The sequence below is a fragment of the Mytilus galloprovincialis genome, chromosome 1 (genome assembly GCF_965363235.1).
Source record: "Mytilus galloprovincialis chromosome 1, xbMytGall1.hap1.1, whole genome shotgun sequence".
NCBI lineage: Eukaryota > Metazoa > Mollusca > Bivalvia > Mytilida > Mytilidae > Mytilus > Mytilus galloprovincialis.
In genome coordinates, this window is record NC_134838.1 from 7,794,013 (window position 1) to 7,866,101 (window position 72,089).

The 72,089-nt window shown below is 32.1% G+C and overlaps 1 protein-coding gene across 1 annotated transcript; it reads right to left on the bottom strand.

Annotated features, from left to right (window-relative positions):
* Window positions 1-5,738: 5,738 nt before the first annotated feature.
* Window positions 5,739-45,343, bottom strand: LOC143064464 (uncharacterized). Its single transcript, XM_076237306.1, has 15 exons — window positions 45,291-45,343; window positions 44,439-44,719; window positions 38,467-38,553; window positions 36,786-37,169; window positions 36,246-36,395; window positions 35,564-35,776; window positions 32,499-32,710; window positions 26,563-26,833; window positions 26,189-26,338; window positions 24,327-24,513; window positions 21,366-21,550; window positions 19,612-19,863; window positions 14,797-14,836; window positions 11,743-11,851; window positions 5,739-9,415 (listed from the first exon to the last, which is right to left on the bottom strand). Exons 1-15 carry the CDS (start codon window positions 45,325-45,327, stop codon window positions 9,184-9,186), a joined length of 2,790 nt encoding a protein of 929 aa, XP_076093421.1. The 5' UTR covers window positions 45,328-45,343; the 3' UTR covers window positions 5,739-9,183.
* Window positions 45,344-72,089: the final 26,746 nt, after the last annotated feature.

Genomic DNA, 72,089 nt, shown 5'->3' on the forward strand with positions numbered 1-72,089 from the left:
CAACATGGCCGCCATGGCTAAAAATAGAACAAAGGGGTAAAATGCAGTTTTTGGCTTATAACTAAAAAACTAAAGCATTTAGAGCAAATCTGACATGGTGTACAACTATTTATTTGCCCTGAAATTTTCAGATGAATCGGACAACCCGTTGTTAGGTTGCTGCCCCTGAATTGGTAATTTTAAGGAAATTTACTGGTTTTGGTTATTATCTTGAATATTATTATAGATAGAGACAAACTGTAAACAGCAATAATGTTCAGCAAAGTAAGATTTACAAATAAGTCAACATGATAAAAATGGTCAGTTGACCCCTTTAGTAGTTATTGCCCTTTATAGTCAATTTTTAACCATTTTTCCTAAATCGTAGTAATCTTTTAGAAAAATCTTCTCCTCTGAAACTACTGGGCCAAATTTAACCAAACTTGGCCACAATCATCATTGCGGTATCTTGTTTAAATAATGTGTCCGGTAACTTGACCAACCAACCAAAAATAGAACAAAGGGGTAAAATGCAGTTGATGGCCACCATGGCTAAACATAGAACATAGGGGTAAAATGCAGTTGTTGGCTTATAACTCAAAAACCAAAGCATTGAGAGCAAATCTGACAGGAAGTGAAATTGTTGATCAGGTGAAGATTTATCTGCTCTGGAATTGTCAGATGAATCAGATAACCGGTTGTTAGGTTGTTGCCCCTGAATTGGTAATTTTAAGGAAATTTTGTTGTTATTATCTTGAATATTATTATAGATAGAGATAAACTGTAAACAGCAATAATGTACAGCAAAGTAAGACCTAAAAATAAGTCAACATGACCAAAATAGTCAATTGACCCCCCAAAGGAGTTATTGCCCTTCATACTCAATTTTTAACAATTTTCATCAAATTTGAATATTTTAGATTACCTTAACTGTATTTGGCAAAACTTTTAGGACATTTGGTCCTTAATGCTCTTCCACTTCGTACTTTATTTTGCCTTTTTAACTTTTTTGGATTCTAGCATCACTGATGAGGCTTTGTAGACGAAACGCGCGTCTGGCGTATATACTAAATTTAGTCCTGGTATCTATCTTGAGTTTATTCACTAACATTTTCCACTGAAACTACTAGGCCAAGTTCATTATAGATAGAGATAGAGGTTTGAAGTGAGTTTTTACTTATGCAGCCCGTTATTGTTTTATTGATCTATATTTTTTGTATAATCTTTCATTTTCGCTTATATGCTTTGTCCTTGTGACTTTTTGTGATTTTTTTAAAACACGTGTTTCTGTTTAGGGTCTTTCCGTATTGAATCTTCCTCGGAGTTCAGTATTTTTGTGATTTTACTTTTTTCTGTACTTAAACATCCCGCCAATGTGTTTTTGTTTTATGATAATTTTTGTAATCTTATCTTTCATATTTGCTAATACTTTGTCTATATGCCCTTTTAGTGTTTCTTTCTCTGTTTATTAGAAGAAATTTACAATTAGCATATAGAAAAGCGGCAAGATTAATAAAGGAAACTTTTAATTTACATTTTGCACAAGAAATGACTAAAAAAGATATAGACTATATTCTTTTCATACTTTTTCAAGGATTTGGTACCAGTACTACACAATTTTCAATCCTTCTTGGGTGGATTTTACATACATTGATATAATAAAAATTAAAAAAGCAAAACAAGTCAGGGTTAACATACATAATTGGTCAAAACAGAACTTTTCAATTTCCATTCTAACGTGTCATCAAATTCTCTATATATTTTTTTTGCTAAATTTTCCGTGCCTTCTTTATAAGTGCATGTTAACCAAATGTCATCATTTTATAATTTGTTTTGTTAATAAAGGCAACAGTAGTATACCCCTGTTCGAAACTGATAAATCGATAGAAAAAAAACCCAAATCCGGGTTGCAAACTAAAACTGAGGGAAACGCATCAAATATAAGAGGGGAGCAACGACACACCATTAAAATGTAACACACACATAAACGAACTATCCATTAGACAAAATCCGATGAGAATAACAAATAGAGTGTTACAATATATGGATATTTGCTACATCTATAATTTTAGTAAAGTTCCTCTGCAGTAATCACTTAAATTCTTTTATTTAGTTTTGTTTTCTGTCTTCAGTAAGAGTTATAATCATATTTTCTAAATCAATAATTTTACCCAAGAAAACAATTTGTTTTGATGGATGAATGATTAATCTCATTTTTACATCAATTCAAATGTGTCATTTATATTGTTATTGCATTCTTCTAATGTCTCTTCTAATAACAGACTTTCGTCTTTGCAACCAATATTTACATGACCTAAAACTCTTAGACAAGATTATATTGGTTTAAAACAATTTAGTTTGAACTTTCTAGGTGCGGAGGAAATCCCATTAGAAAGTAAAAACACGAAAATACTGAACTCCGAGGAAAATTCAAAAAGGAAAGTCCAAAATCAAAAGGCAAAATCAAAAGTACAAACACATCAAACGAATGGATAACAACTGTCATATTCCTGACTTGTACTGATTAAGCTCTAAAAATCTAAAACAATCCAAAAGAAAAAACCAACGGCCTGATTTATGTACAAAACAACAAGCGAACAAACAATTGTCATACAAACAAACGACAACGAATGAATTACAGGCTTCTGCATTTGGACAGGCACATACAAAATGAAGCGGGATAAAACATTTTTTGGGACGCCAAATAGTTATCAAAGGTACCAGGATTATCATTTAGTACGCCAGAGACGCGTTTCGTCTACATAAGACTCATCAGTGACGCACATATCAAAATATTAATAAAGCCAAACAAGTACAAAGTTGAAAAGCATTGAGGATCCAAAATTCCAAAAAGTTTTGCCAAATTGACTTATTACTGTTTTGGAAACAGATTATTTTCATATGATATATGAATATTGCTATTTATAAATCTGAATATACCAGTGACACTCACCGTTTTGTTTGAAACTTTCTTAGCTTTTGTTTTGTCTATTTATTGTTTATTAAGATAACATGCCTACATACTTAGATATACTTTACATTTAGCAATTAACACTGTAAATATAAACATGCTCGTGTGTGCTCATAAGAAGCATGCATTTTCCACTATACCATATTATTTAAAATACAGTTGTTAATATTTGATTTATACCTTGTACATGTAATATTGAGTAATTTTTCAGTAGTCAGACATACAGAAATTACACATAATCAGTCAGTTTCAAATAAATAAAGTGTAAAAAACACATACATAAATTATAATCCTGATAAAAAGAAAATACAAATTAAAAACCATGATTAACAGTATCACTACAATTCAAAGCAGTAAGTAATAATACACAATTATAAAATGCCCTGAAAACAGTATCGTAACTATATCCCTTCCGAATGGGTGTTTACATGTTCGGTAAGCTTTTGTGTTGAATGACGATATTTTGTGCTTTTATAGAATATTCCTATTAAAAATTGGATGTCCGTTAACTTAAATATAACTACTCAACACCGTCTTCATGCGCATATCAGACTGTACCAAACCTTTGCTATGATGCTTTATCATGTAGTAGTGACATTGTATTTCGTATGTCTTTCAAATGTTTCAAGATTGCAAAATTGCAAAATGTCTAGCCAATGTAGAATAACCAAATACCCAGCATTACTCACAGCAAAAAGAAAAAATAGGGCTACTACCATCTAATGACATACAGTTCTCAATTCAACAGGTTGAAAATTATGTATTCGTCATTCGAAAATCAAACAGAATTCCTCCTGCTAGAGGTATAAAACAATAAAGTAACAACAATACTGAACTCCGAGGAATATTCAAAACGGAACGTACATATCAAATGGCAAAATCGATATACCAAAACACAACAATCTAATAGATAACAATTGTATATTATCATACCATCATGAGATATACGAGGCGAACATAGTCCATATCAAGTCAACAACTTGTTTAAGAATGAATGTGCGTTAATATACAAATATGTTTATATCAGGTATATGAACGAAGACAAACTTTTTCCGGAGCCTGTAAATCAGTGGTTGTCGTTTGTTTAAGTGTTACATATTTGTTTTTCGTTCATCTTTTGTACATAAATAAGGCCGTTGGTTTCCTCGTTTGAATGGTTTTACATTGTTATTTCGGGGCCTTTAATAGCTGACTATGCGATATGGGCTTGGCTCATTGTTGAAGGCCATACGGTGAACTATAGTTGTTAATTTATGTGTCATTTTGGTCTCTTGTGGAGAGTTGTCTCATTGGCAATCATACCACATCTTCTTTTTTATATTTTTAAATTTTCATTCTCAATTTTATAAGACATATTAAACAAATGCATCAAATAAAGACCTTTTTAATGTGTAATAGCAATGAATAAAACATCTGTCAGTTACAAAAATACATAAGTTCAGTATTGGCAAATATACAGAAATAACACAAATCAGTCAGTTCAAAATACATCAAGTGTAAAAAGCATATACATGAAATTATAATCATGATAATTAAAAAGAAAATACTAATTAAAAAACATGATTAGCAGTATCAATACAATTCAAAGAAGTAAGTGTGTTTAGTTTGAACAACTGATATTATACAGAAATTCATGGCAATGCATAGCAAACACTCTAATGGAAATTGACATAAAAATTGTTATTATATAAAAAAAATGTTATAAATTAAAAGGAATCTTCAGATCTTTTATACCTTTCTCGAAAAAGATTTTTTTGGAACATATTTCATCAAATAAAAACAAAATAGTACTAAAAAGAAATATGTACGGATAAACACACACACAAAAAAGACAATCAATATAGTTTAACAGTAAACAATGTTGATTATGTTTCAAAATTCACATCAAAACAATGATAAGGACAAATAGCATGGTCAATCAAAATCAGACACTTTAAGTCAAAGCAAATCCTATATTATACACATTTATGAAAAAAAACAACTTTTATTTTGAAATTCAACTCTCATATCTAACAGTGTTACATATCAGTCTTAATCAAGTGTAAAAAATTCTAGTAAAGTATGATATATTTTATTCTTTAACAACAAAATACTTTAAACACTATATCGTAGAACACATTGGCAAATCGTAAATATTTTTTTTCCTTTCCTTTTCCAGTCATGATTCTACTTCGTCAAAATTATCTCCCAATAACGTCAAGTACTTTTTACAATCGTCATTATAAAGGAAGCAGTTATAGGGATGACGCTCTGACAATTTAGCTCTTGAAAACCGATAACTTAATCCACATAGCATCAATCCTTATATGCCAGTTGTATTTCGAAAGACAAATGTTTCTACTAGCATTTGAGCATCATTTAATGTATTTTTCTGCATTTAGTCAACTTTTAATTATTGTCTGATAGGTTGTCAGCTGGAATTTTTGAAAATTCAAACAATTTAAAAAACATTTTATTCACTATTTCGTGGAAGGGTAGACTAAATAAATTCATGGATTGAATACTTATAAACCTAGATAACACACACACACAAAATAAAGTATTTTAAGTTTCTAAATTTTTTTAAAATCCACTTTTAAAGTGTGCAAACATGTACTCTGTTGTTATGACTCTTTAGGTTGCACTTTGTAAATACAGCTGTTTCTGACAACACGCCTCTTTTGGGGAGAAATAGAATATTCATAGAAAATTAATTTTGTTTACATACTGGTTCCCAGTTATGCTCTCTGTGTTCCATATCGCAGAGACAGAACTGGGGAATGTTACCAGTAAATAAACACGTGCATATTGTTAACATTGAAATCTGTGGTAACCTTTCATTCGAGGTAGGGGTAGTTAAGAAAATTAGTGTAAGTTTCAACTCTGAGAAGTTCGGGGCATATAAACGTTGAAAATATGCCGCACAGCCCTATATTTTGACCTTTGAAAAAAATTGTGGTGCAAATGAACTTTCAATTCTAGGATAAGATTTTTTTCAAAACTTCATAGTAAAAGTGGTACAGTTTTAGCCGTAAAAGGAGTTCCTATGGGAAATTGCATTGTCAATATTTACAGAAATGCAACCTATATAGGGTGAAAAAGGGGAACATTCAGAATTTAACCAAATTTGCTTTATTTCACAGATTTTAAAGAAATTAACTCAAATATGAAGTTTTATAAATATTTAATGAAGATTGATAGAATCCTGGGCCTTAGATATGATGACTCAGCATAAATTCACAGTTTACAGTATACATAGTTTACTTAAAGTCCTGGATACAAAATTAATTCATAACATTTGCATATTTGTAAGTAAAATTGTTAAAAAGTGCTTATATTTACTCTTCGCAGTCATTGAAACTCATAGATCCTTCCTGAATATTATTTATGGAGTATTTGTATCCTTTCGATAACCCAAAATTAAGCCGCAACACCTAATTCTTCTTTTTTGTCACCACGGCATAACAAATACAAGCTAGAAAAACAAAAATATCTCAAGAAAACTTACAATAGTGTGTTCTATCCTGAATATGTACTAAATATTTCAAATTGCTAGAAACAGCAGAATGATTTAGGAAATTTGAGGCCCCAGGGGCAAAAAACAGAGAAAATTGCCTACCCCCTGGGTCATAAAACAAATAATTTAACTTGTAAATGCTATGATTTTCTGATTTTAAAGTTCTTGATATAGAAACAATAACTATGTTTGGAAGTTATGCAAAAATCAGATGTTAGCAGTCATCTCTACAACATTTTAAGTGAATTTATATCTCAGACTGGTATCTGCATACATACAACTATTGCAAATATGGCTTTGTTTGAACACTTCTAGTATATATAGTAGCTAAATTGTGTCAGATATATGGTTACAGATGATACTGTTGTGACAAGAATTCTAAATTGACCATTTGAGGCAGAAAATGTGTTCTTTAATTGACAAATAGGCATACAGTAAGATGTGGACTGGAGACAGAGGCTGGTTTGGATACTTTATATAATCTTGAATGTTGTGATGATTGACTGCTAAACATTACATTTATAATATTCTGATATGCTTTCAATATGTTATCAAAACAGTTTTTAACAGGTTCTAGGTATTTTTTATCAGAAAATATGTAAATAGGGTAAGCTGGCAATAATTAAAGTCTTGTTTTCAAATTCTTTAAAAAATTGCAACAGGGGAGGGGGTATAAAATGTATAGTAAAGAAAAACTTAGAGTATACACAGTGATTTCTTTAAGACTATAATTCTGATAAATGAGTCATAATGTGAGAAAAACTGATTTTAGAGAGTTTTCTATTTGAATAAATGTCTGTATAGGTTGCACTTTGTAAATACAGCTGTTTCTGACAACACGCCTCTTTTGGGGAGAAATAGAATATTCATAGAAAATTAATTTTGTTTACATACTGGTTCCCAGTTATGCTCTCTGTGTTCCATATCGCAGAGACAGAACTGGGGAATGTTACCAGTAAATAAACACGTGCATATTGTTTACATTGAAATCTGTGGTAACCTTTCATTCGAGGTAGGGGTAGTTAAGAAAATTAGTGTAAGTTTCAACTCTGAGAAGTTCGGGGCATATAAACGTTGAAAATATGCCGCACAGCCCTATATTTTGACCTTTGAAAAAAATTGTGGTGCAAATGAACTTTCAATTCTAGGATAAGATTTTTTTCAAAACTTCATAGTAAAAGTGGTACAGTTTTAGCCGTAAAAGGAGTTCCTATGGGAAATTGCATTGTCAATATTTACAGAAATGCAACCTTTAGACAGGTATTTCACTTGACAGGCATATTTCATATTTAGTCCTGTAAATTTTCAACTTTTTACTTGTTTGGCTTTATAAATATTTTGATATGAGCGTCACTGATGAGTCTTATGTAGACGAAACGCGCGTCTGGCGTACTAAATTACAATCCTGGTACCTTTGATAACTATTTACACCACTGGGTCGATGCCACTGCTGGTGGACGTTTCGTCCCCGAGGGTATCACCAGCCCAGTAGTCAACACTTCGGTGTTGACATGAATATCAATAATGTGGTCATTTTTATAAATTTCCCGCTTACAAAACTAAAGATTTTCTTATCCCAGGCATAGATTACCTTAGCCGGATTTGGCACAACTTTTTGGAAATTTGGATCCTCAATGCTCTTCAACTTTGTACTTGTTTGGCTTTATAAATATTTTCATATGAGCGTCACTGATGAGTCTTATGTAGACGAAACGCGCGTCTGGCGTACTAAATTATAATCCGGGTACCTTTGATAACTATTTAATGTTTTTATATCAACCTGTAACCTTGATGTATACAATTAATAGAATCTGAAGCGATATGATGTACCAAATAGTTTTGCTTCAAACGTTTTAAAAACAGAATAGGCAATTCAAACACGCCAAGAGGTGCACTTTTCTTTCTATGAAATATATTATTACCCCTTGAATGATTAAAAAACTGTCGCCGGCGGCGGATATGCATACAAACCCTATAAAAGATTATTCTATTATTTTTCTGTCGATTTTCTGTGGAATTGATGTATATGCACAAAAAAAGATCCACTTGTATTTGCACCTACCACAATCGAATGTTTTATTAAAATTATCTATGTTTTAAAAGTTTACAGATGTGTCAAAGCTCCATACTGTATGCACATTTATTAAACTTTTAAAGACCATAGAAACAGATGTAAACAAATTTCAATTCCAATATACCAATTTGACTGTTTTACCATCTTTAACAAATAGTTCCCTTTCTTTTGTTTAATATCAACTGGGCATTCTCCTTTTTAATTAAACTTTAGAAAACTTATGTACATTACGAAATAAAAGCACTTCAAAATGAGAAAAAAGCATCAAAACATCAAAATGCATCCTTTCCCTATGAAAATAAAGTAAATCAAAATCAGAAAATGTTGAGCGAACATTTGTAATATTATCATTATATATAGTATCATCTTATTATCATTATAATTATTTGTAGTAGTAATTGTATTATAATTTTTATTATTATTATTATTATTATTGTTATTATCATTATCATTATCATTATCATTTCATTTGGAGTCAATTGATGATTATCCTTTTTCATCATTCGTATTAGTATACTATTGAAACATACAATAAGGAGAGTAATACTTTATAAATTGAGATATCTTGCTAACTTTTTATACTAAAACCTTGATAAACTGAAATCAGGTGATAAACTCCCCTTCTTCGGCTTTCTTTTTGATATCTTTAATTTGTATCTTAAATCACTGCCATTTAAAATTTTCAGGCATACGTTTGTAATGACTTGGTGGTGGTACAAAATGTAACGGTTTTTCGAACATCTCAAACGGCGAGTCACCTCTATTTTCATCGATTACAAGTTGAAGGTCACTGATAGTTTGATCTCTTGTCATCCAAACCTGGTTTCCGTTGCTCTGATCAAGATACAAATTAGGCCTTTCTTCTAGTTTATCAGCAGTCGCATTAATCTTTGCTCTATAAAAAAACATACTGAAATTAATATGCTGATGACGTATATATGTATGTAAGAATATTTTTTTGTATATATATCTATATGCTAGTCATCGAAAGACAAAATATAAAACAATGCTATGTATTAAACAACTATTTATAATTAAATTGAATATTCTGTATATTTCAAGAAAGAGGAAATGCTACAAAAACAAAAAATCTGTCCTGGCATATAAACACTTACGAAGAAAATCTCTAGACTTTATTGTAAATAAATAAACTTTTGAGTTTTTTAAGTTCGTACCACCTTTGTGTCTATAGTACGCGCTAGACTTAAGAAATATTGTTAGGAGGTACATTTTACCATTGATGTCAATCAGATGTAGATTAAAAAGAATTAAGATCCTCTCCAAAACATTCCTAACACTCTTAAAATTTATAGTTATATTTTAAAATATCTTATTGTCTAATTAAACAGAGATTTATCTATGAAAATTAGAATAGTAGATCCTTATTTCTCATTGTCTTATTCTAAGTGATGTGAATCCTTGATTTGTGCACCGAGTCCAACTCATATGCACAAATTGTACATGTGATATCAAGAAAATCCCGGAATGATTTAAAGATATGGCAAAATCCAACGTACTTTTTTCATATGATTTGCACCACGTGACTTTGGCCCTTTTTTTTTTTTTATTAAATTACTTCGTTTAAAACTTATGTGTTTTTAAATGTCCCTCGGCGGATATTTACAAAAATATTGTGTACTTCTAATGGAAAATGCTAAAGTTTTTACTTTTAACGAAATGGGAAGGTTGAAATAATCATGTTTTTAAAAGAATTTGGCCGAAAATTTAAGATAGTTAAAAGTTTTTAAACATTGGAATTCAACCTACAAGGTGCCTCCTTATATGCGGAAAAATCATGAACAATATCTTCTTGCATCTTTATTTTGTGTTGAATCTTGCATTTTTACAATTTTTCGTTTGATTCGATATAGGTATTGGCATATTGGCATTATCATTTAAGGGGCTCCTATTGTAATGGCTGTCGTCATGACAAGGCAAAATGGCTGCTATGCAAATTAGCAAAGTACCCAAACGTTTGCCATATAATAAGTTTGGTGGATTGATGATTCAATAAACAGTCGCTTTATAATGTTAATAATTATACAGTCCTACTATGAAACTTGTTTTTGTATTCATCTGAATCAAAACTCCTTTTAAACCTAAGGAAAATCATCGTGCAAAACTGTAATTCCGTTTTTTAGATACATGGTCAGCCTGTTTATTCAATAATAAACAAGAATGTGTCCATAGTACACGGATGCCCCACTCGCACTATCATTTTCTGTGTTTAGTGGACCGTGAAATTGGGATTAAAACTCTAATTTGGCATTCAAATTAGAGAAATCATATCACAGGGAACATGTATACTAAGTTTCAAGGTGATTGGACTTCAACTTCATCAAAAACTACCTTGACCAAAACATTTAACCCGAAATTTGCACTATCATTTTCTATGTTCAGTGAACCGTGAAATTGGGGCCAAAACACTTATTTAGCATTGAAACTTAAAAGATCATATCATAGGGCACATGTGTACTGAGTTCAAAGTTGATTGGACTTCAACTTCATCAAAAACTACCTTGACCAAAAACTTTAACCTGAAGCGGGACGAACGGACGGAAGGACAGACAGATGGAAGGACGAACGAACAGACGCACAGACCAGAAAACATAATGTCCCTCTACTATCGTAGGTGGGGCATAAAAATTTAATGATCGCTTACATCCAATTAATCATAGCGAGCTTGAGATTAACTTTATTACCAAAACTTGAAGATATGCGTCAAGATCTTTTCCTCAATATGCATATTGACACAGATGGACGACTTCGAACTAGAATCTATGACATCCGTGATGATTTTTACTTTTCAATTGCCAATTTCAAATTTTTCAGTAGTAACAAAACACAGATCCATCGTAGTGGGTTTAGATTAAACTGACAATTACGCCCGTACTGTTTTTTTTTCCAAATACACTTGAATATGTTTCCTTGTGTACTTAAAACCTTACATTTATATGAACCTTGCATAACATAGCAGGACGCTTTACCTATCGATGTTTTTGTATAATAATCTTTGAAATTGGGTGTCATATTTTGACAACATTCCTGCAAAACAAATTTGACACCATTGTTCAATAAAATGGTATTTCTCACTTTCCGACTTTTTTGTCCCGTGTCACATGCATTTGTTATACTTCATATGTAGAACACCCATTGAAGACCCATTGATGTCTGCTCTATGGTCGGGTTGCTGTCGCTTTTATTTAGTCTATGATAACTAACCTTGTGCTGTTCGATCTGACTTTGTAATATATTAATCCAATAATCACCATTATAACGAGAAGCAATCCGCCGATAGAAGCAGCTATCACCACAATTGATTCATTATTGTCTTAAAAAAAAACGAACATGTTTTTGAAAAATTTGCAATTTTGGATAAAGCAGTCAGGCCCTTTTTATATCTTCAGTGCACATGTTATAAACGCACACATAACATCATGTTCATTTACAATTGAAGAAGTTTTATATGTATTTAAATTTCAATTAAAACCACCTTAATGAATACGTTTACTGAAAGTATCAAGTTCGATATTTCCATCGATCTCTAACGGTCTGCCATATTGATAATTTGCCGTCACATAAACGGTTTTAAGTTTAAAAAAAATAACATATAAGTTACAATGAAAACAGTATCATTTCATTCAAAGACACTTGCCAATAAGCTTCTATTTGCTACGTATCAGGTACACTGTTGATACATTATCCAACCGATAGTGTTGTTTTGGAGATATTATTAAATGCATGAGATTATTTTTTATTATTAAAGAAATTCAAATTCATATAAGCAAAAACTAGCTCAACTTTTTATTTGATTACAATTTCAACGCTTCTAGATGTTTGGTATAGATAAAAAAAAATGTTTTGTTTATTTATAGGAAAACAGAATTTGGAATACTTAAGATAATGTATATGAACTAATTTCTAAAACACGTGTAACTGATATTGGCCTCATTCGTTAACATGTCAAAATTATGTTGCTTTCATATTAGTTCTTGCATAATTTTGAAATTAGTAATCATTATCTAATTAATCTATTTCGATCGATGATGAGAGAGTTGATCTTAGAAATTGAGGGGGAAAAGAGCACTTTTCTAATTTTTTTCACTATGAACTGAAGATTTTTTGTTTTAAAAATGCATTCTCAAAAGAATATTTAAAAATAAATATTTACTTTTATGTTGCCGATAAATAAAAAAAAAAAACACCAACAAATTTAAAAAAACTAGAACAATTCTCATATTGTTACAGTTTATTGTACTGAGGCTTGTTTTCTTTGAATATTTCATTAGAGTATATTTTATTTGACCCTTTCTTTGTTCTCTTAACTTTGGAAAAAAAGTATCATACTTGTGTATTACGATTTTTTTGTAAACATGAAGAAATAAATAATTATCATATATAATTTGAACTACTCAAATAAGTGACAATTTTTAATTCTGTTTAAGAATTGATACTGATATTAATTTTTTTTTGTTAAAAACCAATATGGTATACATGTATTAAGTGTATACGTATGTTTCAAATCTTGCTAAATCGGTTTAATATGTTCATTATTTAAGGTGACTTCCATTTTATTTTTTATTTTCTATCTTTCTTTTATCTATTTTCTTTTTTCTTTTTCACGAAGTTTTTTTTTTGTTGTTGTAGAAAGTATTTATGAGACTAGTTTTGTATTTATGTAGTTCATCTATACATTTTCAATGCGGTCAAGTTTGTATGTTAAAATATTTCTTATTGTATCATGTTTTCTAAAATCCTATTTAAAAATTGCAAACCTATTGATTATATATTGCTACATCATTACCATCGGCGCGGGACGTTTGCGGTTTTTCATTGGACATTTGCCTTTTTTTACATAGGACATTTGCGCTTTTGCAGTATTTGGTTTTTACCATAAAAATTTCTTCAACATGACACAAGCATTCTAAATTGGTTATACATGTAAAATGATTATACCGTTTTCCCTATCGTTCACTTGAAGAAAAATTTTCGGATTTTGGGCTCTGTACGAGATAGCCTTCAGAAAGAGTGAACATATTCTCTTGACTTATACAAATTAGGTTGAAATCTTCTTACTCTATACATAGCCTTTGATACAGACTGTAAATCTTTAGGATGCAAAGATTGCTCACCCACATCTTTCAATCCAGCACGAATGATTGTTATGGTCTTTGTGTGAGGTCGTCATAAGCCTTTCGTTTGGCTTACACTCTTAGCTAATGGCGCTTAATTTTTCTGTCATCACGTTTGTGAGTGCTTATGGTCATTTTTCTGACTCACAATATTAATAGTCACATTATCTGTTTTAATTCTAGCATTACAATTTTCCACGGTACATCTCCATGCAAGGTCTTTACTTTAGAGGGTTTGATCAAAGTGATATAAAAATCCATCATGACATATACATTTTTTCCTTTACTAGTCTCTATAACTAACTTATGACAAACAAAAGGTGAATTTATTTCCGTAATGATTACTTTAATATAAAGCGCAAATGTCCATAATATTTGAAGTTCAAATGTCCTGCCGTTTTATAGGTAAAAAAGCGCAAACTATAATATGCGAAATTCAAATAGAATATGAATGCGCCTTATAACTAGTTTATGTGTTTGCACTTGCAATATAAAGCGAAATAAATCTTTTATTTCAAACCATTCATTCAACGGTTACATGCATCGATTGATTGAAATCATAATAGAATACACAAAATATGAATATGTAAATTATCCACGTGAAATAAATACCAAGCTGTAAATAAAAATCCTTCAAATACTTTTGATAATAATTCATAAAACATACGTTGACATTAATGGTATATATGCATTATTTTCCAAATTCCATAAAAGCTTTCATTTCATTCTTCAGTTGGTACGGTAGGCAATTGGGAAACCTCTAAAAGATTTATTTCCCTTGAAATTGCACAGACAAAAAAAAGCGAACTATAAAGCACATTCATAATTTATCTAATGTTCACCTGTTATATTGATATTACTGTATAGAATTAATCAGTTGGCATTTTCGGGGTATGCTATTAGAGAAGATGATAAAATAAGAGCTATTTTAAGATAAAAAAAAATTACCTCATTTGTTTTTTGTATTAACTTTTTAGCAAAAATCGTCTCACACACGTTTTTAGAAATTTTACCAATATTTTTTCAGTTGACTTCTTCCGAAAGTGCAATCGATGAGTCACATGTAGATGAGATAATTGTCTGGTAAACTAAATAAAAATTAAGTTGTATTCATAAATGTTTTATCTGTAAGCATATGTCTTACCGTTCTTAGCAGAAGGAATAACAGTTGGGCTGCAAAGATCCTGTTAAAAAAAACCAATATATATTTTCTAGAATTCTGTTGATATTACTATATTAATTATGAGTATTCATGTGAAGAGATGTGTTATGAAATCTTGATTGTAAATCACTTAATATAAAACATGTATATTCAACAAATACAATTTTTAAGATCTGGGCGTCACTGGTGAGTCTTGTGTGACGAGGCGCGTTTTTGGCGTATTGAATTTTAAACCTAATGCTTTTTGTTAATTAATCATGTGTTTCTTTGTCTAATACGTTCTCCTATTTATTTGTATTGTAGTCCTGTAATATTATGTTGTCATTTCAATGTTATATTTAACATTGCCATTAAAGTGCGAGGTTTGGCATGCCACAAAACCAGGTTCAACCCACCACTTTTTCCTTTAAAAATGTCCTGTACCATGTCAGGAATATGGCCATTGTTATATTATAGTTTCTGTGTGTGTTACATTTTAACGTTACGTCGATTGTTTTCTCTTATTTTTGAGTGTAAATTCACATTGCGATAAGCCGTGTCACGTTACTTGTCTAACTCAAATTCATGTATTTGGTTTTGATGTTATATTTGTTATTTTCGTGGGATTTTGTCTGATGCTTGGTCCGTTTCTGTGTGTGTTACATTGTAGTGTTGTGTCGTTGTTCTCCTCATATGTTTGGTGCGTTTCCCTCAGTTCTAGTTTGTTACCCCGATTTTGTTTTTTGTCCATGGATTTATGAGTTTGAACAGCGGTATACTACTGTTGCCTTTATTCATGTGGTACATAATATGTCTCTTTAAGACTTCAACAAAACGCATTTGACAATTTTAGGTTCGAACGTTGTTTTCAATTTGGACTTAGGCCGTGTTCACATTGATCTAAACTCGGTGTTGTTTTAGTGTAATTCACACGTACACTTAAGACGATTACGTTCCCATTGGTAACATTCAATGTTTACATGTAGTTTCAATCATGTTTTGTCTACATGCAGTCGATAGTCACTGCAGGGCTTGTGTAGGTTAAGTGTACATATAAATAGGCATTAAGAACTTAAATTTTACCAAGTATATTAAAGGAAGGAACGATTTTTGAATAATTTTGATATTTATAACAATTATTAATAAAGTTCTTTACAGAAATATTATTCTAAACTTGATATATTTATTTGTTATAAAAAACACTTTAGGTAGCTTTACTAACCCCTTATCAAGACTCAAAGCATCATCAATGCCGAACATATAATTCATTTGAAAAGGTATTCCCGAATCGACTGGACATACACGAAAATATTTGCCACTGGTCTTTACTCAAACAACGATTCACTCATAAATGCATTACTAAAAAAAGTGTGAGGTAAATTGTACTGTTGGTCTAGTATCTCATATCCGTTAAAATACACTTAGAAATAAAAAAACAAAACAAAACATAAATATCTCCCTTTGCTAAATACTCCTTGGAGAAGAAATACTATTTGAAAGAAACAGAAAAGATAAAAATGTAGTGATCCTTAACATCTCAATCGCTTTTCTTCGTCTGTAAGGACGCTGCTGCAGCCTACGTTTTTTAATGCGCAATCAAGACATCTTAAGTATCTTTTAAAAACTACTGCAATCGTCAAAATGGCTTTCATAAAGGACCAACCACTTAATTTTCAAAAGAAGGGGGGGGGGGTATATTTTTTTTTCTGGGTCAGATTTTTTTTTCTTCGCACGAACGTTTTTATTCAGTTTTTTTCGATGCCAGCAATTAAATATCTTTTTTCAATATTCTACACTGTAATGTATGGGGAAACTCTGGGTTTAGAATATTTTTTTATCATCTCTATGACCAGAATATTTTTTTTTATCAAATTGGGGATCAGAATATTTTTCAAGAAAAAATCCATTTTCGAAGTCAAATGGTTGTTCCCTAACTACTAGAGAAGTTGTCCGAAAAAATTGCATTCGGTTCTACGTAATGAACATTTAAATGACATAAAGTGTACAAGTTTGAACAAATCTAATGTACAGGTAATTAAACAAGGTTTTTAGATGTGAACAAATTTAATATGAAACCAGTGTACATTACATTAAACTAAATGTAAACATGTTTACTGTACATGGCGTTTGGTGTGAACACGGCTTTATATACACAAGTCCAAATTGAAAACAACGTTCGAACCTATAATTGGGTAGATAAAAAACGTATTTTTTGGTTTCCATTTGTTATTTAATTTAAATTTATAATTAAGATCCATTATCTACATTTAGTGATCCGTTTATTTGGAAATCGACAATAGCACTCAGAAGGGTATAAGAACATTCGTTGTTTGACCTGCTAGTCAAATGCGTTTTGTTGAAAAATACTTTTTCACTTTTTTGGTAATTGGAAAATTGTTGTTTGTGCTGTATTTAGACTCTTCTACCAAGAAATATTTTTGTTCAGCGCAATCATAGGTTTTGAACGTTGTTTTCTATTTAGATTTGTTTATATATCTACTTTAATTATGACAAGAAGAACAAAAAATGATACAATGCTTTGGTAAGAAAAATTTAAGATAGAATAAACTCATCTTCTAACATAACCTGCAAGATATCAAGAATGTTAGTACTATCTAGTTCGAGTTATGATTAAGGAATAAGATACAAGATTCCGATACTCTCCACTCTCAAACAAAGTTGTCTTTTGGACTCTATTGATGGATTTGACTTATCTGGTCTGGTTTGATCAAATAGACCTTCACTTGTTTCGGAATTATACAGCATGGGCTTTTCAAAATTTGGCTTTGAATATTCCCGATGAGGGTTAAAACTGACAAGAGACCTACAAAAGCCTGATATCGCTAGACCTGTAATTTCAGTTTCAGGCATTTGACTTATTTGTAGATCTTGCTTTTTGCTGAACAATTTTGTCATATACACTTTCCGTCTTTCTGTAATAATACTAAAGATAATACGTAACCCAAAACTGTAAATTTCCTAAATATTAATTATTTCTGGACATCAACTTAACAATAAGTTGCCCTATTGGTCTTAAGATTACTTGACAGGTAAATATAAACCGGATTTACACTTTCACCTATATCAGTTTTACTCTAACTGCTATTGCATTTAAGTTGGAAGCCCCTATGTTTATTTTACGAAAATACCGCCATGTGTTTAAATGGAGCAACTCTCCAAATACAATCTATTAACAAGATACCAAAAAGAACATTCATTTAAAGTTTCATAGTATTTGGCTAAATAGTTTAAGCGTAAAAGATTTTTTTTAAAAAGTAATTAGACTTTCACAAAAAATAAAAAAAAGTTTTCAGGGCAATAATTCCTTTTTAAAGGAGTAAATTGACTATTTAGATCATGTTGACTTATTTGTAGATCTTACTTAGCGGAATATTTGTTGCCATTTATACTGTCTCTCCTCCCATTATAATGTCAAAGAAAAAAAACCAAAACAGTAAAATTTAATAAAAACAAACTATTTTCAACTTTAACACAACAATAGGTTGTCGAACTTTACAGTTTCAAAAATTCAAAACAGGTAGATCATGACCCATCTATCTCTTGAAATCCCTTTCACTTTTGCTCTTACTGCTGTAGTTCTTGGGATATAAGCAAAATACTGCTTTTGACCCCTTATGTCAAACCCCTGTGTTCTATTTTAAGCCATTATGGCCATATTTTTTATGGATCAAAACGTCGGATACAATTTATCAACTAAATAACCTAAGGAACATTCATTTAACGCTTGGAGTATTTGATCCAATTGTTTCAGATAAAAATATTTTTTAGAAAGCAATATACTTGCATGAGAAAAAGAAAAAAAATAAACGTTTCAAGGGCGATAACTTCTTAATATGAAATTCAGTCGACTATTTTAATCATTTGCATAATTTGTAGATCCTAATAAGCTGAACATTTTGGCCATCAAATTTTCTATCTATCTGGTATAACATTGAAGATAATAATAAAACAGTAAAATTTCATAAAAAGAATCGGTCTTGAAATTTCATAGCAGATAGATCTCGACTTTTTCATCACTATAACTCTATGTCACTCTTGCTCTAACTGCTTTAGGTTAGAAATAGAAGCCAAAAACTGTATTTGACCCTTATGTTATATTTTTAGCCATGGTAGCCATGTGTGTAAATGGATCAAAACTTCTGATACACTTTAGTTTAAGTTTATAAGTATAAGGCCCAGTTATTTCAGAGTAGATGATTTCTAAATGTTAGCAAACATGATAAACAAATTGTGTAAAGTTGTCTTTAAAGGGCAATAACTCGTTAAGGGATCAATTGACAATATTGGTTATATCACTTTTTTGTGGATCTTACTTTGATGAACATATTTGCTGTTTGCAGTTTTTTTTTTATCTTCAATAATATGAAAAGATAATAACCAAAAACTGAAAACATTTTCTTAAAATTACCAATTTAGTGGCAGCAACCCAACAATGGGTTGTTTGGTCTTACAATTTCAGGACTAAATAATCTTAACCTTTCAAATATGTTTATCCTTGCAAGATGTTTGATGATGAATTTACTAACTAGATACATGTACATTACGATATATTCATTTAAAGTTTGAAGGTATTTTGCTCAGTAGTTTCAGAGGAGAAGATTTTTGAAATAGTTTACGACGACGACGAAGACAGACGACTATGGAGACAGACGACAAAACACGACGGACGACTATGGACGCCTAGTGATGACGTTAGCTCACTTGGGCCCTCTGTGCCCAATGAGCTAAAGAGTACATATAATTTAGAACGTGTTACTTTTATTTCTACGGCAGTCATGAATGCAAATAATAACATACCTGTTCAAAGCATGCAATAGTTGTTGAATGACACGAATAACAATTTTCATCATGTATGATAATGCTGACAGATTCTCCAAAATTTGTGCCATCATATGAAAGACTAATTTCATATCCTTCTGCCACAATTGTTTCTGTTGTTGCTATCTTTCCCTTTGAGGACATTAAATCTACAGATACCATGAACATATTACTGAAATTTGCCTGCAAGACATCGCTTTTCGATATATATTTAATGGAATTCGTTACTTTCTGCAAAAGATAAAAGATCATAATAAGTAGTGTATGAAATAAAAACTACAATATAAGAAGAACGTTCAAAATATTTTTGTCTTCACTTATCTATTAATAATATAAATGAGTTCAATAGTTTGATTTTGGAAGAAAAAAAAATATGACAAAATCTATGTCTATGAGAATAAGCCGATATTTTATTTTCAAGATGCATTTGGCCTGTTCCCCGGCATCTATACATGACATGGTCTAAATTATTTGATAATTTGGTGTTCTATGTCGTATTATTATCCTTCAAATACAGTCTTTTGTGGTCAAATTGGACAAAACAATGAATGAAAACAGTACTTAAAAATCATAAAATCATAAAACAAAATATAGGACTTTTTAGAACATATTGACTTTAAGAAAGCTTAAATTGTCCCTGAATAGGCAAAAACGAGTTTTGATATTTGCATCCATTTACCCGACAGTTTTGTACTTGAAACTGCTTTAATTGTGTATTAAAATGTCTCATGGCAGTTTCCCTTTGATGGCTATTATGAAAACTGCATAGATAAACGAGATCATAACTTGGGAATCGACTAAAACAACACCAACAGAAATAAAGACCCATAAATCAGAAAAATCCAAACCACCAAAATAATTCTTATTCTCTGTGTACAAGTTCTCAGATGATATAAATTCATTAAAGAATCTAGATACTAAAGGATATTGGTTTCATTCATTGTTTAAGGTAGTACGGTTACCTTAAAAAGTTTTAATTTTTCGTTTGGTTAATTGATAGTAGTCGCATTGATATTCTTATAATATTTTATTGTTTTGTATATCAGATTATCAATGTGTACGCCCATATCCGATATGTAACGAAAGTGTAAAAATGGGTACCTATCAAATGACATTATTTAAAATCTGCGAAATATATAAAATAGCATTTTCCGATTTCTGCTAAGCAACAGAGAACATATATCTTAGAAAAGTTGATAGCTTCTTCATCATTTGAAATATATTGACGATATATTTAGATAAAGATCGAAAAACAAAAGGGACATTCTTTACTCATTTGTCGACGAGAATCTTACAACGAAATGACAAAGGTACGAAAAACGACGAAATACAAACAAGTCCGCACAACACTACAGTGAAGACTAAAGGCTTAGCAACTAATAAACTGTGTTCAAAACTATGAAGGCGAAACATATTATTGTGTTGCAGTTTTTCTAATGACTCGCCTTCGACCAAGGGAAAACCAATGTTTCGTATTTGTTTTCCTGGTTCTCGTATAACGTTATCCGGGTCAACATTTTTGAACTTAAAATTGCAACATGCTTTAAGTAATGAGTGATAATGATGATCTTACTACATACGGGGATTGACAGTCTATCGTATTACCTCATTTTAAGTAATGAAAATAACAAATTCATATGTTCTTAATTTAAAATATTCACGAAAGCTCGAAGCTTAGAAAACAGTAATAGGTTGAACAATGATGTCGATTTTTTATAATTCTCATACGTTACCTGAAAATACTTTATGTTGTACCAAATTGTCTTGGTAAGAAAATTTCCGAAGATATTTGGGTTCCTGCAGTCATTTGTTCCAGGTATACAAAGTCCATTCGAAGTAAGGCTGATATTTGATGGCGGGATTGTAATTGATTCAGAGCAGTCGTCCCCAATATATTTACCATTACATTCACAAAGACCTATATAAATAATTTTAGTTGTATACTTCTCTCGCCTTTCAGGGTGTTTGCTACTCTGCATTAAACTAACAAATATTTTCTTGATTGACTGATTGTTTTGTGTCTACGCCACTTTCATCATGATTGTGCTGTTTCGTTGTGGTCACTTTTTATTGTTGGGGGAATCGAAGTGCCCTAAGAGAACCTTTGGTAACAAAAACTTACAATCCTAGTCAATTACGATTGTACCTATCAAGTGAGAATTATCTGACGAAAAATCAATGACAAGAGCAGCGAACATTCGTAAAGCTTGTTATTTTGAAACAAAGTAGCAAACACCCTTTTTGCCATGCCAATTAACCCCTACTTTTCTTTTCAGAACTTGATTATATATATTTTAAAATATCAATTTTGAAAATGGTATAAAATCTTTGTTATTTTATCGTCGCTTTTGAAAAAAAGAGTCAATAATAAACACCTTACAAATATATATTTATTTCGTCTTCAAGCCATTGTTCCACTACTAAATTGTCTATTCTTCTTACCAGTACACTTGGTACAATCAAAAACCTGATAATAAATTGTTCAAATAAGGCCTTCGAAAAAAGTGGAATTAATTACTTTTGGAGTGTCAAGAACTCGTTTGAAGTACTTGATAAATTGCATGCTTATATTAGTGATTTTGAATCTGTTCAAAGTTTTGATTTTTCTACCCTGTATACCACATTGCCTCACATTCTCATTAGGAAAAATTTCACACACCTAATTAAATGGGCATTTTAAAAAAAGTCAGAATGTGAATATATATGTTCAAACTCATTTAAGCCATTTTTTAGTAGCAATACACAAATAAACTATGTCAATTTGACATGCTTTGATGCTATATATGCCCTTGAATTTTTACTAGATAACATTTTTGTTCACTTTGGAGATTCCGTATATCGTCAGGTTATCGGAATTCCAATGGAGACTAACTGTGCACCACTTATTGCGGACCTGTTTTTGTATTGCAATGAGTTACAGTTTATGACAAAAATCCGCAAAGACCCATCGAAACAACATCTGATAAACAACTTTAATAATAATACTTTTAGATATTTGGATGATAATTTGGCTCTCAATAATGACGACTTCAGTATGTATACTAAAGAAGTTTATCCTGTTGAACTTACTTTAAATAAAGCTAATACTAACAATGACCACTGCCCTTTCCTCGATCTTGATATCTATATCACTAACGGAAAGCTTAATACTAAAATTTATGATTTATAAAAGAGATGATTTTTCATTTCCTTTCGTTAATTATCCATTTTTAGATGGTGAAGTTCCCTTGTCACCATCTTACGGTGTTTATATATCTCAACTTGTACGATTCGCTCGTGTATGTAACAATGTTTAAGATTTTAACGAGAGAAATTTATGTATTACTGAAAAATATTACACCAGGGTTTTTGATATCACAAACTAGTCAAAACATTTACTAAATTTTATCATCGGTATAAGGACATCATTCGTAAATATAGCTCAACATGCAGACTTCTTATACGTTTAGGTATTTCACATCCAATTTTTTATGGAAATATTCTTTATAAAGCACAAAAATGTCAGTATTCACCTCAGAAACTAACAAAACCTTTAAATAGACTTATTAAGAAAGGATATAGTTACGATACTGTTGTCATGTCATTAAAGATTGCATATTTTGGCGTTAATATTGATTCACTTATAGGGTCTTTGCATCGGAACTAAACACATTTATTCAAAAACCAGTTGTTGGCATGACACGGGTTATGTTTTTCTCATATATGTTATGATGGTATGATACTAAACCCCTAACGGGAAGGATTGTGTCTGATATTCATATGATGAAATCATAATCTTTCAATCAGTTTAATTGAAGTCTGTGGCTGGTATGTCAGTTAACTGCTAGTAGTCTGTTGTTATTTATGTATTATTGTCATTTTGTTTATTTTCTTTGATTACATCTTCTGACATCAGACTCAGACTTCTCTTGAACTGAATTTTAAATGTGCGTATTGATATGCGTTTACTTTTCTACATTGGCTAGAGGTATAGGGGGAGGGTTAAGATCTCATAAACCTGTTTAACCCCGTCGCATTTTTGCGCCTGTCCCAAGTCAGGAGCCTCTGGCCTTTGTTAGTCTTGTATTATTTTAATTTTAGTTTCTTGCGTACAATTTGGAAATAAGTATGGCGTTCATTATCACTGAACTAGTATATATTTGTTTAGGGGCCAGCTGAAGGACGCCTCCGGGTGCGGGAATTTCTCGCTACATTGAAGACCTGTTGGTGACCTTCTGCTGTTGTTTTTTCTATGGTCGGGTTGTTGTCTCTTTAACACCTTCCCCATTTCCATTCTCAATTTTACTGTACACGGCGTTTTGTGTGAACACGGCCCAAGTTTAATAGACACCTGTTGTGGTAGGATTAATCGGATGAAAATATAACTCACATGGTCTTCATTTGTTGGAATTTTTGGATTGATATTTTTCTTGCTGATGAATTTAACTATACGCCCCTATTATCTACGGTGTGCTTGGTCTGCTTTCGTATATCTAAAACACATTCTCTCTAAACGTAAAGACCAAATGAGAAATTTGTGTTTATTGTCCAAAAAAGCTTGACGTACGTATTTTACTGATCTACGAGCAAATTAAAGATCGTGTATTGGAACACTAAATATTTACACATAATTGTGGGCCTCACTGTGCCTATTCCGTTATCGTCTTGCACACCCATTTTTCATTTGAACAGGTAGAAGAATAACACAATTTTACCCATAGCACAGTTTCCATTTTCACTACAGTTGTTAGGACACAAGAAGCTTGTAACATATTCCACTAAAGTCTGTGATCCTTCTGTTGTATTTAAAAGATACAATGACTCATTTCGCCTTATTTCTGTCATAACGAAAGTCAGCATAGTACCAATAGTATCAGGAAGAAAAGTTGTATCACCGACAAGCTTTTGAAAAATAAAATTTGATGTCAATTTAAACTTAGAAATGAAAAGAAGATGTGGTATAATTGCCAATAAGACAATTCTTTACAAGTGACTTGATGATACAGACATTATATATTTGTTTAGGGGCCAGCTGAAGGATGCCCCCGGGTGCGGGAATTTCTCGCTACGTTGAAGATATGTTGGAGACCTTCTGCTGTTGTTTTTTTTGGTCGGGTTGTTGTCTCTTTGACACATTCCCCATTTCCATTCTCAAAACTATTAACAACTAAAGGTCACCGTTCGGCTTTCCAAAAGCTCATACCGTATAGTCAGTTTAAAAAAAAATCAAGTTGACAGATGTTAAACAATACAAATTAGAAAACTAACGGCCTTATAGATGTTCAAAAAATCAAATAAAAATCAAATATGTAACACAGCAACAACGATAACCACTGAATTACAAGAAATCTGATTTGGACAGGCTCATACATATGTATACAGAATATGGTTGGGTTCACCCTTTAATCGGGATCCAAACCATCAGACTAACCTGGGACAGTAGTGCAAAAGTACAATTTTAGAACAACCTATAGAAATTATTTTAAAAAAGCTTTACTAATCTGATAAATATAAATTGAAATACATCTTACAAAAACACAGAGTGGACGTGGACGGGTACATTTACATCCCAACAAAATAAAGACAGTAAGTACAGATCTGAGAGTTTTCACAGTAACTGACAGCTAGTTCATCAAGGCCAATAACAACTAATAAAACAATCATCGTCTGATATCTGATGATCAATCAGTACACATCCAACATCCAATAGATTTAGTGTGAAGACTTTATAAACAGTCAGAAAAAAACCCATTCATTTGTGCAATGCAAAGATACAGGTATCGACAGATTATAGATCCATGAAGATGGATATGTATATAACAATAATATTTAGTTTCCTTTTAGAATATTAAAACCAATAAGGGCATTATTCGAAGATTTAATTACAGTGTTGAATTGGTAACTTTTTATAATTAGTCTATTTAAAGGACCGATAAGATTACTAGGATCGTTTCTAAATTTATGGGCACAGTAAACAAAATCTCTGTAAAAATGAGAAATCAAGTTAATCATGTAATATGATTTATGAAAAGCATTACATATAAAAAAGAAGATGTGGTATGATTGCCAATGAGACAACTGTCAGCAAGAAACCATAGGTCACGGTACGGTCTTCAACAATGAGCAAATCCCATACCGCATAGTCAGCTATAAAAGGCGCCGAAATGACAATGAAAAACAATTCAAACGAGAAAACTAACGACTTATTTATATAAAAAAAAAAATGAACGAAAACAAATATGTATCACATAAACAAACGACAACTACCGAATTATGTTTTCTAGAGTGAAATTATTTTGTTTAACTAAATACTAGAAAAAAACAGTTAAAATCTTTTTTGTTTGTGTCTGATTCGTCCAGTTAAAATTCATACCTATGTTCTTACAGTATTGCCATTTGAGTTTGATTTAAAATCTTATTCATTTTTTATACAATAAACTTTACACTATACGTCGTTTGTGTAGTGTTTATAGATATCTTGTTCTTGGATGTTTTGATTAATGAAAATTAAAAAGTTTCATTGGTTTTCTGTCTAATATTTATATTTCTAATCTTTTTACATAAATTTTATGATAACCTTAATATCCAATACGCATGATTCAACAAATTTGGCTACAGATACATCTACCAAGTTGGCCACCTCTGGTGGCAGCGCATTCTGTATTTCGTCCATGCAGGTCTGCCATGCAGTGTTTTCCGTCCAGCCATTTCTAAATGTCTCAGGAATCTATAAATTAAATGAAGAAGTAATTGATCAGCACAAATCCTCTTACTGTTTTTATATACTAATCTTGTATTTCTCACTGTTGTAATGAGCATTCAACAAACATATGACTATTTTCAAATAATACTAAATCGAAAATCTATAATAATTGAAAGTTTTTTTCTATTGACAAATTATTTTCCATTTTTTAAGCTATCTGTAGTAAGTCGTCAGGCCTAATAACATACCGTCACTTCAGTACTAAAAACACTCTCGTCGTATGTAAAACACGGAATATCAATTACGTCATCATCACCACTAAAGGTGCGTTGTACAATTTTGTCGACATAGTTAACAGATCGATTTTTTCCTTGAGATGATGAACATGCAGTAGAAAATGAAGCCATCGTCTCCTCTTCTGGCATGAGTGTTTCTGAACAAAATTCTGTAATATCAGTTAAATTACACTGTACATTATCGACGCAAAACAATTGTTCAGCAATCATTGTCGGATTTATCCTGCAAGCAAAAGTGAAAAGAAGTTAGTAAGGAATTGATGCCTTTGAACTCTTGAGGAAAAAAGAATGAACTTTGAATATAAAACCAAAAAGAGTGGTATCATTGCCAATAAGATGACTCCCAACCATAAACTAAATAAGTCAGAAGCAATCAACTATAGGTCATGGCCTTCAACAATGAACGAATCCCTAAAGCAGCATGTGGCTTAGTTAAAATATTTGTTGGCGCCAAATTCTACTCTAATCTTGGGCAGTGGTATAACAGCACAAGATAAGAACAAACTTATCGGTTCAAAAGGGATGAATTCATCAGAACGATAAAAAGCTCAAAACAACTATCAAATACAGATACAAAGTTCGACAAAACAAAACGAAATATCTCTGATGTTTATAGTTCGAACAAGAAACAACCGGGATGGAAATAATCTGAATTACACATTATAAAAATCATTTCATTGAATTACATTCGTCAAGAAACACAATTATCGTTCTAAAGGGAATTTGAAATTCCAATTGGTTTAGTGCCGATATTGACCCAATATCCTTTCATATGGATCTATAATAATTCATATTGTTTTGAACCAATATATATATATGGTTGCTAAAAGCTTGATAACTTATTGTATCAATAAATGTTCATAAATCGAAATTTTTAAATGATCGTGACCGCCCAAATTTAATCTTGTTACAAAATAATAGCTATACTCGCTGTAAACATTTTTTAACGTTATTTTGCATCTATTTGTTACCATTTATGACTTTATTTAGTAAAAGGAATATGAGTAAAAGGTCAAGGCCATCAATAACTTTGAACATTGACCAAACTATACGTCATTGAATGCCGAACACTTTTTGTCTTATTTTCAACTTCAACTGTAACGGTTTGTGAGATATTGTGATATAAGTTCATTAAAAAAGTATACTTTTTAGATTTGGTCACTATAATTCTGATATGTTTCGCAATGGCTATCAACAAACAAGGTTTCAAGACAATTTGAGACTAAACATGCCGTAACTTGGTTCTTTGTTACAAATAGTTGCTATTAGAAATTAAACATTTACTGGGTTTTGTAATAAAACGAAATACATTATAATAATTCAATGTTCAAACAAAATCGGGAGTAAAACATCTGAATGATAGAATAATAAAAAAATACTAGATACGTTGAACAAATCAATAGCTCTGTTCATATATTTAAGTTTTAATCGACACGTGGGAACAGCCAATGGTGACAACAATCTGTAATTATAATATCTACGCATCTTTCGTATAGAGTGGGCTGAAAACGAAATTGTTTAACATTCATTCGACATACACAGGCAAATTATAATAAACTCACGTGAAATCAATTTTTGTGAGTTTCACGTGATTCTCATGTGAAACTCGTGTGAATTTCACATGAAAATCACGTAAAATTTTTTTCATGTGAAATTCACATGAATTTTTAAAATAGAGTAATTCAAATAACATCTAAATTTTCAAATTTAATTAAAATCATGAAAAATATCAATTTTGTTTTGTAAATTTCACATGAAATTCATGTAAAAAATTTCACATCAGATTCATGTGAATCTCAATTCACGTGAAATTCAAAGGAAAATTTTCACGTGAGTTTTATGTATAAGCATGAAGGAGATGAATCTCACGTGAATTTTGTTCATGTGAATTTCACGTGAGATTGATGTGAAATTCATTTGAGCAAATTTTGCCTGTGTATCATGTAATTCAGTAACTGTTATTTGACTAATATGCCTTCTGCAGTCGTTAAATCAAAAATAGTTCGAAAATTTTACGGGAATCGTCAAATTCTTTACGTTTATAGCCTTGCTGTTCATGAATCGATTCCAGTTCTTGTCCATTCGTTTTTTATGTGTTTTGTTATTTGATTTTGCCATATGATTATGGACTTTCCGATTAGATTTTCAGTATTTTTTTGATTTTACTTTTTTCAATGGTTAGAACTTTATAAATTTAATACTGTTATTGTGTTTTGCTAAACGTTGGTAAGCAACATTATACATTAGTTTTAGATACATGACGGGAAAGGACTGGATTATCCGCAAATCTAAAATAAATCATATTTTCAATCTCAAGGCCACACCAATTTAATTTCTTGTTCTACGGATTTTTGGACTCCAAAATTTGGGGCGAGCGAGCGATTTGAAAATTTCAATAAAAAAATGTTTTTGAGGCGAAGCTTGAAAAGTAAAGGCGAGCGATTATATTTTTTTTTTTTGAAAACATACAATAGTAGGTTTTGACAATATCAAAACTCGATTTATCACTTGTACTTTGACATTTCTTTAATTTCTAAAGTATTTTTTCCCCTGTTTACCAAGAAATAATTAAATCTAGTCTATGTATGTGTGACTGACAATGAGACAATTCTCCATCCAAGTCATAATCAGTTTGGGGACAACCCCTTAATGTTATAAATATCCCTTTTACATGTTTTATGAGGAATCAATATAAGTTATACTATATTTGTTTGTACATTTGTACAAAAGGGCTCATATTTTCTCAAAGAACTATATATCTATCTGGTATTAAATGGTCAAAACATGTCCAAGAATTTTGTAATATTCCTGGACTTTAACCATGTTAAATTAACACATTTTATTATTATTCAAAATAAGTGGACCCCTCTTTTAGAAAAATTTGTTTAAAATATGATGTAACTCTCCTCTTTTTGAGTACAAAATTCTAAGTTTTCAAAGGTTTTGTATAGAAGAACTATACAAATCCTTGGTATTTCTATTTTCTTTTCTACATCGGTAAAATGACCCCTTGTCTGAGGGAGGGTTGTTCTCAACCTGATAATAACAAACACAGGTCAAAGTACGGCCTTTTACATAGGGCTTTGATACAGACCAAACAGCAAGCTATAAAGGACCTCAAAATTATTAGCGTACACAATTCGAACAGGAAAACCAACGATCTAATTTATATATCCAAACGGGAAAATACCAATGAACAACATCAACAAACGATAACTGCTGAACGACAGGCCCCTGAATCAATCAGGACAAATGCATAAACATGCAGCGGCTATGGATAGTTTTGCTTCGCCAGCATACAATATAATTGCAGTAGAAGGCAAATCCTTCAGAAGTTCTTTGTACTTTATTCTAACAACGAACATTTTTGATAGGGAATATAATTAAGGGGGAAAGAAACCAATTTTTTGTTCTTAACAGGTATTTCCGCTGTTATACATTTATTTCGGAGCACTCCCACTTTGGATAAATAGGTTTCATGCTGAAACAAATATTCTCACAGATATTTACACAGTGTGTTGGGGTGCTTTTATGTTTAAAATCGTTATAGACCTATACAGTTTAGACTGTGATTTTAAAAACAAATGTTGATATCTTTTTATAATATTAAAAAAAAAACGGTGCGGGAAATGGACATGATTACATTTCCGGATGCGGGAAGCGGGAATATATAAAAAAAAAATCTGTTTTGAAAAAAATAGGTGCGGGCAGGTCCGTCGAACAGGGAATCAAATTGGTGTGGCCTAAGCTAAGGGAAGTTATTTGATCAAAAGGGACAAAGTCACGTGGTGCAAATCATTTGAATATAGTACCTTTGATTTTGCCATATGCTTAAACTTTATGATTGTTTTTTTTTAAATGGTTGTTCTTCATATTGTATTATACCTTAATTTCGTCTGTTTAAGTAACCAGATAAATTTGGCTTTGGGTTTTTATTAAGGTCATAGAAAAGAGATATGGAAAATGCATTAAAGTAATGTTAGAAGAGAATAACAGGTTGGTAATTTTTTTTGGACATTTTTACGGGATTATTCATGCCTATGTTTGCTAAACAGACAAACTAGGGAATAGGACAAAATCGCTTAATGTATTAATCAGACAATATTTATGGTTTAAAAAAAGTTATAAAACTGAACAAACATTTCGCTTGTGAATAATCCAATCGGTAAACCTAAATTTGTACTTGTGACGGTGATCATAAAATGGATGTATTACAGATTTCAATAGACCGTTTCATTCGCCTACTAAAGCAGTTTGTGTCAGAAGCAAACCACTGCTTATAAAGTCCGCATAATGTGAACATGCACATGCGTTAGGTACCAGTTGAGGAATGTTTTTTTCACAATAAGATTTGACATACGGTTTTAATGCAGAGAAAATGGAGGACGACAATGGAAACGCTAAAATCCTCATGATTATCATGGAACCAAGTATGTTTGTTGAAGTCATCTACCTGCAATTGTATATATAAAAGTCGTCGGTAGGACACTTTATGAACCTCATTAGCAGAGGTGTGTGTACTCCTTGCAAAAAAACTGGCATAAAAAAGTATGCGATAAATACCGAACTACATGACAAATTAAAAAAAAACCTAACATATAATGTGTTCATGTCAACACCAAAGTGCTGACTACTTTGCTGGTGATGACCTCGGGGACAAAACATTCACCAGAAGTGGCATCGACTAAGTGGTGTGAATCGTTATGAAAGGTACCAGACTTATAATTTAATACGCCAGACGCGCGTTTTGTCTACACAAGACTCATCAGTGACGCTCAGATCAAAATAGCATGAATCCAAACAAATAAAAAGTTGAAGAGCACTAAAGATTGATTGATTGTTGGGTGCGTAACGTCCAGTGGCAAATATTTAATGCATGTTCAGGACGAGAACAAGTTAACAATAAATACAATGGGTAGGTCTTGTCATAATAGAGGCCATTTGGGATGATAGTCGGGGAACTTTGGATGCCAATGGAAAGTGATGGTATATTGGATAGGGACAGACAATTTGCCTTGCAACAGGTCACCTACGGACCCCTCATGGAGTTGTTGCAAGGGTAATTAACGTGCAAAGATTGTGGCACTCTCTAACCACGAGACATCGGATTTAACGTCCCCATTCTGACCGGACATGGCAGCGAAGAGCATTGAGGACCTAACATTCCAAATAGTTGTACCAAATACGACTAAGGTAATCCATGTCTGTGATAAGAAAATCCTTAGTATTTCAAAAATTTCATTCTTTAGAAACAGCTAATTTATTTATAAAAAAAACAAAACATATATTGATATTTATGTCAACACTGAAGTGCTGAATACTGGGCTGGTGATACCCTCAAGGACGAAACGTCTATCAGCAGTGGTATCGACCCAGTGGTTAAATAGTTTCTTGATAAATATCGATTCTTTGAAAAAACGATTCTTTGATAAATATCTTTAAATGTACTGGTATCCAACAGTTACTGTTTAAGCATAATATATTTATTGTATATATTTGTTATATTGTACAGAACTATATAACAGCTGTCATCTTGAATTTTTATATAATGTACTTTTTCGGAGAGGATTATGTTCAGTTTTTATTTCTTGTATTCAATAGTATTGTTTATTTAGACAATCAAATATATTTAAACTGATCTAAAACATTCAATGATATGATAGCATAACTGAAGATAAATCCTATATTGTAACAAAATTCCCACTAATAAAAAAAAACCCAGGTCATTACTTCATACTTCGCGTAACGAATAAATGAAAAGAGAGAAATATAAGAAAATCATAGGTTCAGTGATCAAATACTCTTAAAATGAACCGAAAACAAATCACAAATGATAAAATGAAGGGGTTTCAATTTTTTTTCTCTGTGCATACACAACAAAATAATACCTCCAGGAATCTGCAAATTCCTGGTCGTTGTTAATCGGTCCATTTTGACGATGAGTAAAATCATCTGACTGGTCTTTTGTTGTACTAGGAACACCACACAAACCTCTTGCTCTATTGATATCACAAATAGATGGCTTTATTGCAATCATTGATATAAACTTTGACCGTCGTGATATCGTAAAATTGATTTCTGTTCCGATAGGCAAAGTTATCTACAAAGTAAAAATAACTTCAAGTATTTATACAAGTCTGTTAGTACATTTCTCTAATTTACCTAATTTATCATTTTCCTGACCTGTTTATTATTTTTATTCAATCAACTTGTGGTTCGTTTGATCTCTTTTCGTCATAGGTCAAAATTCGATTATGACATCAAACTATCTTGCTTTCCGCATGCCAAACCTCCCTCTTTTATAACCATGTGAAATATTACATTAAAATGACAACGCAACACCACAGGACTACAATATAGATAAATTGGAGAACACAATTGACAAAGAAACACACGAACAACAGCCAACAAAAGGCAACAAGTTTAAAATTTTAATACGCCAGAAGTGCATTTTGTCCACACAAGATATATTAGTGACGCCCAGATACAAAAGTTTGAAAGCCGAAACAAGCACAAAGTCGAACAGCATCGAGGACCAAAAGATAAAAAAAAAGTTGTGCCAAAAACGGCCAGGGTTTCTGTTAGTTACTAGAACATCCCTAGTATAAAGAATAATTTATACTTTTGCAAACAGTAAATTTATAAAATTATTATACAAAAGATGTACATAAAGAAGGATTCAAATTGTCTGTATATCGTCTTTAAATCATTATAGAAACAGTTTCCACCACCAAGTTTCGTGCAATACGTTATTTATCCACTCTCGGTAGTTAAATTTTAGATAATTTAAACGCTAGGCGGGCCTCGCGTTTTAAATTTGTAAATTTAACTGATCGAGTGGATGATACATATCGTAGAACACCTGGTACAGTTGTAGAATCTGTAGGTACATGAAATAGAAAAAAACAATAGCAAAAAGTTTAAGAAAATTATTGATGTTTTAATTTTGAAACAATAAATCTTATGAAACAAAGAGCAAAGTCCTGCTTAAACTGGTTTTCTACTCTGGTAACATGCTAACTCATCCGAGGAATTGTGTATCCACTTCCCTTACTATGCACCAACACTGTTTTTATTCTGTCATTTCACATTTACGCTGCAATTTATATTTATTTAAATGGAATTTGTTATGAATGAAATCAAAAGGGGGTAAAAAAGCAGTTGCAATGTTAACTTTGCTTGCAAACAAACTGTTTACCAGGGGAAAAAAGTATAGGTGAAAATGCCAAACCCCAAGGTGAATTTAAAACAGATAAATACAAGCAGATATGTGTACAAACATTATGAAAGTCTTCTATAGATAAATATGCTCTTAAAATGTACAACATTTCTTTGGAAATAATGAATTTTCAAAACAGTTTCGGGTTTAAGAGAAAAAAGCGTCATTTTTGCGTATTTTCATCAAAAGGTCTATGTACTCGTGTTCAGATTATATCAATTTAAATAATTAAAAACAGTCGGGAAATGCATCTTTCCTCGATATGTCACAGTTTAATATCGCGAAATAACATTTTACGCTAGCAACGTCATTACCTCGCCTGTAACTGTATTGCATGTATTCAACGGAACGAGTGAAATACAACCGTCATATTCCTGATTAAGTACAAAAAAATGGGGGGGGGGGGGGTTTAAATCTAGCAATTTTAAATAAAAAATCAAAAACATATTTGTAGTATAGTATATTGACAAAGACGCCAATAAAAAACTACAAGGGCAAAAAACAATGGAAACATCACTGTGAAAAAAACCTTTGGCTACCAAATCGGATCACAGGTTCTATCTGCACCAAAAACGTCCAAAGTCAAATTCCGATAGATTGAGACATTAAACTGAGTCACGTCAAAAGTCATATATACATGCACGTTTAAAATACGGGTATTACATATAATTTTTGCGTGGATCGGTATTTATACACCGCGCCATTTTGTTATAGAGCTATTGTGCTTTGCTTTTTCTTAGTATTTTTTTCTGTCGATTTTGATGATGTGCTTTGTCTATAGATTGTTTAAATGCCATTTTGTTTACCTTGTTGACCTTGTCTATTTTAATAGTGATTAAAATAAAAACATAAAAGTGACTGCTGCATCTCAATTGTTTAGCCTTTTACCTATTATGTCGGTATGTTAAGCTCAAACATAGTTGGCAATATAATGGAATTATTTGCGACTGTCATACAAGTGAGAGAATAAGGTAGCTTAAAAACAGGTTTAATCCAACTTCTTTACATTCGAAAATACCAATACGAAGTCCGAAATATGACAGCTGTATTCATTCCATTTGATGTGTTTGATCTTTTGATTTTACCATTTGATAATGATTTTTTTTATTGGTATAAATATTGATTTTGTTATCAATAGATTAAAAGCAAACTAAATATTACTAGTATGTTATATACATATACCTATTTGTGAACTGCAATCTGTCGATACCTGTATTCTTGGTATTGCACAAGGTCATGTTTTTCTATGGCTGTTTATGACTTCTTTACACTAAATCCATTGGATGTTGGATGTGTACGGATTGATAATTTAGTCTTTAATGAATGATTTTTTTCATTTGTTGTTAGAGGTTTTGAAGAATCTGTCAGTTAACTGAGAGTACTCTCAGATCTGTACCTAGTGCCTTTTTTGTTGATGGAATGTACAAGTCACCGTCCATTGTATTTGTGTCCATTTGATGAGTTAAGCCTTTTTCAACTGATTTTTACAGTTCGTACTTATATTGTACTGTTATACCACGGTCCAAGGTAAGGGAGAGGGTTGGGATGCCGTTAACATGTTTTAACCCACCAAATTGGAGTTCTGTATTTTGTCATAAATTACTTCATTTATTTTGTCTGTGTTTATAATAAAAAGGTCGACAATAGTTTTTTTCTTATATATTTTGACACATTACAATTATAGTACATCCCGACACTTGAATTAATACTTTTACTGTTTATTTTGTAACAAACCTTGTAACTATTTCTATTATGTTCTATCACTAAATCCTTGTCATGACATCTTAGAAGCTTAGTAATAGGTTCTGGAAGTAAATGCTTCTCTGTTCTTGAAATTGTTTGGCACGTCCGTAAGACAAACAAAGAATCGCGACTTCTTACAGCTATACCACAATGACACGATGATCCAGCCCATCCAAAACCACAGTTCGTAAATAAAGCATGCACCTGATGCATAGCAGAAAAAAATAATTGGTTTCAAACGGAAATAAAAAAAATCGTATTGATAGTGTCAGAAAAAGCTTCTAAACATTACATTGTTACTGATATTTTAAAATATTCGAAAGCGCTAACTCTTATCTTATACACATTGACCAATCAAAAAGGTCTTGAGGAATGATCTCCTTTTTATCTATAGTTCGTGTAAAATTTAATGAACTATTTCATTTGTCTACTAATAATGATAATATTGTATATATAATTACATTGTAATATGGATACAACTTCAAGTATTGTTTACTCGTGTCTCATCTTTTTTGCTTACATTCACCCAATACAATATGTTCGAGCTGACAAATGTTAATTTCAGTATACAAATTATTATCTATTATTTTTGCTTGACTGCATCGTAAATAAAATCTGAAATAACTAAATAAAATATAGTTGTGAATTACTCGTTTGTAATATTAGTACATACCGAATAAGGACCTTTGTCATTCTTGTACATTACAAATTCCCCAACGTTCATATAATGATACAATCTCCCGTCAAAAGTAGTTATATGGGGGTCGTTGTAAGACATACATTGTCTGTCAATAAGTACATAATCCTTGTCTATAACTGTGACCTGAAATTATAGACTTTATTTACAAATAATTTAATTTTTGATGATGCTGTTTTGTTTATCAGCTCATAGACATAATTTTGTCATGTGACCGTGACGTCATCAACGTTTTTTATGGTTTAAACCGATTTAAAACGCAATTTGAAATTAAATTATAAGAAATGATTGTAATATTTTTTCTGTCTATTCGAAATAACTACGCAGGTTATTGTGTGCACCACATTTTTTATGTTATTTCTTCATAGACAGAAAAAATATTACAGTCATTCCTTAATTAACACATACTTTTGATTATTATAATTTTGGGAAATAATACGGAAATACTTGCACGTCTGTGCTTATTTATTTGTCAAAAATGGAAAATTATCATTAAAATATTCAACCTATATTAACCATTATATCTGGAACTTGTACATCTCTCCAAATATAATTTGACTCCGATACTGCTAATGTAGATATCTTGAGAATTGTTGATCGATCATGAAAGTTATAAATTGAGTCACTTAATCCGTGCACACGCAGTATTGTCTCATTTTCCCAATTTAGACTTTTTATACTTAAACCACAAAATTGAGCTTCAAAAACTATATCTGCTTTCACAATGTTGCTATTGCGTGATACTGAAGTTTGGTCAGCCATTTGTTGAAAAATGTAAAAATTCTGTTCACAGTTTGTCTTCACGGCGTCATGTGATGGTATACATCCAACGGGCGCTGTTGACGTAAAGGTAATGTCGATTGATTCTCCCTCATTCACAGTATATTCATATTTCGCTGGCTAAATTGGAAACAAATAAAGAAGATGTTGTCGTGAAATAATATGCACAAATGATTATTCTTATTGTTGAACAGCTGAAAAAATAATAAGAATAACTCTCATTGAAAGTAAACTTGAGCTATTAAACTTGATTATGTATACTGCTAGTAGAATTTAATATATTGCACTGTTTATTTCAATAAATATTAATGTATTATTTGGATGGAGAGTTGTCTCATTGGCACTCACCCCACATCTACCTATATCCATTATAAATTGTATATAATATTTGTATTAGGTCGATACAAGGATATACTGACCTGAAAGAAGTATATTGACTGAAGACGAAGTCCGAGGTCGATATACTTTTTTGGGTTGATATATCATGTATTGACCTCATAAATAGGCTATAATTGTTATATTATTAATTTCTAACAATATTTGTGCCAAGATCGTCATATGAGTTTTATGAAAATTTTATAGATATCATATTGTTTCCTTGACAATAACAACATATTAGTTGCTATTTCATTTATCTTTTGTATGTTTTTTTTTTTTACATCTTATGTATTTGAAGTGTTTTTCTTCAAATGATCGATCATAGATATTTTTTTATAAAACTTTTAACAATATCATGAAATTTATTACATGACTTCACAAATTATATCGGTTTTTAGGTTTTTTAAAATAACCGTGCAATATGGGTTTTGCTATGCAATATGCTTTTTCTATCCGCCGTTTTCTATCTACCTTCGAAATTATAGTTTAACATGTGACTATCCCTGAACGAATCAAATTAGTTAAAATATACGAAAAAATGATATTATTCGGTATCAACATACTCTTTTCGATTACAAAGAATGACAATAAATTTTACAAATGAAATTATTTTCTAACATAGGTTATCTAGAAAGATTTAGGGGTATTTGGCACAATTTTTCGGCTTTATTTTTTGAAATTTTCTTTCAACTTTATTTGGTTCGGCCTACCAACTATTTTGAATCGAGTGCATCACATTTGTTTTGAACAGACGAAACGTTCAATCGACTAAATTATCACGATCGTAAGCCTTATATCTTCAATGAGATTTTACAATTGCTTATAATAATTGTCATTGAGACAATATTTAGCAAAAATCGCTGTCCAGCAAAATCATGATACAACAGTTTGTGAATATTTAATTTAGTTGTTCGTTAGTTTCTTTGATGATTTAACTTTGTCAATAACATAAATGCGACAATCCAGAGGTACCGATGTAAGAATCTATGTATAAGTTTTATAAGGTTTAGTTGCAAACGAAAAGTAAAACGTCACTTACAAAGATCCCAGCTTTATATGGTTGACTATAGAGAAGCGATCCAGGTGCTGAATCTATTGAATATCTCATACGAATAGTGCATTTCAACTGTATAAAACAAGAAGTCAGTACTTAGTCATTGTTAAATATCATCTTGGTATTCGACAGTTTGGTCTGATATATTGTATGGACAACTATATGTTGTTGAAGACTGTATGTTGCCCTCAAGATATCCTTAATATGTTTGTGTCGTTGTTTTACTTAAACCTTATTCTCTTTGAATTATTACACATATCATTTGATTACAGATACACATATAACATCATGACATAATAACATGTAGTGCTTTGCATAATTTCAAAATGTTATTAACATACACTATAACAATATATCATTTTACCAGACCACGGTTTGCGGAAGTAGTCAAGAAGACAATATTATGTTTTTCAGGGGTTGACAGGATACACGTGATCGTTGTTAGTTTCAACTTCAATATTATTATGCAAGCAGATGTAATAAACAATGATTTCATACATTATATTTTTTTGTTTACACTCTATATAGGGCTTTATTTATGATCTTATTCCAGAGTACACAATTCTTATTCTACATATTTCACCTTCATCAAAATTAGGAAATCTGTTTGGTCGTCCCATTTTGTTGTAGGGATGTTTAGATTAAGTGTCGAGTTAATATGTATATTATTTTGTGTTGTCTGCGAGAAACAAATCATTTTTCTGATCTAGTAACTAAATTCAAAACCAATTTAGATAATGTTAACATATATATTTTATTGAACTGTGTAAATTAATCGGAATGCGAATGACAACATGCACCTACAATTCTTTTGTGTGTTTCCCGTTTCGGTAACACATGACATTTGCGCGGGAACTTCTTACTTGGATTATTGAAACATGTGATTTTTGGAGGTAATGTGATATTTATTATCAGGTTTGTACACATTAAGTCTCTGGTCAGTGGCGGATCTAGGGGAGGGGGGATTCCGGAGTTTGAACCTCCCTTTTTTGTTGACGATCAATTCATTTGGATAGGGATATCAGTTGGAACTGACCCTTTATCCTGGGTTAGGATCCCCTTTTAAAAATGGCTGGATCTGTCTCAGCTAGTCAAGTCAGAACCGAAACACATTAATGGCAGATCTAGCCATTTTGAAAGGGGGGTCCAACCATGTCCCCTTTCAAATGCATTGATCACCCCACAAAAGGAGCGATTCCAACCGGGAACCCTCCTGCTGGATCCGCCACTGCACACTACTCGGACCTATGTTATTTAGTGAGTGATGCGAAAAAACTCAATTTACATTAGGTCCCCCTTTTTGAAAAATTACTAAATCCGCCTCTGCTTATCCTGGGTGAGGCTCCCCTTTTAAAAAATGGTTGGATCTGTCTCAGTTACTCTAATCTAAACTGAAACACATCAGTGGCGGATCCAGCCATTTTGTGAAAAGGGGGGGTCCAACCATGTGCCCATTCAAATGCATTGATCACCCCAAAAAAGGGGCGGTTCCAACTGAAAACCCTCCCCTGGATCAGCCACTGCATATTACTTGGACCTATGTTAGTTCGTTACATGTAATTACTTAAGTGATGCGAAAACAACTCAATTTACTAATAAACTTCCTTATTAAAGAAACTTATATAAAAGTAAACATGTTCATTATATTTTGCTGTGTGAAATTGCTTATGCGGGAAAGACCCATTACAACCCGACCATAGAGGAGACAACAGCTGAAGGCCACCAATGGGTCTTCAATGCAGCGAGAACCTCCCACACCCAGAGGCGTCACATATAGGTCACGGAAATTCCAAAATATGGCATCAGTAAGGAGAGTTGTACAAATAATGTAAATACACAGAACCCCCATCCAATTCATCTTTAACTAAAAGTATTCATCATTTTCTATTTTATATGTACTAACAATATTCCATTTTTCTATAATTTGGATTGAAATGTGCAAAAATCTGAGTTAGAATAGGTCGAATGCCCGAAATAAACATTCCCTGATTGGTTGAAGCACTGTGGTGCCGATGTAAAGCATAGCAAGCCTCGATATAAAGCACACGCTTCACAGGAATAATTGAGGAGAGTTTTACAAATAATGTGAATACACAGACCCTCAATCCAATTTATGTATTGCTAAAAATAATCAAGTGTTCATCATTTTCTGTTTTAATTCTGCTAACAACATTCTATTTTTTCTATAATTCCATTTGAAATATGTGAAACCCCGCAATGAAAATAGGTCGCCTCAATGATGTAAAAGCAACCCAAAAAATTTCCGTTAATATGTTAACATCTTCAACTTCGACCCTGGGTTCAAAGGGTTAATAAACCGATTCACAAATAGAGATATCCTTTCGCTCAAGTGAAGTACAGCTGTATACAGGCAACTTCGTTAACAAAAATATATACACACTTTATCAGTAATATATTGTCATGCTTCTGCATATCCAGGTTTTTTTGTATGCTGAACTTCAGTCAAATTCAATTCTATACAAACTTTATTACATCAAGCAATAGGAGTAAGAATATTTTTTGCGCCAATTTAACCGTGACCAGCATCATCGTCAGTATCAAAATTGTTTATCGTAATCATTGTGAAATTTCACTGACATAGGGTTTATTAATATAGAGTAATTTTGGTAAGTATGGCTTATTTATGTTAAAGTTCTCCAGATGTGCTTCTCTAGACATCTTTGACAGTCAGTTTAATCCCATTTATCTCAATATTATCCCCGATGACAGAAATGTCAACCCGACCTATTCGTGTCAAAAGTGAAAATCTAATCTTTTTGATGAACTAATTTCTTCTAAAAATAAACATGCATTATTTCTGTATTATTTGATAACCAATCACATTTGCGTTGCATGATAATGGGTACTGTTTGAGCGAACTGTCTAGTGTACTGCAAGATCGATGCAAATTGTGACGTCAGTGAGTGATCACGTGACATTATTATTTGTAAACAAACCAGCTCCTCATGTAACACGTGTCTCAGTCTGAACTATACATTCAAAGTGCAATCAATCTTTCAATCGCTATTTTATGATATTTTTGTGTCTGTTTTTTGGTTTGCATATCAGTAGTCGAAGTAAACTCAAGGTTATATATAAAATTATTTGTCTCTTTTCGTCTGTAGTACATGCGTTTGAGGTCCGGTTTAAATTGTACGCATGAAATCTCTAGTCTAAAATAGCTAGTGATAGAACCTTGACCAGATAAGCAACTGTCTAGGGCCAAGTAAGGAAGGTGAAAAAAAAAACAGTGTTGGTACTATTACGCAGAACCATAAACAGATGCATAGACAGACCCAGGGGGTGGCAGTGGCGGATCCAGAACTTTTCATAAGGTGGGGCCCTCTCCAGTCATGCTTCAGTGATTCCCTATATAATCAACAAAATTTTTCCAACGAAAAGGGGGGGGGGGAGGGGTCTGCCCCCTAGATCCTCCTATTGGTGGGAAAAATTTAGTTGATTATATAGGAAATCATCAAAGCTTGACAGGAGTGGGCAGCCCTTTGGAAAGTCAGAGGCCACCCCTTTATGAAAAGTGCTGAAAAGCCACTGAGATTTGCAGGTTTTCTTTGTAAAGATACCTTTAAATATCAACAACTCTGACTGAGTACACAATTTGATTCATTTTAGCTCATTAGCTAGGCTCACTCGCTAAAAATATTCATTGCGGCTCACTGGCAAATATCTTACGATACTCATGTGTAGAAAAACTGATAATCTATACATGTGTGTGAGGAGTAGTTAGCTTAAATATAGCTAAATTTGGAAAATTTGAAAATGACTTGGGGAATGAAGATGTAGTAAAGACCGAATATCAGTTTTGGTCTTATATATGTAGTACTTTAAAATTTTAGTCTTACATGTATATATGTGTACAAATATATCACTGTTTCAGTGGCAATGGTAAGTAGACACTGAAAAGTCTTGGATAACATTTTATAGTTTTGAATGTTTCTTCATCAGTTGACTTAAATTAGGTGGAGCCAGGAGGTGTGTTCTTATTTCCAACAGAGGAGCGCTCAACCTATATCAATTTGTGCATGAAGCAAATTGATAGTTGCTAGATACTGAATGATTATACCACAAGAAAGTTTTAACCTGTGCATACTTAAAATACGATAAAAAAAAAAACATGTCTTTTTCAGGACTTCTGATCCAACCATGTAGTATGGCATTTTATTGAGATATGGTTTTGGTCAATGGATGTTCATGAAGAACCTGCAGCCAGTACAAAGTATATCACTGGATTTAGCTCTTTGTCTAAGTGTATTATTTAAGTACTTTGCTTTGAGCTCAGTTCATTGTTATGCAATTCATTCTTTGTGAAAAAAAGATTTGACAGACAACTCTCATGTACAAGGATTTGTCAAAGTAGTATCACCTCTTTCTTCAATGTAAGTAATAGGGAGATAAAAAGCATATATCGATTTGAACCAAACCATTATATGTCCTTTGAACAAATTTTATAAAAAGAACAAATTTACCCGACAATGCTACTCCCGCTACTAGCAATATGATGCTAGGTTGTTTTAATACATCTGTACTGCCTACTGATGACTTGGTCCTGAGTGTAAATGGTCATTCGATTATGTTTAAAAAAAATTATAAGGCCTATCTGGCCTAATTGATTTCTAAAACTATGTTTCATTGTACATGTTCAACATTTTTCATTCAATTGTTTATTTCTAATAAATTTGTGTGAATTAACATTGTAACAGTAAATGTTAATTACTACACTTTCATACCACAACAAATACTGTACATGTATTTGTGGTACATGTATCACTTATATTTGTATCTATATAACAAACAAAAATGAAAAGAGAATAATTTTGCAATACCTTTTGAATACTATAACTTTTTAGATATTTAGACATATTAAGACTTATTAAGTAGATGTTGATAATATCCACTTGACATGCTTGAAATTCTATTAGATTACTTTTAAAGCATTTTTGAGTCTTTAAAGCATGCTCAAAAAAGTTCTTTTGGTGAAATCATTTTCATATTTGTCAATTTTTTTTTGCTTCGACCAGCTTTGGAGGAAATATTATCAAAGAATTGATAAAAATCAGCACAGAAGTTTACTTCCTACCTCATCTAGCCCCTAGCATCTTGTCAGGCATTGTCATTACTAAAAACCAATAAATGTATTCTAATCTGAGGAACAATTCGACCTTTTAACAATTTTTTTTACTAATGATACTGACGATCTTCCACAAAGTAATATAAATAGAACCATACAAATAGTAAGCAAATACATATAAAAAAAGATGTGGTATGATTGCCAATGAGATACTTCTCCACAAGAGACCAAAATGACACAGAAATTAACAACTACAGGTCACCGTAAGGCCATCAACAATGAGCAAAGCCAATTCCGCATAATCATCTATAAAAGGCCCTGAAATGACAATGTAAAACAATTTAAACGGGAAGACTAACAGCCTTATTTATGTACAAAAAATAAATGAAAACGAATATGTAACACATAAACAAACGACAACCACTGAATTACAGGCTCCTTATATCATGTTCACAAATCTAGATATCATCTCCCATTTACAAAAAAAAAAACACATGAAAATATGAACCTAGAAAAATGTATTATGTGTTGCTCTCCTAGCTACAAAATGTATCCAAAATCAAAGATGTGGAACATATTCTATCATAATCATTTGGTAACTAATGCAATTAATGTCTCTTCCATGCCCGTCTTGAACATAAATACTAAATAATAAATAAACAACACTCCTAATGCTCAGATTGTTTGTCATCGTGCAACACAACTAATAACACCATATAGGAAAAACATAGAACTCCTTTTGTCATAAGACACTGTCAAACATCCAAACATACTATCCACACTCATATGTGTCCACACTTGTTTTGATATTAAAATACTAAATGCATATTTGAAATTATACACAATACTATTATAGTATTAAGCCAAATACCTCCATATTCATCTTGAATTGGCTGGTCCAGTCTGTATCCCTCAGAACCGTAGAATTTATATTTGAAAACGGTACATTTAGATGATGTTTTACAATATCTCCATTTATGTACCAGTCGACGTCATAAACGTAGTTGCCTTCCGATATATCACCAAATGAACATCGAAATACTGGTAAAAGGCTTGAATATGACTGGTTTCCATATATTGGTATTTGAAAGTTTTGTTCTTCTATCAGCTCAGCCTCAACATGTACTAGTACAATTTCTGTAGGAAAGTTATCTATTAAAGGAGATGGGTTTTGCTTTAAATTAATTTGAAACAAACAACATTGTCTTCATTCGATTACATTAACCAGGGATATGCAAAACGAACGAAACAGATAACAAGGTACTCGATCAGTCCTTTTAAAAATAGTTTATTATATACTGACAATGTAGTAGTATTACAGATAAATTGTATGTGTGATTACTACCAGTCAACGGTAATAATGCTGTTTCATCGAAACACGTGTCTGGCGTATACAATTTTTATAGTAGTATCTATGATGAGTTCAAAATATAATAAGTGTCTTTCGGTAAAGTATTTTTTTTTACCACAAACGTATACAAGCTACACGAGTATTACTGGTGAAATTTCGACAATTTAGGTACAATTGAATACACATGGAAGTGTCTTGATATGTCATAAAATGCAGCTAAAAACTAACACATTGGTAAAAAAAACTTAATTCAGTTGTTTTTCGGTGGAAATTTAATTTAATTTCATAAATGTATCTTTTTGTAACAGCGTTCAAATTAAGTTAAGATTTATGCGCTATGGGAATTAGAAAAAATAAAGTTTAAAAACTTACACTTGCACCCTGGATAATATCCAGTATCAGAGGACATTTCATCAGGACAAACAACTGGGCCATTACCTAGATATGTAGAATTTCATTAACATACAGTTTGCTTTCGCAAGCAGATATTTTCTTATAATACATGTTTGTACATGTGTCATTTTGTAAACATCTTTTAATTAAATACATGTATTATATATTTCTCTCTATGCAAGTGACAATAAAACAATAGATAGTTCTAAAAATCGATACGATAAGTCAGAGTGTTCATTACTAAACAAATACCTAAATCAAGGTGTACTTTTTTCAATCGATAACTTTTGGAACTGAACCAACGGTTTTTAATTGCAATGTTGGATTTTTCTCTTAGCAACTTATTTTTCATGCTTTTGTAAAGTATTTTTAGTATTTTTGTGATTTTACTTTTTCAATAGCAATATACCGTTGTTCAAAAGTAATGAATAAATCTAAGCCACTTGTATAAACGAGAACTGCTTATTTATATAGGTGCACGATAGTTAATCTCTAGTCTAAGATGGGTTTCTGTAACATCATTATTTTCTGTAACATCTATTGTATTTTTCGTTAATTGAGACAGTTTGCTTTGCTTCTTTGTCCTATGCTTTAACTTGGACTTGTCATCTTAATTTGACATAAGAAGATGTGGTATGAGTGCCAATGAGACAACTCTTCATCCAAGTCACAATTTGTAAAAGTAAACCATTATATGCATGTCAAAGTACGGTCTTCAACACGGAGCCTTGGCTCACACTGAATGACTGGTGTAAACCAGTTCAAACGGGAAAACCAACCATATAAAAAACGAGAAACGAGAAATACTTGTGAACCACATCAACAAACGACAACCACTTAACATCAGCTTCCTGACTTAGGACAGGTGCATACAAATGCAGCGTGTTTAAACGTGTTAATAGGTACAAATCTTTACTCTACCTGAAACAATAGTGTAACACCATTAATGTGTACTAAGGACCTGTGTAGTTAGGGAGTTCCTTAAATCATTGAACTTATTGTATATTTTAATATTTCACACTGATTTGCTAGATTTTAATAACAGCTACGTCAATCATTAGCATAAATTTAGAATGTTCCTTTTCACCGTCAAAATTCCCCTTTTCCCCAATGAAGTAATTTGTTTTTTTTTTTCTACATAAAAGAAAACATTCAGTACTAGTACTAATATACTCTCACTATCATCAATGTATCTATAATACTAAAATAACGAGGTCCAATTTGTCAGACGTCTTTAGGTTAAACCGGCAAATTAAAGAATTCAAATTTATATATAATAGCTAATATAGGACATTGGTGTAGATTTAAAATTACACCAATCAGAATCTTAAGTTTTGTTGTCCACATAATTAATATTTCCAATAATTAACAGGTTCCGAGTCGAATCCGATACCGATACCAATAGTATATTCACCTGTTACCTATTACCTTATCTGTATGTTCCGCATCTAACAGGCGCACCACCATACGGTGTATTTAGGATTTTGCTATATACACGGGTCATAACCCCAGGGTTGACACTACTAAATTCAACCATCGTCACATTGTTTCCTATTGTAGTATTTTAATCAGTATAACTTTCTAAGATGACAATACGAATACTAAAAATCTGGACTTAAATTAAGGCGTATAGGTACAGTTTTCAATTTGTTAGCCGGCATGACGTAAAACAGCGAATCAAAGATTCAACTTTATTTATTACTAATATAGGACAATGCTGTTGATTAAAAAATAATCCGTTGACAAGTTCCAGGTCGACGGGTTCAAACAGAAAGCTTTTGAAAGCAGAGAAAACAAACTGTGCATCTTATAATCGGCATGACTTTATCAGATAATACGCATAGTTATATACTTTAATTCAATCACGAACCCGCGATATCACGGGTGTGTTCTAGTATATTTTAAATTTGACATACCAAAACAAAACGACGAGTTTTCTGGTGACGATTGCAGTAAATAAAGATAATATCCACTACAGTTTCTAATCTGAATATAAATCGTTTGTTCGCATGGGTCCTCTTTTGTCTGAAGGCAAGCCTCTCTCGTCACATCTCCATCATCAAAACTTGGCATGTTTCCTAAACCAATTGAATCATGTAAAACTGAATCAGTTGTATAAAACTAACTAGAAATAACAACAAATAGAAGCACACTTATGATTAAGAAGACAACCTTTTTATGTCAAGTTTATTTAAAAAAAAAAATTATTTCTAAAACAAAAACAAAAAACAGAAAAGAAAAACAGATATATACAAAGTGACTTTTCACACCGAAATAAAAAAGTTTCATTACCACAATTTTTCTAAAATTGGCTTTAAGGGAAACTCTTAGAAATATGCGATACATCTTAAGCAATAATGAAGGCGTTCGTTTTCTCTATTTTTATTTTTCTTCTTTTGTTTTATTTTCGTTATTTGAATTTTCTGTATTTCTCCTTTCTTTTTCTGTTATATAGATATATAGAAAGATGTGGTGTGAGTGCCAATGAGACAGCTCTCCATCCAAATAACAATTTAAAAAAAAGTAAACCATTATAGGTCAATTTACGGCCTTCAACACGGAGCCTTGGCTCACACCAAACAACAAGCTATATAGGGCCCCAAAATTACTAGTGTAAAACCATTCAAACGGGAAAACCAACGGTCTAATCTATATAAAATAAAAAAAACGAAAAACGAGAAACACGTATAAATTACATAAACAAACGACAACTACTGTACATCAGATTCCTGATTTAGGACAAGTGCAAACTTTTGCAGCGGGATTAAACGTTTTAATGGATATAGTTACTTATCTATTCTTGTTCCATATCATTGTAACAATGATGCTACACTTATGTAATCGTAAATCGTAATTTCAAGGAAACGGATTAATATAAGCTATGCTTGTTTCCGAATCCTATTATTATTGTGTATTTTGTATAAAGATATATTTGTAATGATGATGAATAAATATGTTTAAACTAAGGCGTTTGTTTTCGTTCTATGTTATTATTCGAGTTTTCTTCGAAGACCAGAATCTCGTCTGGGTATAACATATGATTTAATACACGTTATACTATTTTTCTCGTAATTATTGTAAGGTGACTCCCTTAATTGATTGTTTTAATGTAGAAATATGTTCAACCCGAGTATGATTTTATTCAAGCAGTGATATACAATAGCTTATACTTATGATACTGAAGTTTTCTTACTTTTTGATCGTCTTATAGATGTGTATTTTTGTAATGTGTGCATCATTTCGTTTTGTTGAAAGCAGGACATTTATATTTAGTGGAGGAAGGAACACGCGAATGCAGTTCATGCCGTCCCTAGCATATTACGCTTGTGGCGACGTCAAATTATGATAACGGACCAACTTGCAAGACATTTCCATTAATCCGTATTTTTTATAGATAACCCTGTAATCTTAATGCTATTTGGTTGACCAACCTCAACTTTAAAAGTACTTTTTATTGGTGTAGTTATCAAAGCCGAAAAATAATCTTCACGAAATCAAATCTCTGTTTTTTTGGCCGTAAAAGTTTTCTAAAAGGCATGAAAGTTTAACTCGGACATTTCCGCAAGACATTGCAAATCTATTGTTTTGAATTGAATATGTAGCTCAATTTATTTTTCAATTCGAATTTTGGGAGCTAACACTTAGTACACAACGATCGTGCTTACAATTTAAAGAATTATCTGTCAAAATTTTATTTTTGAACTGAAATGTTTCAAGTTTCCAAATTAAATTTCCGATGGGACATTTCCGTACATCATATTCTTTTGAAAATATGTATGGAAATTTTAAATGGAGACAGCCATGTTAACAAATACTGAAATATATCACGTCATAGAATATTCATGCAAAATTTCGAAGGGTTGCGTGAACATTTCGCGAATTGTTCGAGTTTTATGTTTCGAGTTTGTTACATGGGACAACGCTAAGTAAACGTTTTTCGCATAATCTGTGTCTTCCTAAGCCTATGAATATTATATTTTTATTCTTTTTCTATCATAATGTGAAAAATTGAGAATCAATCTTTATTTTCATGTTTAGTTTGAAATATTTATTTCAGCATATCTATAAAAATTTTCCCGTCAAATATTTACTTAACGCTATTTTTCGTAGTAGTAGCAATATCTAACGTTGCGTCTCGGACGAGGACCATTGATAAAACTCAATGTTTACATGTAGTTTAAATCATGTTTTGTCTACATGCAGTCGGTAGTTGATGTAGGCCTTGTGTAGGTTAAGTGTACACAAAACTAGGCATTCAGAACTTTAATTTTCCCATGTATATTTAAAGAAAAAACGATTTTTAAATAAAATTAATACTAATAACAATTATTAATAAAGTTCTTTACAAAAATATTTGTCTAAACTTGATATATTTATTTGTTATAAAAACACTTTACGTAGCTTTATTAACCCCTTATCAAGACTCGTCCATCATCATTGCCGAACACATAATTCATTTGAAATGGTCTTCTCGAATCGACTGGACGTTCACAGAAATATTCGCCACTGGACTTTACTCAAACAACGATTCACTCACAAATGCATTACTGAAAAAGGGTGATGTATATTGTTTTGTTTGTCTAGTATCTCAGATCCGTTAAAATACAATTAGAAATAAAAAAAAAAAATATTACCCCCTCCATTTGCCAAATACTCCTTGGAGAAAAAAAGCATTTGAAACAAACAGAAAATATAGAAATGTAGTGATCCTTAACATCGCAATCCTTTTTCTTCGTCTGTAAGCACGCAGATGCAGCCTACGTTTTTAATGCGTAATTGAGACTTCTTTTGTATCTTTAAACTACTGCAAATCATCCAAATGACTTTCATAAAGGAGCAACCACTTACTTAAAAAAAAAAAAGGGGATGTGTGTCTGAGTCAGATTTTTTTCTCGGCGAACGTTTTTATTTAGTTTTTTTTCGATGGTACCAATCAAATGATTTTTTTTCAATATAAACACTATAATATACGGAAGCCGATAAGGGCCATTCAAAAAAAATAATTTATGTCGTAATGACGACATAGCATGTCGTAATAACGACATCACTATGTCGTAATTTCGACATAGCACGTCGTTGTTACGACATCGCCATGTTGAAATTTTGACATACCATGTCGTTTATCGCTATTTATATATAAAAGAATATGTATTGTGATTGCCAAGAGACTGAATGACACAGAAATTAACAGCTATAGTTCATCATAATGCTTTCAATAATGAGAAAAGCCCCCGCATAGTCAGCTATAAAAGAAGGACGAAAGATACCAGAGGGAGAGTATGGGGAAGCTTTGGATTCAGAATATTTTTTTTATTTCAATCATTTGTTTGACCCGATTTTTTTTTTATCAAATTGTGGAGCAGAATATTTTTCAAGGAAAAATCCATTCCCCTTTTTTGGAAGCCAAATGGTCTTTCCCTAACTGCTAGAAAAGTTGTCCGAAAATTTGAATTCGGTTCTACGTTGAAATTCAAATATATCTTTGCAGTATAAGTTGTTTCACACACAATTGTACTCAACATATGTTCATTTGCTCTACTGTATGCATATTTGTGTGTTTGATGGATGTGCTTACGTGTTCATGTGTAATGTATCATGATATAAAATATATATATTTACCGTTTAGCCAGATTGGATTAACTGTTCCGCAATGCATGAAGCCTGGTGCAAAGGTCGGCATCATGTCTCCATTGTCACTTATAATTAGATACCAGCTCACTTCTAACTCGTGATCACTTAACACAATATCCTCGGATACATCAAGAATATAATCAGACGACCTTTTACTACTGCTTATCAGACGGTTGTAGAAACTGCATTCATCTTCAAAATTTAAAAATCTAACAACGAACAATTTAAAATCCATTTGTCGGTTATTGAGTCGATATGTATTCCAATTCATTGTCAAATCCATATAACATGTATCATGTATAAAGAAACAATATTTATATAAACCGAAACAAAATGCAAAACTCAAACTAGTGGCTTTTATGAGTATGTATTGATCATATAGGTTTATGTGCATCTTCAAAAATTGACTTTTGATCATGTATTGCTAATCATTTTGTTGTTGTTTAGGGTTTTCTATCTTCTGACGTTTTTGCCCAAATAAAACCGTGCAGTAGTTTTGTGTAAAGATTAATAAAACATATGATAAGATTTTCAATGTTTAGAAGTTAATTCCTTTAAGTGCATACAGCAACAGGATTTAAATGTACGGTGAATGTGATGAGTATTTTCACCTATACTCCTCGACGTAGACGCAGTCATGGTTATCGTCATTATACATCACCAACTCTGCATGGTATCTCTATTAATGACTTGCTTCCATTTATACAAAATCGTGAGATATTCATCACATTCACACGAAACTTTATTCATTATCCCTTTCACAACTGCAGTATCAGTTCAATTTATTTTTGGATACCACTGTTACAAACTCTCTTTCAAACCAATACAAACTTACATGTATCATTTCGGATTTTGGAAGTCACAGACTTTTCAAACTAGTTCGCATTGCCAAATTTCAAAAAGAGAAAAAGATCTTTTCTTAAACTTTCCTTTATCAACAAAGATTTCGATTGCGTTAACTTGGCCAATATCCTTCATCATAAAATAGTTCAATCAAAAACATCCTCTATTTTAGAGATCAGTCTAGATCTGTTTAAATCATTTCCTACTCCTATACCAAACCAATCGCAACTAAGTTGTCAATAACAAACACGTTTTGCAGGATCTCAATATTAACGACTTCATGTCTAAACTTTCTAATTGCATATGTGCTAGTTCCCAATCCACATATGATCCGACTGGCCGCGATATTACTGGTGACTTCAGCATTGTCAATAACACTTCCCTGCGAAATTTGTTATCCAAAGGTCCGAAATATCGTGAGCCTAAATCCATCAATTGTAAACTCAACTTCAAAATACTGATGGATTCAGTCAAGGATTATACCAGGCAATGGGCTAAACGCGTGAAAGAAGACGTAGATACTCTTTCAGAATGGATAAGGGTTATGAAGTCGTTGATACAAATCAGAATTTAGAAACTGAATGGGTCTATTAATACCTATGCTACGTCAATCGTTAAAAACCCGAATGTTACAAAACACTTGTCTTACCCTCATGACAAATATGTTGTTGTCCCCGCAGATACATGTAAGCCCCTAACAACATCGGGTTTGCGTGTAAATCTCATTACATAAACTTCTCGAGAAATGAATTAGATATTGATTGGGTAAACAAAACCTCAGTATATACCCCACGCCACTCACTAAAGAGTTTATCCTGGATAATCATAAGTCTGTTCTATGTTGCTTTGGAATTTCAATCAAAGATAAAGAACTGTATTTGGTAACTAAACTATATAAGTGTCCTTACAAACAAAGGTATATTGCTGGGTTTTTCCAATTACTCCAATAAACCTTTTATAAATTATTAACATTAAAGTTATCAACAATCAAAGCCGGGCTTCAGAGTTATTGTTTAACTGCCTATTCTAGATGTGGCGTGAATCAGATTTGGATACTAAAGAATTCCAAAGATCTTTTTGAGTACATACAATCTTAGACTCGTTTATCATGCAATAGTATTAAAACATATGACTTTTCTACACTATACATAGGTATTCCCCATTCCAAACTAAAAAACAAATTGTAAGAGTTGGTATTTCTTTGTTTCATGAAATAGAATGACCAACGTATTTTTTTTTTATTTGGTCAGAGACCACAATTATTTCGTAGTGCATTTCTTTTGGAAAATAAATGAAAATGAAAAAAATCCAAGCTGTGCTTTTTCAATGAAATGTTTACAGTGTTTTGTTCTACTTTGGGAAAAATTATATCAAAATTATAGAAAACTTCATCGGATCTAACTCAAAATGTGGACAATTCTATGTTTAGGGAGTCTTGAAATCTTTAGACAGCTTCCGACGTGCTAATTTTCAACCTTTTTTCAGCTCGACCAAATCCAAACTTTACTTTAAAATTATGGACCCAAATATTTTGACAGTGTAATTTCACCTCCTTACTTGCAATTTGAGGCAAAAAAATGGAGAAATAAATTTGGAAGGTGTATAAACAAAATTGGTAAGTTACATACTATCAACATTAAGAACTATATTCGTCTAGGGACGACTATTGTGGTTTTGGACCGTCTTAAGGAGGGATAAATTCTACTTTGTAAAGAATCACTCTGATTCAAACAAAAAATTCTCTGAAACTGTGTTTGTTACGTTTGGAGGACGTGTTTTCAACAAACTATGGGCATTCCCATGGGAACCAATTGTGCCCTTCTTCTTGCTGACTTGTTTCTTTATTATTACAAGGCTGATATCATACAGGAATTTCTTAGGAAAGAAAAGAAGTTAGCAATATTCTTTAACTTTACTTTCCGCTATATAGATAAGGTTTTTTCACTAAATAATTCAACAGTTCACTTCCATCTAGAATTAACAATGAGGGTCGGTTGAAGACTTAACTTTATGACAAAGAGATGATTTCAGCTTGCCAATTGTGAACTTTCCATTTCTATGTAGAAACATTCAGCAGCGCCTGCATACGGAGTATATATCTCCCAATTGATACGATATTCCGGGTCTTTTATTTCCTATCATGATTTCCTTGATGAAAGGTTGCTGTTCACAAGGAAACTATTAAACCAAGAGTTCCAAATGATGAAGTTGATATCATCCCTTCGTAAATTTTACGGACGCCATCACGACTTGGTTGACCATTACGTAATATCCGTTTCACAGATGATATCAGATATGTTCCGTTTGTCGTAACTACAGCCATGTTCCCCTTTCACGAATATGACTTAACGAATAAGACGATAAACTGGGTTTATAATAGCATATGCAGCACAACCAGTGACACATGTGGAGCAGGATTTGCATACCCTCCCGGAGCACCTGAGATCACCACTGGTTTTTGGTGGGGTTCTTGTTGCTTAATTTTCAGTTTTTATATATTGTGTCTTGTGTACTATTATTTGTCAATTGTCTTTTTTTCTTTTTTAGCCATGGTGTTGTCAGTTTGTTTTCGATCTATGAGTTTGAATTTCCCTCTGGTATCATTTGCCCCTCTTTTGTAAAGGATATCATTAAAAAAAATGAACACAACACGTTTAATAATTTCATGCGACCGAGGTACTTTTCTCAATTTACCTTCATCAGGAACGCTCAAAGCCAAATATTGAAATCCGAGGGAGGTATAAGTACCGAAACCGTTGAAGTGCTATATTACAAAAATACCTAAAATAAATAGTCAAATTCATCTAAAGTAAACTTTGCCTGAGGGAGTTGAAACCTTAGTTTCTTTATAATTTCAAAATTTATAAACAGACAATATTAGATAATTTTGTTAAATCATGTCAGTACCGAAGTACTGACTACTGAGCTGATGATACCCTCGGGAACTGGATAATCAACCAGTAGAGGTATTGATCCAGTGATGTAAAAAACAAATGAAAACAACACGTTTAATAATTTCATGCGTCCGAAGCGCTTTTCTTGATTTTCAATATTCTTCATATTCCGTTAATAATCAAAGACGAGACCAGCCGCAAACATTTCTTATGACAGGGTGTTTATAATTGAAATCTTATTTATGACAGAAAACATAAATGACATTTTAAAAAGTGTCTGTTAAATGGTGGTCTTGGTGACATTTGACCATAAGTTGAGATTAATATTACTTTTGCAATTAAGGAAATAATTAAACAAGAATGTTTCCCCTGTACACGAATGCCCCACTCGCACTATCATTTTCTATGTTCAGTGGACCGTGAAATTGGGGGTAAACCCTCTAATTTGGCATTGAAATTAAAAAGATCATATCATAGGGAACATGTATACTAAGTTTGAAATTGATTGGACTTCAACTTCATCAAAAACTACCTTGACGAAAAACTTTAACCTGAAGCGGGACAGACGGACGAACGAACGACCGGACGGACGGACGAACGGACGCACAGACCAGAAAACATAATGCCCCTCTACTATCGTAGGTGGGGCATAAAAATAAGACCGGCATAATTGTACCACATCTGAATGCAAATTACTTTGAAATATGTGTTATATACAAATCCAACTAAGTTTTTTATGGATTTTATCATCTGTTTGCATATACAGCTAATGAAGGTGTTGCTCAATGAGCCTTCTAACTGCAACCTTTTTTTGTACAGTCACTATTAAATCTATCAAAATATGAAATTTCAAAAATGTTCTTTGCAAATAGTGTGTATAACGAAACAGTAGTATGACGCTGTTCAAAAGTCATTAATCCATTAAGAAAAGAAAAAACAAGGTTACAAAATAAAACCGGAGATACGTCAACTATAAGAAGAAACCAACGGACCAACAGAAACACTGAACTTCAACAAAATATAAACACCAACGCGCAGAGAAATGCAACAGTAGCAAAACATTGTTCAATAGTCATACAACGATTTAACTGAAACAAATCTGAGTTACATAACAAAACTGAGCAGGGAAACACATCAACTTTGAAAGGAAAAAAAGGAACAACAGTAACACTGCACTGCTACTAAAACAAAAGCCATGCAACAAACATAGAAACGGACTGTATATAACAACTAATATATTCCGTTCTTGGTACAGACCATTTTAAGAAGAAAAGGTTGGTTGAATAAACGACAACACTACGCGACAGGAGTAAATTATCTTACGCACGTGTTTCTATATGCGTTTTGTATAGAGAAGACTTGGGATCCCGCTAACATGCTTAACACCGCCACATTATGTATGTATGTGCCTCTCCCAAGTCAGGAGCCTGTAGTTCAGTTGTTGTCGTTTGTTTATGTGTAACATATTTGTTTTTTGTTCATTTTGTTTTATATAAATGAGGCCGTTAGTTTTCTCGTTTGAATTGTTTTACATTGTCTTTTCGGGGCCTGTATACCTGACTATGCGGTATGAGCTTTACTCATTGTTGACCAATAGTTGCCGTATGATGACCTATAGTTGTTAATATCTGTGTCATTTGGGTCCAATGTGGAGAGTTGTCTCATTGGCAATCATAATACATCTTCTTTTTTATAGTTCGCGCCTGGATTACATTAGGTTTTGACAACCTTTATTTAATTTATGTATACGTTAAATCCTTTTTCAATTCAACGTAAAATGTATAATATCTAGTTTTTTACGTCACATTAAATCATTACAGTCTTGTAGGCAAGTATATTGAATAACAACAATACGTTCTACATACCTTTAAGTTTGAATATTTTGACAGCTGTCAGTTGAATATGTGCATATAACAGAACATAGTAGGTCGAGTCCACCTTTTCAGTTTTACATAAACCTCTATACCAATCTGCGTAATAAATATGAGTACTACTGACATCTATACCATATGCACTACGTATGCTTAAACTAGTACTCTGTACATTTGTTGCATTGAGAAATGACGATGATATGGGTCCAGTATCTTCCCGATAAGTCCAATAAATTCTGCTTTCTTCTAAATCTGAAATATGACATTTCCTATAATATCTCTATTTCAATTGCATATTTGTCCTAACTGTATAATGGAATATGTTTGTGGTAGTAAAATAATGGATTACTATTGGCTCCCGTGTGATGATTACGTCACACTACTATCACATTGTTCCATGTAGCTGATTTGTCATTGGTACGAAAACAAACCGTTTTGAGAATGTTTGGAGAGCGTTTTAAATTGAAAGAATCGGAGTATCATGCATCCTTCTATTATATTTATAATTCTAAATCGTTTTCGATATGTTTAATGCAAATATCAACAATATTCGGCATATATTCAAAAAGGAATGAATTGTTATCAAAGGTATCAGGCTTATAATTTGAAACACCACACGCGCTTTTCATCTACATAAGACTCATCAGTGACGCTCAGATCAAAATATTTAGAAAGCAGAACGTATACAAAAGCAAAAATCCAGTTAAGTTATGAATTTTCTAAATCATACAATGCATTTGAATTGTATTTATCTAGGGCATGCTATGCCTCAAAACTTTTCCAGATGCACAGGTTTGTCTGTACTCAGAGTAAATTTAGAGGTAAAAATGCAGTCATAATAGCCAAAGGGTCAACATGAACTTTAAACTATAAATAATAATGATTGCACGAAGTTTCCCCTTGGTATATGCACAAAATGGTCCATCTTTATTATTCATTGTGTTTGCTGTTTTGATACTATTGCAGTTTGAAAGTTTCGTAATTGGCTGGCCTCAGAAGAGGTCATACACCTTAAAGGGGCATCATTGTTCCAACTCATGCTAATTAACATAACGTACTAGTAATTAAAAACAGATACATCTATTGGGTGTTTGTATAAGTTGTTAAATATGGCTTTATGTTTCAAAATATGGAGGTACAGTTAAATCAGTATTGATAGTATTACATGTCAATTCATATAGCGCTCATTCTAAATATAATGTAGTTTACAAACTTGTATTTGTGCAGTTTGCTTCATAGCTAATATTTACCATTAATTCATTGTTTTATCATTGAAAACAAATCACCAAGTGAACATTGTAGAATTCGTTTTTTTTATGAAACATTCGTCATGAAACCGATGATTATGTTTGACTTAATCAACAATATTCAGAATATTGTAGAAATTTCACGACATGTTCCCTTGTCCACACTCACCAAGTGTTTTCTGTCTGTAGACGTTTAATCAAAAACAGTTAACAAATTTTACGAGTTACTTTACATTATTTAGTGAGTATCCTCGTTGTTTCTAAAAATAGTTTTTTTCAAATTAATTATTCTTTATTATATTATATGTGTTAATTTGAGATTCTAGCTAAACTGTGGATTATAGGCATCAAATTAGTCTGCATCCTCTTCTTGGTTTAAATATAACGTTTTAGAGATCATCATATCGAATTGAATATATCGGAAGTAATATAGCCCAATGCCAAATTGTTGTTCAACTTTTAATAAGGTATAATACAATGCCTCAATAGATATTTTTTCATTCATTTGCATCTTCGTAAAATGCATAATTTTTGGGTAGTCATGGATTACGTTTTTTAAAATATAAATGAGGCATTTTTGAATTTTTCGCACTAAATACAGGAATTATGAACAATAATGATTGACTGGCTAGTGGTCTTAAGAAAATGATGTTATCGGGTAGAAAATAATTGTTGATTAATCGAATTCAGGGGACAAAAAAATGCATCTGTCATGTTTTCTTTTTCGACTTGTTCTTTTTCATATATAGTTTCCTACAATAAAGCCTGTTTGACCATATATTCAAAAACATTGATAAGACAGACCTTATTCGTCTTTAACAAAACATGCAGATATTTTTAGTTTATAAATTGTTTTTCAGAAATAGTTTTGGTTGCCTCACCTGAAATACATCTGTCTTGATTCATCCCCAATCGTTATATACGCAGTTAATAATCTTTTTAGAGACATTTTAATCATAGTATATCCATAGTGTCTATGCGTTTAGTGCATGTATGCCGCTGCCTAGCATTGTACGTACGCGTGAAAAGAGCCGAGTGTGTCCGTCTCTCTTGTCACTACATAGCCTCTACTCTACCAAAACTCCATTAGTACCTCCTTTTGGTAACACACAGATACTCGTCTCACTCGAGGCCAAACTGATGGAGATATAGGAGCAACAAGGGTCCCCTAGATGCAGTGTGTAGGCCCACCGGCGTGTGGATATGCCATAGCACAAGACTACATGTAACTATCTCGTCTCATAAAAAATCCCTCTAGTTACGGAAACCATATATCCATAATAGATGGATTGTTAATAAATTAAAGGCATATAACATCACTACTAAGTCGCAAATTATGAAAAACCAGAGTATTTGTTTTCCTTGTCTTGATATTCTGAAAAGGAGTAATTTTTCCAAATATTTCTGAACAGTGTCTTCGTTCTTTATGATTTTTTTTCTTTTTTCAAAACATTGTGTCTAGACAGTCTGAACACTTTTTAAATATGTAACAACATATTCTAAATAATGTAAGTTAGTGTTCAAATTGTGTTTCCTTTGTTTTTTTTTGTAAATTTATGCTTATTACTATTGTTGTCTTAAGACACTACAAACCAGAAAAAAGGCTGAAATGGCCTTTATCTGTACTCGACTATACTCATTTATTCGACCAATCTAAATTGGTCTGAAATTTACTTGATAATACTCTACTGTAGTTTGAACCATACTGAACATTCTGAACTTTTTATTGACCTTTAATCGACGTAAATAACCATTTTAAACTCGTCTGAATCATGCTCAATGTTAAGGAAATGTTGTTTACCGTGACTGAAATCTACAAACGATACTGGTAAACTTATCGATCCTCTAAATATTCTTATTCTAAAAGGTTACCAATTCATCAAAGTTATGACCATTGAATATTGTTTTTATTTGAATTAATATTTATTTTGTTATCAGTAAATTAAGAGCAAACTAAATATTATTGATATATACATATACACATTCATGGATCTACAATCTCTTGGCATTGCAAAAGGTCATATTTTTCTCTGACTGTTTATGACATATTTACACTTAATCCATTGTATGTTGGATATGTACGGATTCATAATTTAGCCTAAGATGCATGATTTTTTAATTACTTATTGGCTTTGAACTAGCTATCAGTTACTGTGAGTACTTTCAGATCTGTACTTAGTGTCTTTTTGTTGTTGGGATATACAAGTACCCGGCTACGTCTGCTCTGTGTTTTCGTTAGACATTTTACTATTTGAATCAATCTGATGAGTTCAACCTTCTTCAACTGGTGTTTGCAGTTCGTTCTTTTGTTGTACTATTACTCCACTGTCCAATGTTAGAGGGAACGTTATCACAAGTATCTGAAGTAACTCAGACTCAATATGAAAAGGAGAAGTACACAGTTTAAATAGGAATGCCAACAATCTGCTGGAAAAAATCTACCTCCAAATTGTATTTTCACTTGCTGCCACTATACTCTTATTCCAAATTTGAATATCTGCAAAGGCAGCCCCTATATGTATGATGTATATGTAAACAACAAAACTGTGCTTTTTTTTAAATCGATTCATTTAATGCATATATTTTCCCAGTTAAATATGTTAGACTAAGATCGACGTCCGGCCTCTAATCGACATCCGTTCCTCAAATCGACGGCCGTTTCTCAAATCGACGTCCAAATTTGACGTCACATTCTCAAATCGACGTCCAATATTTTAATTCTCTAATCGACGTCCAATACTAAAGAAATTTATCCTGTTGAACTTACTTTAAATAAAGCTAATACTAACAAGGACCACTGCCCTTTCATCGATCTTGATATCTATATAGTTAACGGAAAGCTTGATACTAAAATTTATGATAAAAGAGATGATTTTTTCATTTCCTATCGTTAATTATCTTCTTTAGATGGTGACGTTCCCTTGTCACCATCTTACGGTGTTTATATATCTCAACTTGTACGATTCGCTCGTGTATGTAACAATATTTTAGATTTTAACGAGAGAAATTTATGTATTAGTGAAAAATTATTACACCAGGGTTTTCGATATCACAAACTAGTCAAAACATTTACTAAATTTTGTCATCGGTAAAAGGACATCATTCGTAAATATAGCTCAACATGCAGACTTCTTATACGTTCGGGTATTTCACATCCAATTTTTTATGGAAATATTCTTCATAAAGCACAAAAATGTCAGTATTCACCTCAGAAGCTAACAAAACCTTTAAATAGACTTATTAAGAAGGGATATAGTTACGATACTGTTGTCAAGTCATTAAGGATTGCATATTTTGGCGTTAATATTGATTCACTTATAGGGTCTCTGCATCGGAACTAAACACATTTATTTAAAAACCAGTTGTTGGCATGACACGGGATATGTTCTTCTCATATAAGTTATGATGGTATGATTCTAAACCCCTAATGGGAAGGAGTGTGCCTGATATTAATATGATGAAGACATAATCTTTCAATCAGTTTAACTAAAGCCTGGAGCTGGCATGTCAGTTAACTGCTAGTAATTTGTTGTTATTTATGTATTATTGTCATTTTGTTTATTTCCTTTAGTTACATCTTCTGACATCAGACTCGGACTTCTCTTGAACTGAATTTTAATGTGCGTATTGTTATGCGTTTACTTTTCTACATTGGCTAGAGGTATAGGGGGAGGGTTGAGATCTAATAAACATGTTTAATCCCGCCGCTTTTTTGCGCTTGTCCCAAGTCAGGAGCCTCTGGCCTTTGTTTGTCTTGTATTATTTTTAATTTTAGTTTCTTGTGTACAATTTGAGTTTAGTATGGCGTTCATTTTTACTGAACTAGTATATATATGTGTTTAGGGGCCAGCTGAAGGACGCCTCCGGGTGCGGGAATTTCTCGCTGCATTGAAGACCTGTTGGTGACTTTCTGCTGATGCCTGTTCTATGGTCGGGTTGTTGTCTCTTTGACACATTCCCCATTTCCATTCTCAATTTTATGTAAGTGTATGTCAAGGAGAAAGCAACCTAACGACAAAGAAAACCAAACGACATCTAGAGGAAATTATTCAATCTTCAACAATAGATAAAATAAAGAAGTGCAGCCAATTTTTTTTTTTTAGTATTATAATTCGGGCATATACGCAAGAAATTGGCATTATGTGTTATATTGTGCTGTTACACAACTGTTCTAGGTTAAGTGCTCACATACATGTTTAACCCCGAAATATTCTTAATGTGCCTGTAGTGAAGTTGTTTGTGATGGTATATGTCTGTCATATTTGTTATTCGGATTTTTTTTCATAAATAAGACCGTTAATTTTCTAATTTGAATTGTTTACATTATTCGTATCATACCACATCTCCTTGTTTTTACGTAATATCTAATATAAAAACACGTAATCTCTAAAATAAAAAAAACTAGAAGCTCTAAAGAATCTGTGTCGCTCACCTTCGTCTATGTGCATATTAAACAAAGGACACAGATGGATTCATGACAAAAGTGTGTTTTAGTGATGGTGATGTGTTTGTAGAGCTTACTTTACTGATCATTCTTGCTGCTTGCAATTATCTCTATCTTATAATGAACTTGGACCAGTAGTAAACAGTGGTAATATTTTGTAAAAAATTTACAAAATGTATGAAAATTGTTAAAAGATTACTATAAAGGACAATAACTCATTAAGTGGTCAATTGACTATTTTGGTCATGTTGACTTATTTTTAGGTCTTACTTTGCTGTACATTATTGTTGTCTACAGTTTAATCTCTAATTTTATTAATATTCAAGATAATAACCAAAAGCTGCAAAATTTTCCTAAAATTACCAATTCAGGGACAGCAACCAAACAACGGGTTGTCCGATTCATCTGAAAATTTCTGGGTTTATATACCCGTGGCGGCCATCTTGGTTAGTTGGCCGAGTCACCGGACACATTTTTAAACTAGATACCCAAATGATGATTGTTGGCAAGTTTGGATAAATTTGGCATAGTAGTTTCAAAGGAGAATTTATTTTGTTTAAGTTGACGACGACGGACGACGGACGCCAAGTGATGAGAAAAGCTCACCTGGCCATAAAAATGATATCACAACATGTTTACATATTTAGTCTAGTATGTTAAAAATCTTTAAAATAAACCAACTTTTTTTTAAAATATAACATAATTGTCACACATAATATGTTTAAAGATCTAAAGGTTTCAGCTACTGTCGGTTTTGGTCAATTGTGTATTTTGTGTCCAAAACGGACGTTGATCAGAGAAGCTAAAAATTTGACGTTGAATAGAGAAGCCAAAAAAATGGACGTCGATTATATATGCATAAAATCGACCGTCGATTTGGAAGGATATTTTATTGTGACGTCCGATTTGGACGTCGATTTGGGGAACGGACTCCGATTAGAGACCGGACGTCGATCGGAGTCTTACATATGTAAAACTGGTTATTGGTAAAAAAAAAAAAAAGAAAAAGCAACACTACTAACAACAAAATAGATTTGGAATATGAATATCTTGTTAAGATCATTTTCATTAGTGATTGACTACATGGAATATCCAAAAGGATTCGGAGAGGGTTGCATTTATGTTTAGAGTACACAATGGTCAAAAACAACTAGATACGTCTTTGAATTAAGTATCTTGTAAGTGTTTTTGTGACGTCAAGTATTCATGTGTATTATACAGTAGGGATCATCTTGCATACATAATGTATTTGCATATAAAAACAAAGAAAGTTAATGACTGTAGATGACATGTAAAAATGCGAGAGTAAAATTTACAATTCAAACAATAGTTCACTTTTGAGTTCGTTGCATTTCCGTCAAAAACTTTGGTTTTAATGAACATCATTCGTGCGTTTAGGGGTACCATCACTTCTTTCCCATGTGGAGCGATCGGTTGAAAAAATATGATGCTTTATTGCACGATTTTAATTCGGGTAATTTAAATTCTTATACATCTAATAGATAATCAGCACTGCTGTCGTTAGGGAATAGTGAATAAGAACATTCGGAACAGACATTATGTCTAGTGAATTCTGCATAATGCCGATAACGAAGACGATTGATAAACTTTAATAGTGCATGGTTACAGGCAATCCCATCTATTTGATTAATGACATCATGACGGCGTGCATACTTGACGATCTTTTCGGGTGAAGGAAAAACTCGGAACTGGTTTATTTTCTTTATTTTTTAGTCACATTTTTTCCTAAATGTTTGGAAAGTTATTCCTTTGGTGTTATAATTATATACTGTAAGGGAACATTAAGATATACTCAGAATTCAAATTCATATTCAGGACGAGAACTTGATAATTTTACAATGAATATTTTACCCTGCTTTGTACTAGACCGACACTCTGAGTCGGATATTTAACGTGCTATCTCACAAGATTACAGTCAGCAGGAAGACGTGTCACCTTATCCAGACACAATATTCTGACTCCGAGCCAACCCATCTTTGTTCCAACTCCTTAATGCCACGTGCTTGAAGGAGAAAGAGGCAATTACCTATTCTAAATTCTTTGATCTGACCCGACCGAGGCTCGAACCCATAACCTCCCGCACTGGAGGCGCACGCTACAGCGACACCACCGAGGTGGTTTGAACATCAATCATTTAGTTGAGTAACATGCTGTATGCCTTGTGCAATATGCTGTTTTTGGACTTACGGAAAGCCAGATGCAACAGTAATGAGTATTAGCTTACAAACTGATAAATTACAAATTCACATGTGATCAAGGATTTACGAATCATGAATCCTCAGAAATATTCGATTAATAAAATAATTCAATACCATGCGTGCAACTGAATATTTCCCCCTTAATATAACCGTTTACTTGTAACCGCGATTCAAATGATTCCTTCGTGACAATGCGATTGTCAACAGGATATTTAACAATAAGTTTTCAATAGGAATTACACTGAAACTCAATTCTTAAATCTAATTTTTAGTATAAAGGGAGATGTGGTATGATCACCAATGAGACAACTATCCAACTAAGTACACATACAAAAGAAATTGATTTTGTTGGAAGGTCAAAACAGATTTATTTCTAAAATAGTATTACCTATAGCTAAATATTCTAATTGACTGCTTGAAGCTAATATGTATTGGCATTCTCTTCCGTCCAAACTGCATTTACATACCTGTCTTTCACTATTGACGTAGTAGACCATTCTGAAAGTATTTAGTTTATTATTTATGATTGTACACTCTAAATAAAGTTGAACAACAAAAATGTTCTTCACAATCTGAACAGCGGATATTCTGTTTAGCAAGTATAACTTTCATTAGAATTTTTGTTTACAATCCACTTTGAGGCGCTTTACAATTCGCGCATTTGGGGGATAAATTTTCTCACGTTTGAGCGCTGATTTCGATTCCATATTCGCCTTCATTTTACATGTATTGTCGAAATGTGCATCTTGTGCAGGACAATTGGTACCGTTAATGTTATTACTACCACTGGGTCGATGCCTCTGCTGGTGGGCTGTTAGTCCCCGAGGGTATCACCAGCCAAATTATTATAAATTAAGGAATGTATCTCCCTCATGCAAAGCTCTGATTCCTTTCACGGTTTTGGCTATACTTTTTGGACCTTTTGGATTATAGCTCTTCATCTTTTATATAAGCTTTGGATTTCAAATATTTTGGCCACGAGCATCACTGAAGAGACATGTATTGTCGAAATGCACATCTGGTGCAGGAAAATTGGTACCGTTAATGTTATTACTATCACTGGGTCGATGCCTCTGCTGGTGGAATGTTAGTCCCCGAAGGTATCACCAGCCCAGTAGCCAGTACTTCGGTACTGGCATGAAAATACGGATTTTTGTGTTATTTAAATTTGCTGTTACAAAATGTTAGAAATTATTGTAAATTAAGGAATGTATCTCCCTCATGCAAAGCTCTGATTCCTTTCACGGTTTTGGCTATACTTTTTGGACCTTTTGGATTATAGCTCTTCATCTTTTATATAAGCTTTGGATTTCAAATATTTTGGCCACGAGCATCACTGAAGAGACATGTTTTGTCGAAATGCGCATCTGGTGCAGGAAAATTGGTACCGTTAATGTTATTACAGGTAACACAGGTAAAATAAATACTATTTTTTTTCATAGAATCACATCATGAGCTACTTCGTATAGCACATCCTTGTATTTATTTTTCTTGATACTATAATTAACCTTCAAACCACTACGTATATATTATTGTTAGGCCTTAATTGATTCGCCTTCATTTTACAGGTAACACGGGTAAAATAACTATTATTCATTTTTCATGGCATCCCAAAATGAGCAACTTCGTACAGCACATCCATGTATTGGTTTCTCTTGATACTATAATAACTTTCAAACCACTTCATTTATAAAATTGATAGGGCTTGAAACACAATCAGTAGTTCGCAGAGTTGAGAAGGAGAAAAATACTATTTGATGAAGTAATTCCACATTCCCAGAATGACTGAAGTTGGTAGAATTTCTTTTCCTAAAGCAGTGGGCTTCTATATTCAAATATCTGAACCATTATTTCATGTAAGTGTTGACTGTTTCTACAATATTTTTCTTTTTGAGAAGAAATTCATTAGTAAAGCAATCAACACCTATTGCAAGAGCAATGCATACATAAAGTTCAACGTTAAATGCATGTTTTATGTTTATAATCTGCTATTTAAGATAATTAATAAAACGGTGAATTATAAAAATACGTATTATAAAATTATGAAACCAAGGTAGTTGGTAGAAAATTCAAAAATCATACAGAATTTGTTCTGTTAAATGCACATTTATTTTACCTGTTTCTGCTAGAAATAATGCTTGTATCTCATAATACAAATAGGGTGTATTTAACGATGTACACTGATAAGACGTACATGAAATACTTTTAAAAATGGGGAAGATACAATAACTTTCAGCTAAGACACTGGTGGCGTTTTACAACATCTGAGTTCCTTTTCAAAAAGTCAGATAAAAACTATTGGTGATATATGGGACGATAATACCAAAGATTTTAATCGTGCAATGAAATATATCGACAATTAAAAGATAAACGTAATTTTATTTCTGAATATTCACGAATTAAAAGTCCCATACCACAAACAATCATGCAGATCTAAAAAAAAAAAAACGATGATCAACCCCCTTTAAAAGCCACAAAATCAAAATTTTTGAAAACCTTGAATTTCTAAATCCAGATAATAAAGTCATTAAAATAAAGGATTTGACATTAAAATATCTTCAATTAAATATTAACTTAACTGAGACTCCTCAGTGTCAAACAAAATGAGAAATTTTGTATAGCGAGTATGTAGATAAGGAAAAAATGGCTAAATTTTGGAAAACGGATATTAATAGAAAAGTTAAAGAATTTAAATGGAAATGTATATATTGTGTACAAGTTATCATTTTGTACAAATTAAAATTTGTATTTTGACTTTGTACAAAAAGTTCTTGTACAAATTGAAATTAGTCTAAAATTCACTTATAACTTGTACAATAATTTATAGTATGTATTTTGTTATAAAAAAAGCATTGATACACACTATAGAATTTTTATTCAATGACCACACAATAAACCTTATTCACAAACAACAGGAATAGTTCAGTATCATTTGCTTGAGCATGTGAGTGAGTTATTGCATTGTGTATTGCATAACATATTTTGCTTATTACATTTACATTTCAGGGTATTACACAACCCTTTAAAATTTATATGAAAACATCCCCCGACCTCCAGTTTTTGAAAGTTTTTAAAAAATAATTCACGTAGCAAAAATTGAAGCTCTGGAACCATTTCTTCGAATGAAGATATGTCTTTAAGTGAGCAACTATTTTACTTCAAAAAGGTGGGTGGTATGGATTTTTTTGTCGTTAGACAAATTTTTTCGCCCTTTTTGTTTTTTTTTTTAGTTTTTGACGCTATCAATCAAATTATTTTATTCAAAATTTAACACTATAAGGTATTATTTGTCATCTGCTTGACCACACTATTTGTCATCAAATTGGAATATTTTTTTAGAAAAATGTTTAAGTTAAATGATCGTTCCCTAACAGCTGCAATTTGGTTTCTCAACAAATATCCTGTTAAAATTCCTACAGATGTTACAATGCAGTACCTAAAGTCAGACATGCATGTATCAATTACATTTTCTGTCTCCATCTGGGTATTTTTGTATTTCGTAAATAAGGTTTATTGCGTGGTCATTGAATAAAAAATCTATAGTGTGTATCAACGCTATTTTATAACAAAATCCATACTATAAATTAGTGTACAAGATATAAGTGAATTTTAGTCAAATTTTGTACAAATTATAATTTTCCTGAGGATGCGCCATAGCTGTCTTATGTTGCATTTTTCAATCTCTAAATGTCACACCTCTGTGAAAACCTGTTTAATGTCCAACTGGATTGCCGTCTTAAAATCCAACCACTTGAAATACATTTTAAGCTAAACTTTATATTGATTTTTTTTAAAATACTTTTGTCTTCTTTTGCACCCTTCTATATCAAATTTAATATATTTTTATCGACGTTTGCCATCTTTCTATTAAACTAATTAAAACAAACATGAAAAATGTTTTATTAAACTAATTTAAAAAACCAAGTAAAATGTTCACTGCAAAATTTTATTCTCAAACCGTGGCTTCACCTTTCAAATTTATAGAATATTTTATACGTGGCTCTGTTCTAATACATCCCGTAATTGTGTTATTGTTGTATGCTAGTTTTTGTATTCTTCCCATTCATTTTTGACTAAATGCGTTTTATATATACAATTTTTGTTTCTTTGTTTCGTAGAAATGGCTCTGTACTTATACATCTCGGATTGTATTATCGGGTCATGGTAAATATTTGTTTAATATTTGTTGTTTTATGGGGATTAAGATGATTACTCAATGTTGACTGATGTGCCCCTATTTTTTGACATTTTTACCTATCATGTCTGTTTGATTTGTTCACTGTAACACAACTTAATGGAATTATATGCGACTGTCATAGAATTGAAAGGTTTATCTAGCTACAAAACCAGGTTTAGTCCACCATTTTCTACATAAGAAAATGCCTTTACCAACTCATGAATATGACAGTTGAGCTTTTTGATTTTTCCTTTTGATTAGGGACTTTCCGTTTAGTGATTTTACTTTTAATATTTTAAGGACATTCTTAACTTCACTGTACAGGCAAATAAAACCCAAATAATTTTAAATTACGTAAAGTAAGAGTTGCTAAATTTTCCAAATTTTTAACTTTTGGTACTATAGTCAATCGCATGAAATTCCGTTTTCTTATCTGTCGTGTTCGCCTAGACTTCATTATAAGTTTTGTAATATTGATGTACCACTTATGTAGCTTTAGTTAAAAAAAACTTTGGAAATAACGTACATCATTAATGATTTAACTAATGGATTACCTGTTTGGAATATCTAATTCTAAACCGCGGGGTGAAGAAACATCCATAAAAAATGTTGTACTGGAACCATTGAGATGCGATTTATGTATCCGATCGCCTCCCAATTCCGCCCAATATAGATAGTCATTAATCGTATCGACAGCAACACCTGTTGGATAATTTGCACCAGTTATAATTACTTGTGCGGTTTTAATTCCTGCTCGGTATGGTAACCTATAATGAAAAATATTCCATTATGTTAACCACTTTTAAACCAAGTTTTCGTTGAAGAGTACTCCCACATTCCCCGTGCTTCTTATAATGGTTGGTTCTCTAGAACGTTCTCATATGAATGAAGCTATTGCTATTTGTCGCAACCAAACAATAAAACGAAAATTAAGCATTATTTCATTTATATGTTACACATGTTTAACCTGAATATGAGTTTGGTAGTAAATAGCGAAGTGCTTACCGTCACATTATATTACCCAGATAGTTTCAGTATACAAAGTATGTGATTCTACAAAGCTACGGGTGCAAAGTTCTCAGGCAAAGTTGATCATACACTATTTATTTTATGATGCTCTAATAGTATTTGTATATTATTGGCTTATAAGGTTCCGGAAATAATGTGTGAACAGAATTGTTAAAACTCATCTTGATGGCACAGTGATATGTATCATAACGCAACATAACTTGAATTTAATATAATCTGGCATAGTGAAGATCCGTAATTAGTTGCTAAGCATTTTTTCAAACAAAAATATTAATATGAAGGAGGATGTATGCTTTTAAGTTAATAAGGATCATATTAGATTTATTAGCTGATCATAAAGTATGAAGTTTGCACTAAGTATAAGAGATTTATAGATTTTAAATAATATATCCGAGATGAATTTTCAAAATAATGGTTGTTAGTTAGTTATGAATTTCAGAGAGTGCATTACATCATAAAAATTCAGCACCAAGTAAAACCTGGTTCATAAATACAAAATGCTATACTTAATTTAGCGTTGCATGTACAGAGCTTAAATTTACTTATATTTATTTATGTTGGAAAACTACGGTAATTTACGTGAAACCAATGATGTTGTAATGTAAGATTTCTATTTGCAGGCTTGAGATTTTTACATATGACGTAAATATACAAAACAAAAGATATTTTTTTTATTAATTTGTGTTCATTTTGCTTTCTTCTTTTTATTTTACTTATATGGAATAGTTTAATTAGACACATAATTTTATTTGCTTATATGAAATCTTAGTTTCCATTTTTGTTGCTGAAATGCATTCAATAGCTTGTAATGGATTCTTGTAGCTATACTATGTAGTACTTTATGCCTTATTTGCTGTTTCATTTTAGTATTTTCATATATTAAGTAGAGACATATCACAGCTTGCTATATATACTTATGTATGCTATAATATGTAGAAGTATATGCCTAATTTGCTTTTTTTTCACTTTTTTTTTAATATGTTAAGTAAATGCATGATTTAGGTGTAGCTACATACATCGATAGAATTATGCTTAAAATGTGTAAATAATTTGAAGAAATTTAAGACAAACGCTTCTTAAACAGCTCAAAGAACATTTCTGAAATTCATGATAAGGATAAATATATCTACAACAAAAAATATTTTTTTTTTTTACAAATACATTGTAAATGTCGGAAACTTGATGTTTGAATTATTTTCTTTTTATGCCGCAAAAAGAAGCATTATGATTTTCAGTCTGTGTATCCGTTCGTTCGTTCGCTAGTTCGTCCGTCCGTATGTCACGCTTTACGTTAAAGGTTTTTCTCAAGGTAGTTTTTGATGAAGTTGAAGTCAAATCAACTTGATACTTGGTACACATGTTTCCTATGATATGATTTTTTTTAACTGTAATGTCAAATTATAGTCTGGAACCCAATTTTATTGTAAACTGAATATAGAAAATGATAGTGCGATTCTAAAAAATATCAGTATAAAAATTTTAATTTAAATATACTAAAAACAAATTTAAGTTATCTCCCCTTCACTTCAAATTCAAATCTGTATTAGAATATGATTAATTATCAAATGTACCAGAATTATAATTTAATACGCCAGACGCGCATTTCGTCTTTATAAGTCTCATCAGTGACGATCTGGTCAAAATAGCCAAACAAATAACAATTTGAAGAGCATTGATGATCCAAATTTCAAACAAGGTTGTGCCAAATACGGCTAAGGTAATCTATTCCTGGGATAAGAAAATCCTTAGTTTTTCGAAAAAATCAAAGTTTTGTAACAGGAAATTTATAAAAATGACTATATAGTTGATATTCATGTCAACACTAACGTGCTGACTATTGGCTGGTGAAACCCTCGGGGACGAAACGTTCACCAGCAGTGGCATCGACCCAGTGGTGTAAATAGTTACCAAAGGTACCAGGATTATAATTTGATACTCCAGACGCGCGCTTCATATTCATAAGACTCATCAGTGACGCTCAGATCAAAATGGTTATAAAGCCAAAAAGTACATAGTTGAAGAGCATTGAGGACCTATAATTCCAAAAAGTTGTACCAAATACGGCAAAGGTAATTTGTTCCTGGGATAAGAAAATCCTTAGTTTTTCGGCAAAAAAAACTTTATGTAACAGGAAATTTATAAAAATGACCATATAGTTGATATTCATTTCATCTCCGAAGTGATGGCTACTGGGATGGTGATACCCTCGGGGACGAAACGTCCACTAGCAGTTGCATCGACCCAGTGGTGTTAATAGTTAACAAAGGTACCAGGATTATAATTTTATACGCCAGACGCGCGTTTCGTCTACATAAGACTCATCAGTGACGTTCAGATCAAAATGGTTATAAAGCCAAACAAGTACAAAGTTGAAGAGCTTTGAGGACCCATAATTCCACAAAGCTGTTCTAAATACGGCTAAG

Excerpts from the sequence above, each read along its gene's own strand:
- LOC143064464 (XM_076237306.1), bottom strand. The coding sequence starts at position 45,327 with ATGTCCTCTGATACTGGATATTATCCAGGGTGCAAGT. Across the intron at positions 44,720-45,290 it reads ATATTATCCAGGGTGCAAGT|ATAACTTTCCTACAGAAATT; the intron begins GTAAGTTTTTAA and ends CTCCTTTAATAG. Across the intron at positions 11,852-14,796 it reads TATTCCTTCTGCTAAGAACG|ACAATAATGAATCAATTGTG; the intron begins GTAAGACATATG and ends TTTTTTTTTAAG.